This window comes from Heterocephalus glaber, unplaced genomic scaffold (assembly GCF_053883595.1).
Source record: "Heterocephalus glaber isolate CG9 unplaced genomic scaffold, H.glaber_assembly_v1.0 deba00001547, whole genome shotgun sequence".
Classification (NCBI taxonomy): domain Eukaryota; kingdom Metazoa; phylum Chordata; class Mammalia; order Rodentia; family Bathyergidae; genus Heterocephalus; species Heterocephalus glaber.
Window position 1 is genome coordinate 14,570,534 of NW_028258340.1, and position 72,089 is coordinate 14,642,622.

Sequence of the window (72,089 nt, forward strand, 5' to 3'; positions counted from 1 at the left end):
GAAAAAATGAAATCAGAAAAAATTTCTCAGATAACAGGAGAAATTGTGTCCTTAGTGCAAGACATGATTAAGAAATGTAGAGAGGAGCTCAGGAACATGATGGAATCCCAACATAAGAAACAGATGGAATCCATAAAACAGATGCAAATAGATTTCGAGTACATGAAAAACTCCACTGAAAGTCTACACAGCAGAATGAGCCAATGTGAGGACAGAATTTCAGATATAGAAGATAAGGTTGCAATTAGTGACCAGGAAAAGAAAAATTGCTTCAAAATTATAAGGGAATTTGAGAAATCAATCCAGCAGCTGCTAGATGATGCAAAGAAGAATAACATAAGACTGATTGGGCTCAATGAAGAAACAGGAGAGAGTGCAGATGACATAAAACATCTCTTCACAGAAATAATGGCAGAAAACTTCCCAAGCAGGGGAAAAGAGCTTGACATACAGACAAGTGAGGCATATAGGGCTCCAAATAGCCTTGATCAAAAGAAATCTACACATAGGCATATAACTGTTAAGATTCCAGAAACACAACAGAAGAACAAAGTTCTCCAAGCAGTCAGAGAAAAGCAACAAATTACATACAAAGGAAAGCCCATCAGAATCACAGCAGACTTCTCAACACAAACCATCAAGGCAAGAAGAGCTTGGAGTGACATATTCCAAGCCCTAAAAGAAAACAGCCTCCAACCCAGACTGATGTACCCTGCAAAACTATCTTTCAAAATTGATGGAAAAATAAGATACTTTTATGACAAAGAGCACCTTAGGAACTTCATGAATACCAAACCAGCACTCCAAAGAATTTTACACAATATCCTAGGAACAGATATTGAGGATCACAACCCCAGGAAGCAAAGCAGAATGAACATATCTGCCATGACAAGAAATTAAATGTAAAGGGGGAGAACACAACAAAAAGAAAAAGTCATGGCAATGACAAGTCAATACATTTCAGTTATAACTATCAATGTTAATGGTCTCAATTCACCAATCAAAAGAAACAGACTGGCAGAATGGGTCAAGAAGCAAAATCCAACAATATGCTGCATACAAGAAACATACTTAATTCCAAAGGAAACTCATAGACTGAAAGTTAAAGGGTGGAAAACAATACTCCATGCGACAGGAACCCGAAAAAAAGCAGGAGTAGCTATCCTCTTGGAAGATCAAGTAGATTTCAAACCAACACTGATTAAGAGAGATGAAGAAGGACACTACATCCTTGTAAAGGGAAGAATCCAAGAGGAAGAGATGACAATCATAAATATCTATGCACCAAACACTAGTGCACCCAACTATATAAAACAAATACTAACGGACATGAAAAGTCATATATGCACTAATACAATTATAGTGGGGGACCTCAACACCCCACTGTCACAAATAGATAGATCAACTAGACTAAAAATAAGTAATGAAATACTAGAACTCAATTGAACTCTTGAACAAATGAACTTTACAGATGTTTACAGAGTCTTCCACCCCACAAAATCAGAATACACATTCTTCTCAGCTGCACATAGGTCATTCTCCAAAGTAGACCACATACTCACACATAGAACATGTTTAAGTAAGGGCAAAGGAATTGAAGTTATCCCCTGTATATTACCAGACCATAGTGCGATGAAATTGGAGATCCATAGCAAAAGAAACTCAAAAAATTGCATAAACATGTGGAAATTGAACAACACACTTCTGAATAACCAATGGGTCACAGAGGAAATTAAAGAAGAAATTAGACAGTTCTTTCAATTAAATGACAATGACAATATAACATATCAGAATCTATGGGACACAATGAAAGCAGTCTTATGAGGGAAATTCACAGCAGTGAATACGCATATTAGGAAAACAGAATGAGCCCAATTAAACAACCTGATGCTGAACCTCAAGCTTCTAGAAAAAGAAGAGCAGGACAACCCCAATGCTCATACAAGGGAGGAAATTATAAAGATCAGAGGAGAAATCAATGCAATGGAGACTAAGAGAATGATACAAAACATCAATGAAGCCAAGAGTTGGTTCTTTGAAAGAATCAACAAAATTGACAAACCTTTAGCCAATCTTGTCAGAAAAAGGAAAGAAAAGGCCCAAATCCATGCAATTAGAAATGAAAAGGGTCAAATTGCAACAGACCCAGCAGAAATCCAGAGGATCATCAATACCTACTTCCAGAACCTATATGCCAATAAGATGGACAACACAGAAGAAATGGATAGATTCCTAGATACATATGAATTACCAAAGTTGAAAAAAGAAGACCTAAAAATTCTGACCAACCCAATATCAACCAATGAAATTCAAAAAGGTAATTAAAAACTTATCAACTAAGAAAAGCCCAGGCCCTGATGGCTTCACTGCTGAATTCTACAAGACATTTAGAGAGGAACTGCTGCCACTACTGTTTAAACTCTTCAATGAAATTGAAAGGGAAACAATACTCTCAAATTCATTCCTGGAAGCAAGCAACATCTTGATCTCCAAAGCAGAGAAAGACCCAACGTAAAAAGAGAACTATAGGCCAATCTCACTAATGAACATAGATGCAAAAATCCTTAATAAGATACTGCCAAACAGAATGCAGAAGATCATCAAGAAGATCATACACCCTGATCAAGTGGGATTCATCCCAGGGATGCAGGGATGGTTCAATATAGGCAAATCAATCAATATAATGCACTATATCAATAGAGCCAAGGACAAAAACTATATGATTATCTCCATAGATGCAGAAAAAGCACTTGACAAAATCCAACATGCATTTATGATAAAAAAAAAACTACAAAAAATTGGAATAGATGGGGTCTACCTCAGACTGATAGAAGCCATCTATGAAAAACCAACATCCAATATCATACTAAATGCTCAAAACCTGAAATCCTTCACACTGAAATCAGGAACAAGACAAGGATGTCCACTATCACCACTCTTGGACAATATAGTTCTGGAAACATTAGCCACGACAATTAGACAAGAGAAAGAAATAAAAGGAATAAAGATAGGTAATGAAGAAGTCAAATTGTCATTATTTGCAGATGACATGATACTCTATATAGAAGACCCCAAGAACTCCACCAAAGGTCTTCTAGATTTAATAACGAAATTCAGTCAAGTAGCTGGTTACAAGGTCAACACACAAAAATCAATAGCTTTCCTCTACACCAATGACAGACTCACTGAGAGAGAAATAGGGCAAATTATTCCTTTCACAATAGCATCCAAAAAATTGAAATACCTAAAAATCAACCTAATGAAAGAAATCAAAGACCTCTTCTCTGAAAACTATGGCACTCTGAAAAGAGAGATTGAAGATGATATCAGAACATGGACAGACATCCCCTGCTCCTGGGTAGGAAGGATTAATATAGTGAAAATGGCCATACTTCCAAAACTGCTATATAGATTTAATGCATTTCCAATTGAGATCCCAGAAGCATACTTCATAGACCTCAAGAAAATAATCCAAAAATTCATTTGGAACAAGAAGAGACCCAGAACAGCAAAAGCAATTCTAGGTAACAGAAACAAAGCTACTGTGATAAAAACAGCATGGCACTGGCAAAGAAAGAGACTTGAGGACCAGTGGAACAGATTAGAAGATGCAGAAACAATGCCAGACACAGTCAGCCATCTCATCTTCAAGAAAGGAGCCAAACACCCTCACTGGAGGAAAGATGGCCTCTTTAATAAATGGTGCTGGAAAAATTGGGATTCAACTTGCCAAAGTTAAAACTAGACCTGTATCTCTCACCATGCACTCAACTAAAATCAAAATGGATTAAAGATCTAAATATTAAAATAGAAACTCTGAACAAGTTGGAACAGAGGTTAGGTAGAACCCTTGAAGACATCGGTGTAGGAAAAGATTTTATGAACAAAACCTCAGTTGCCCGTGAACTAGCACAAACAATCAACAAGTGGGATCTCTTCTTATTAAAAGGCTTCTGCACAGCAAGAGAAACCACCAACAGTGTGAAGAGACAACCCAAAATGTGGGAGAAAATCTTCACCTGCTCTTCCTCAGACAAAGGTCTACTATCTCAAATCTATAAAGAACTTAAAAAGATCAGACCTCCCAAATTTAAAGACCCAGTCCAAAAATGGGCATCTGAAATGAACAGACATTTCTCAGACAAAGAAGTAGAAATAGCAAATAAATACATGAAAAAAAGTTCAACATCCCTGGTCATTCGAGAGATGCAAATGAAAACAATGCTGAGATTCCACTTCACTCCAGAAAGAATGGCTGCTATCATGAAATCAACCAATAACAAATGCTGGCAGGGCTTTGGGGAAATAGGAACCCTTCTCCACTGCTGGTGGGAGTGTAGACTGGTACAACCACTGTGAAAATCAGTATGGAGCTATCTCAAAGAACTAGGACTGGATGTCCCATTTGACCCTGATATTCCACTGCTGGGGATCTTCCTCAAAGAATTAAAAGAATCATACCACAGTGATATATGTGCACCCATGTTCATAGCAGTGCAGTTTGTAATAGCTAAAACTTGGAAACAGCCCAAATGCCGATCAACTGGAGACTGGATAAAGAAAATGTGGTTTTTTTATAAAATGGAGTACTACTCAGCCATAAAAAATGAGAAATTAGAGACATTTATAGCTAAATGGAGGCACATTGAGGTGATACTCTTAACTGCACTTAATAGGACACATGTGTAAATACTGAATAGTTTCTCTGGTGTGAGAAACTGAAAGTGTAAATAAGGACTAAAATGTATAATAGGTAATGTGAAATAGGAAGAAAAGGGGCAAAGGGGAAGGAAGTGGGAGGGCTAGGGGAAAGGATAGAAGGGAATGGGATTAATATGAGAAAATGGAAAAATAGGAACAAAATCTTTATAAATAGGGAGGACGGGAGGGGTTGAAGGGAGGCCTGGGCAAGGGTGAAAAATAAGAACCAAGAGAGACTATGTAAAGGTGCAAATTTCCAATGATGAATGTCATTATGTTGTATACCTAAAATGTACCAATGATTAGAATGAATGATCAATAATATAAAATAGGAAGAAAAGGTCCAAAGGGGTAGGGGTAGTGGGAGGGGCAGGGGAAAGGAAAGAAGGGAAAGGAAAAATGCTGAGAAATGGAAAAAATGGAAATAAAGTCTTTGTAAATAGGGAAGGGTGGAGGGTGTGAAGGGAGGGCTAGGAATGGGGAAAAAAATAAGAACCAAGATGCATTATGTAAAGGTACAATTCCGAATGAGGAATGTCATTGTGTTGTATACCTACAATGTACCAATAAAAGAATTTAATACAAAAAATAAATAAATAAATAAATAAATAAATAAAGTATTCTTTGACAAATTTGCAATCCTAATCAATACAGGGAGCATAAAAATTACATGTTCTGCTTGATTATAAATTTGGTATATAAAGAATTAAAAGCAAGTTCTTATTTATCATTATTTTCATAATAAAAACAGAATTTAAAAGATATTCTGAGAATGTCCTTTAAAAAAGTAATAGCGTTTTTCTTCAAAATTTCAATGTTAAAAACATACCAAAATGTTATATACTTTGCATTTAAGTCAATGAAAAAACACAGGTATAAAATAAAACAATACAAAGACACATTGCTTTCCAATATTTTGTTTGTTTGTTTGTTTTGTTTTTGGGGGGGGTGTTTTGGTACCGGGGATCGAACTTGGGTCCTTGAGCTTGGGCAGCAGGCAGCAAAACCACTGAGCTAAATCCCCGGCCCTCCAATATTTTTTTAATGAGCCTGCAAGCAAAAAAAATTAAACACTGATAGAGTGATTCTAGTACTCTACAGAAGTCTTTTGAAAGTTTTAATTTTCTATTAGTATGTATTTGGAGTACATAATGATTACATTTCTCGTTGAGTGTTAGTACATGTACATAATATATAATTTTTAAATTTTTCATCCCCTCCCTTAGTTCCTGTTATAGTTTATATTTATACGACCCCCAAAGCCTCATCTGCTTATAGATGGGGCTTTTGTGAGGTGATTGTATCATGGGGTGTGATACTTATAATCACATTAATCCACTGCTGAGTTTATAGCTAAACGTGATTTGGGGGGTGTAGCCTAGTTGCACGAGGTGGGTCACTGTGGCTTGGCCTGGAAGGGTCTATCTCCCTTCTCCCTTGGTTTCTCTCTCTCTGTCCGTCTCTCCCTCTCTCTCTCTCTCTCTCTCTCTCTCTCTCTCTCTGCTTCCTGACTACCATGCCATGAGCAAGCCTCCTCTGCCACGCCACCCTGCTTCGGAACCAGCCGACTCTGGACTGAAACCTCTGCAAACTGTAAGCCAAAATTAACCCTTCCTCCTTACAGCTGTGGGTATCAGGTATTGTGTCTTAGCAACAAGAAAGTAAGACTGTCTTCTTCCCTTTTGCAAAGGATCTATCTCCTCATTTCCTATTATCTATCCTTTATTTTGCTCCTTATTTATATTCTGGGTTTCTCTTTTAAGAGAAATCATGATATTTAAGCTTGTTTGTCGGATTCATTTCACTTAACATTATGGTCTTAAAGTGTATCCATTTTTCTACAAATGACCCAAGTTTCCCCCTTGTTATCACAGAGTACTACTCCATTGTACATACATACCATACTTTCTTTTTCCATTCATCTCTTGATGGACATATAGGTCACTTCCCATATTTACCTAGTATGAATTGTGCTGCTGCAAAATTGGGCATGCAAGTATCACTATAATATGATGTTATTTGAACTCTTGATATGTATTTGGACTTGTTTGGGAAACATGGAATTCACATAGGCCAGTAGCATACAGGATTTAGGTAGATTTATGATTCATACATATCCACATTATCTATAAATATGTAAATAATTATTTGCAGCAATGAATATAGTTAATGACAGTGGTTACCTATGTTTTTATTGAAAAGTAATGGTATGGTACTAATGTACAGTGGGTTTACAGCTATTTTGAAAATCTCTTATTCTTTTGAATATAAAATTAATGAATTGTAAAGTAAAACATGAATGTGAAAATATCTTGATTTTCTACTGTTCTTCACAACAGGAGAAATATTGCTAGTATAAATGACAAGCTGAATTTTAATTTGCCTTAAATTCTAATTAATTCAGATTTAAAGTTAAAAGCTGTTGAATTTTGACAAATACTTTTCTGTATCAATTGTGATGATGCAGTTTTTATCATTGATTTTTTATGTTGTATATCACATTGATTGATTTTGTACATTCAACTTTCCTTTCAGTGCAGGGATAAATCTCACTTGATCACCGGTCTGATTTCACTCTCAACATTTCTGTCACCCAATTATGGCATTTTTTTTCCTGTCGACCAATTCTCCAACTCTTCAGACATCAATATGTTATCCTATATTTCGATTCTGACACTTTCCACTAGGAGTTAGTGCAAAGTTAACAATATGTCCTACAAGACTGACCCCACTTTAAATGCCAGATGCAAGTTTTGACCAGTCTTTTTTTTTGGTATCAGGGATCAAACTCAAGACCTTGCACTAATGAGGCAGGCTCGGTGCCACTGAGCTAAATCCCCATCCCAAGACCAGTCATATTTCTCACTGGCTAAAAGTTTAGAGGGAGAGATTCCAATAATTCTCTTTTTAGGTTTAATACATTTATTTTAAGAGACTATGTAGATATATACACAAATATTCCCGTCACCGTTAAATAAGACAGCAAAAATAAGACAGTTGGAATTCTTAGGTAAGATTAGATTAGGGGCCCTTTAAGAGGGAGAAAGCAAGGGGACCCCTGCATCTTAGCAAGCAGCAGGCAGCAGAGCTGACTGCCTATGGTTTTGACACCCTCTTCTGTGTAGCTACACTGTCCAACCTAAGGCCCTCTTTAAGTAGGTTACTTCTCCCTAAAAAAGAAAAGTTTCCCCTCTAAGTTCCCCATTGGCCCACCTAATCTGTCCCCTAGCAACTAATCAAATAACCAATCAAGTAGAGAGTGTCCAAGGGGGAGTGGGGATGGGACCCTAACTCTATAAGAACAGGATTGCTGGCATGCACTCAGTGGTGTCTCAGCTCTGAGCTTCTCCACTCCTCCCTCAGAGTGGCTTTGAGCACTTCTTGCAATATCTGCAATAAAGTTTTTCTTTGCATTGGTCTTCTCTGACACTTCTTCCTCTTTCTACATCTGAGAGAGAGACAAACCTGGCAAGGGTGAATCTGGGGATCCCTAGAGCCCAAACCCACAGGATGTAACAAACAGTAGACAAACATGAAATGTTTAACAGTATTCTAATTTATTAGCAAGTATATTTATTAGCCATAGCTGGAATACTGGGTCTTTATTAAATGTCCTGTATTCAAATGGGGGATTTGAACATTTAAAGGTGCATTTAATTATTTTTTCATTATAGAAGCTTCTTTAAATGGATTGTTATCATTGTCTTTTTCGAAAAATATTGTATTTCTCTAGCTTATTTGACCTCATGCATTTGTGATTCTCTTTATACTTTCTTTGTAAAATCCCTGTCTTGGTTATCTTTGTTTTTTCCCTTCCCTCTGTCTACCTTGCTCCAAGGAGTTCCATCTATCTCCCCCCTCTTTACCACTGAACAGATTTTTACAGGAACTACTTTATACTTCTTTAATTTCAATTAACATTTTGCTCTAATTTCAGAGGCTTACTTGATACTTCTTAATAGGTAGATATTGCCATTGAAATAGTATTACTCTGACATCTCAAAACTCAGAGATCTGAGCTGAATTCTCTCTACCCTATATACGGTAACAAAATCATTATATTGTATTTCTTGTACCTGTGGAGCCTCCCACCATGCCCTCAGTAGCCTAAACTGTCAACTTGGTAATGTCTTGAAATGATCCCAAGCAGTCACCAAATTTGTTTGATTCTACTCCTTTAATATTTCTTGAATCTGTGTACATACCTGTATCAACTCCCACAACTATATTTCATGAATTTATACTTTGTCATTTCATAAATCCTATGGGTCCATATGCTGGACATATTTGACTTGTTACCATCTATTCTGTACATCCCTACTGACTGTTCTAAAAATCAAATAATTATACTCATTATTCCTATCTTTAAAATAACATTGTGAATTGGTTAGATCTAATTTGTCTGTCTCTCTGTCTGTCTCTCTGCCTGTCTCTCTCTCTCTCTCTCTCTCTCTCTCTCTCTCTCTCTCTCTCTCTCTCTCTCTCTCTATCTCTATCTCTATCTCTATCTCTATCTTTATCTCTCCCCCCACCCCTCTCTCCATGGATCAAACCTGGGACCTCAAACATGGTAAGCAAGTGCTCTGCCACTAAGGTACAGCCTCAGTTCTCTAGTCAAACTCTTCAGCATAATGCACAGGCCATTTATTATCTCTCTGGCCTTCCTAATGTATTCACACTTCTTTCTATTCTCTGGAAAATGATGATTCAGTTAAAATATACTTCTTCTCAATCCATGAATTTTCTATGCTCTTTCATGCATCACTACTATCACATGCACTGTTTATTTGGCTTGTGATAAAATTAATTACATTATTCCCTTGGTTAGTTGCTATTTCTGCAAGATAAAATTCAGAGATCATCTACCATTAGGGAGCATTGCCTTCTATTTCTATGGATTGCTTCTTCTAGATCATTCCATTATTATGCAGTGTCTAAATCTATACCAGAGCATCCATCACATATAGTGTCATCAGTTGTTCCTTCATCTCTCTTCTTTAGAACTCAATCCACTTCTTTCTTTGTAAAAACTGCATTTTTAAACTCTGTTCCTAGTAGCACGTACTACTCGGATCCATTCTCGGTCAATATATATGTGTTTAATACATAAAATAGTTTGGGAAAGTTTTGGCTGATATTATAACTTAATAGACAAGAAATACTATGCAAATACATTAAGTGAGGAAGGTCTAGGCTGGAATAGATCAAATCCAAGTATGCTAGGTGAGCATATTAATTAAGTTTTCTTTGGAAAATAAAAGTTGAAAAATAAGCATGTATGCTGACTTCAGCTAAACTTTTGGAACAGAACCAAAGACCTTCTACCATGCTTCCCATTCTCAACAACTCAGATATTTGGTTCGATCTAGAAGATTCATCCTTCATACTGATCTACCATATCTAGGTGTGGCTGCCTCCCCGACCTCAGAGTACCTGTATTAATCAGTGATTCTCTCCCATCTCCAACACACCTCCCACTCTGATTGGCCCGTTGGAAACTATGTTCACCTTCTTGAATCTGTTTCCTCTCAGACTTTGCTACATTTAGTTAGTTTTCAGCCACTTTTTTCTAATACTCTTCTAGCCCAACTGTCTTTCTTCAATTTTTCTGGTACTATCTACAAATTTTGTCTTGTATACTTTTATTAATGCACATGAGTTATGGAAAATAATTGGTACATGCATATAACATACATGGATCATTTCCACCTCTCATTTGCCCTTTCTCCCCAGTTCCCTTTATGACTGTCTGCTTCTCTAAAAAGTCTCCCTTCTACTTTCATGTCAATTCTCTCTTTCTTTAGATTTCACATATAAAACAGTTGTGTTTTCTTATTATTCCTCAGATCCATGAGTTTTTGTTTATTTTGCTCAGTTTATTGTCTTTTGTTTGTGTGAGGTAAATTCTATTGATCTGTCCTCAAGTTTATTGATTTTGTTCTGTGTCAACTCCAGTCTACTACTGGCCCCATTGTGTGAGGTTTTAAATGCTATATTTTATATTTGCCCTTTTTATAACCTCTATTTCTTTGGTGCAATTTTCCATTTTTCACTTGCATCAGGGAATGTTAAATGGTTTGAATTATTTTTTGTCATGGGGACATGAAATCCTTGTCAGATAATTATGATGAATTCATTTCTTCATATGATGTGTGATATTTGCTAGTACTTTGGACAATTTTATGCATGTTAGGAGACTGTGGAACCTATTTGAACTTTTAAAATGCTTTCTGTTGCAGTATCCCTATTGTTAGAGCTGCCAACTTGCCCAACATCTCTGAATGGGGAAGAAGAATTTGAGGCCCAGATGAGAAGGAAAGCACTTTTCAGATTGTATTTGTGTGTGTGTGTGTGTGTGTGTGTGTGTGTGTGGTGGAATCCCATTTGTTAGTATCCCTGACTACCTGATATGCATGATTTGGAGAAGACTGTGTCATGTCCATTGAGGAAGGAGAGTAATTTTCCTGGACACATATAATAAGCAGGACTTTCAGTCTTCGTTTCTGCATCTTCTACTGGTTCCAGTTTGTGTTTTCAGTGGGATTCCTATTTGATCTGGTGAAAGAGCTACCTACCTAAGCAACATTCTGTTCCTGAGTTGGAAATTAGGAAATGGAGGGCCAAAGTCACTTTTTTTGGTTGTGTAAGAAGGGAGTGTCTTATGCCCCGCTATTATGTTGGTCATCTATTTTGAGAGTCCCTAATTCATGCACTTTTCATCATTCAGAGTTATCCTAGTTGTACTTACAGACAATCAGAGATATAGAAGTATCTAAACTATCTTATCTGGCCTGGAAGTCCTCTCATGTCTTGTTGGGATAGCTAATTAGATCAAGTTCACTCTGAAAATTCTCCATTTTAAAAAATCAATTGTGCTGTGCATAAAAATCTGAAGATGGGGATGATTTTTATCATAGCCATAGCTCTATCAAATAATAAAGAAAAGGGGCTATTACAAAGATCATTTGTGGTCATCTTAAAACCCAACTACCCCAGAAGGCATAACTGAAGCTACTAGAGAATTAATGATGCAGTTATGATTTGTAAGGTAGGAACCTACTAGGATTGAAAGAAAGCTAACTACTTGTTATAATCATTCTACTCTCATTGAATGAAATAGATTTGTCACCAGAAATACTTAACATTCAAAAATATTAAAAAATTGTTCAGAAGATCACTGGAATTTTAGAGCTTTGATGTATTTAATTCAGTTTTGGTCATGGAAATAACTTTTATGTGGAAGAATATAACTCAAAGATATTAACAGACTACTCCACATTTATGTTTTATAATTTGGTGTAATTTACTGTTGTTGCTAGAAATTCAGATAGCAAATAAGGTTAGTGATGATTTTCACTCTACATCCTTGGAGCATTTTTATATTTAACCACATTTATGTAGATTGCACATAGCACTAAATTGTGACTGTTGCTTTAGTGTAAATTATAGTATATGCTTGTGTAAAGCAGTAATGCCCAATATTAACCCCTGACTCCCTCTGAAAGTCAACTTTATAGATTGATTTTGAATAGTCAAGGTTTCAGATCAATTTACAATCAGAAGAAATATCCTTCACTATGTTTAGAAAGGAACCATTCTTTAAAATTTTATTTCAAATGTCCATGGTCTTAGCGGACATTGTTTGGGTGTAATTAAATCAGCTAACCTTGTTTTAGAAATCAGGTTTGACTTTTAAAGTTTTCAGATAACAAATTAAGAGTCAACAAGGAGCAACTGGTTACTTTGGTAATGGATAGGTTTAAGAGTCATATATAGCCAGGTAGGTGGTGCACCCTTGTCCCAGCTGGTTGGGAGGATGAAAGAGGGAGGTCATATCATATGTTGAAGAAGACCCTGAACACCATAATGAGAAAGCATCTCAAAGAACAAATAGAAAAAGAAAAAAAGAAGAGAAAAGCAAAAGAAAAAAGAATCATATAAGTCATAAGACCCTTCATAAGAGATGACTCATTAAAAATATAAGCATGAATGAAATTTATTTATAAAATGTAGTTGAAACATGAAGTAAAAATTAAATATGTATCTATTCTGTCTTTTCTTTTTAGCTGTTTAAAATTACAGTAAATATAAATATGACAGTTTTAAAAGAAAAGGTAATTAAGTTCTAAGGGTTTGTCACCTTTTTATTACTTCTAAAGATTAAATGTGCTTGTTACATTTTCTATAAAAGATCAGAGTAGAGTAAAAGACAATTGAGAACGAGTGGTCAAAGAGCTAAGTCATAAAGTGGAATGGAAGGCAAAGGGAAGAGGCAAAAGAACACTAAGTAAGTCTGAAGAGACTTGACGTTACTGATTTTGCCAAATGGCCTTTTCAAGTCCACACTCCATCTTTCTCTACCCTGATGAACTGTATGAGTTTTATCCATCTTTCTTGCCTTCAAGTTTTTATCATATTGGGTTTGAGTAATGGAAACCACTATAGTTTCAATCTTGAATGTCACCTGTAATAGAGGTGGGGTGAGGGCAGAGAAATCACCCATGGCAGACCTTGTGCAAATAAGGAGGCTGGTTTACTCACTTGTGTGAGAGCACATAGGCAAACAGAATCTAGGAAAAGGGGGATCAGCAGCGAGTGAGGTGAGCGGAGAACAAAAGTTTTAAAGGGGAAGGGAGGAGTTTATTACCTTCAGGAATTTGGAGGAGGAGAGAGTGAGGTCAAGGTTCTTGGAACAAGTGGTGGTTGCAGGTATTGTGAGGCTTCCTGGAACTGTAGTGGCTGGAATATGATTTAGTGTCTGTTCTTTTCCATGGTTTCCCAATGTGCCTGCCAGTAACCACCTGTTTGGCATGACATCCCTGTCTTTTTGCTGTTATAAAAGGTGGGGGGCAGTTGTGGAAGTGGATGCTGTTTCTCATGGCTGCTTCACACATGACAAGTGGGGTGGCATGAACAGCCTAATTGGGAAACAGATTTTGAGGAACAGAGATATATTGTAGAGTGGTCTGGGTCAGCATCTGCAGATTAGGAATTTCCTGAATGTGGTCCTGTCAAAATTGTGAGAGAAGTCTGAGGAGCCATGTCCCAAACAGAAGGAGAATGATATAGACAAGAGGTCCAGTTAATGGAAGAAGTCATGAGGCCTAGCCCTAAATATTGGTCAAAGAGACAAGTGCTGTCTAATTTTTGAGGTCTTTTTGTTAGTCTCTTAGCTGTGTCTTGTACTGTGCCTGACTGGTTGGTATAAAAGTAACATTCTTCTCCCAGGAAGATGTATAAGTGACCTTTTTTGGCCCTTAGGAGGTTTAAATCTCTATGATATTGGAGTGTTAATAAGGCCAGGGTGGTTTCCTGGTTCTTTAAGGTGAGAATGGAGTCAAGTTTTGGTTTTGTTTTTCTTGAGGATGTCACAAAGGTCTCAGGAGTGGGAACAATAGAAGGCCAGGGAGGTAATAGGTCCCTATGTTGTTGGATCAGAGTTTTAATGGCAATAGGCAGGCTATGGGGGAGGAAGGAGGATAGAGGTAAGGAGATTTCCCATGGAGACCAGAGAGAGGTAATGAGAACAGCAACAAAGTCAACAGTGGACATCTCCAGCTAAAACTCTGGGTAGTAATGAAGCATGGGTTAGTGGCCAAGGCAGACATCTCCACGGTTGGCCAGACACAAGGGAAGACAGTTTTTCCTGGGGAGTGTTGTGTGACCAGTGCTGTGTTTAAATGGCACAGAAAGCAAAATGAGCCTTTCTCTTTCTCAGTGGGTGAGGGGATGGAGGACGAAGAGGGAAAGAAACATCCTAGAAACACAGGATATTTAAGGTTAGCCTGAGGGAAGTAGAGGAGATTACTTGCAATTTTTACAGGGAGGAGTTGGGCCATTTATCAGCAGGACACAGATTTACTCTGGAGCAATGTATTCACTGGGGAGGTCTAGTAGTTGGACAGTCAACAAGATTAGGCTATCTTTATAAGGCTGGGTGTCAGGAGAAAGTCAAAGAAGGTTAGCAGCTCATCATCTCTCTTTTTAGGCTTGTTGTAGACCTGGAAGAGAGTCTCTGATGGGACTGGCCTCTGGGCTGAGGTTTGGCCTGATCAGAAAAGTGAGCCATAGAAAACTTTTTAAACAGACTGTATCTCGTAGAATTTTGGGGGCAAGGGGTGGCCCAGATGTGAAGGAGAGCAATCAGGAGCAGGGGAATCCAGTCTGTAAGGAGATGGAGTGTGGTGGACCTTGAGGAGGCCATTAGCCCTTTTTACCTGTCCGGATGATTGAGGCTGGCAGGGCTTGTTGAGGTTTGATTGGAGTAATTGAAGCTGGGTCATTATCTTATTGAGTGGAGGTAGGAAGGCCAAATGAGGATTGATATTATTGGCTAGGAAGGAGTTGACAATGGCTGAGGCCTTCTCTTAACCTGTGGGAAAGGCTTCTACCCATCCGGTCAAGTTTTCAACCTTAGATTTGTATTTGTGGCATGTGGGTGAAATCAGTGTGTTAATCCAGCATTGGAGAAATACCTCATGCTCATTGTGTAGGAAAGGAAGGACTCTCAGAGAACCCTGAGGTGTGGTTGTATAGCAGACAGAGCAGCAAGTGGTGATTTTTTTGAGAAGGGTCTTCCAAGAGGGAAAGCAGATGAGGGGCTTGAGCAGTCAGGTTTGAGGTCTCTAAACTGTGTGAAATTGTTGTGAAAGGATGAAAGAATAGTGTGGGCCTTAGAGAGGGAGTCACGATATTCCTTGGAGTCTAGGTATTGTAATAATAAGGGTATCTTTATAAAATGACTCATAGGAGGGGCTGCAGAGGAAGAGGTCATCTACATACTGTATGAGACAAGAGGAAGAGGGGTGAAAAGAGTAAATCATGCACAAGGAGCTGACCAAAATAATAGGGGCTGTCTCAGAAACCCTGTGCCAAGATAGTATAGGTCAGCTGTTGGGACTGACAGGTGCCAGGGTCTGTCCAGGTAAAGCCAAAGAGAGGCTGTGTGGAGGAGTGTAGGGGAATAGTGAAAAAAGCATCTTTTAGGTCTAAAACAGAGTAACAAGTGATGCATGAAGAGATAGAAGTTAAGAGTGTGTAAGGGTTTGGCACCACAGCGTGTATAGGGAGGACAATTTGATGATTGACGTGGAGATCTTATACCAGCTTATAAAGGCCATTTGCCTTCTGTACTGGGAGAATGGAGGTATTGTAAGGGGAATTGACAGGAATTAATAGACTGTGCCGCAATAGGCAAGAGATAATAGGTTGTAAGCCCCTTAAAGCCTGATCAGGGATGGGATATCTTCATTGGGCAGGATCAGGGTGGTCTGGCTTGAGAGGGTTGGTAAGGAGTTGTTAGAATGAGGCCAGGCAGGGGATGAGAGCATCCAAGACTCTGGGGTTGAGGTGAGCAGAGATGAAGGAGAGACTAGAGCAGCTATATGCATTGGTTGTAACCCGGGGATAGTCAGAGTGGACAGCTTAGCTAAGACGTCTCTCCCTAAAAGGTAAATAGGACAGGTGGGGATAATTAAAAATGAGTGTGGGAAAAGGTGTTGGCCCAACTGACACCAAATTGGGAACGTCTTAAAAGGTCCGGAGACTTTGCCTTCAATCCCCACAACAGTAATTGGGTCCGAGGCGATTGGTCCTTGAAAGGAAGGCAAGGTAGAGTGTGTAGCATCTATGTTGAGGAGGAATGGAATGGACTTACCCTCCACTGTAGAGTTCAGCATCTGAAATGGTTCAGGAGGTGCTGTAGCCTCCAGATGGCATCAGTGTTCAGTGGTGGCCAGGCCAAGAAGGTCGGGAAGGAGCCTGTTGGGGGCACTGGGGTCGTGGCCAGGAAGTGGCAGAGGCTGGACAATGGGACTTCCAGTGTGGACCCCCACACAAAGGACATAGCTTGGAAGGAACCCCAGGCTGTGGGCATTCCTTAGCCAGTGACCATTCTGGTAGCATTTGAATCATGGCCCTGGATGGGCAACCCGAGTCTGGGGAGCTTTGGATCCTTGATTAGCTACCTTGGCAGTTAACTATGTAGGGTTTCTTACAGAAGAGGCTAGCATTTGAGAGACGTCTTAACACCCTCTGGAGGATCCAGCTGAAGGAGCCTAAGGTCCTTCCCATAGTACCAGGCCAGGGAATATATTTATTTCTGGTCATGTAGGGAGAGAGTGTAACTAAGGAAGACAGTCAGGCCCAGATGAAGCTTTATCACTGGGTCAGGTATCTGAGGCATAGCTGGATGACTCTGTTGGACCAGGGGGTCCCTCTGGAGTGGGGCTCTGTTTGTTCCAAGAGGGTGAGCCTCTGGAGCGAGGCTTCACTCTAGAACATGCAACCTGGTTGGCCAAGCACTGGGGCTGTGAGAGTTCACAGATGTCCAGGGCATGCAGGGTCCCAGAGGTGCACTGGAGTCTAGGGACACATGGGGTTGTTGGCGCTGCACCAGACCTCAGGGTATGTGGGGTCTTGGGTTATGTTGGCCAACTAGGGCACACACAGGTCCCAGGGGTGTGTAGTGCTCCAGGGAGCACACAGTGGGGCAAGTGTGATGGAGGTCACGGCAGCAAGGTAGCCAGGTCTGGGCCTGCTCCCGCCCAGGTGTTTCAGAGGGGTGGCAGGCTGTCAAGTGCTTGCTGCCCAGGCTCTCTCCTGCTGCTCTGTGGCTGGGAGGGAGAGAGAGAAAAGGGCAGGGGAGAGGGTCAGAGCTGAGCTGGACAGGAGCTGGGGCCACTGGGAGTCAGGGTGAGTCCTGTGCCCAGATGTAGCGGGGCAGGGTAGTGGAGACCTCTTGACCCACAGTGCATGGACGCGCTGGCATAGCACAGATGCAGCCTGACTTGGTGCCTCCTCTGTGCCCAGCCAGGCTCTCAGAAGCCGCAGAGCAGGGAAGGGCTGAAGGGGAGATGGGGAGCCCCGGTGGAGCAGGCAGCATGAGGACACAATGGGCGGGGGGGTCTAGGCTCCTGGGGCACGCACAGGGCATCACAAGGAAGGACCCCCACACCCAGAGCAGGGGAGGTGGTGCCACTCTTGGGAAGGGGCGCGTGCAGGTGCAGTGGGTGGCCTCCTAGCTTGGGCTGTGATTATGCTGCTGGCATCTGAGCTCGGGCTCAGCAGGAACCTGTGCTCTAAGGCAGCATGAGCTGAGGCGACCTTAATATCCTCCCCTGTTGCACCATGCTAGCAGGCCTTGAGCGTGCCCAGGCAAGCTTGGGGCTGGACGGGGCTTGCTGGGCACAGACGCTCAGCTCCAGGCTGTGCAGCCCGGGCCCCGGGGCCCCTGGGAGTATACCTCAAGGCCAAGGCAGCAACAAGTAGGGAGCTGAGAAGGACGTGGGCAGGGAGGGGTTCTTAGGGAAGCTGAGACTTCGACTGAGGAGCTGATGGTCTCCTTGGGTTGAAAGCCCTCCAGGCAGAATTGCCTTATCCTGGGTATGGCACCACAAATGTAATGGAGGTGGGAGTGGCGTGGGGGTGAGAGACCACCAATGGCAGATCTTGTGCAAGTAAGGAGGCAAAGGAGTATATGTTGAAGGCTTGGTCCCCAAACTCGGACCTCCCTCTGAAGGGAACATTGGGACCCTGTATTCTTCCTCCCTCTCTGTGCCTGTCTCTGTCTGTCTCTCTCTCTGAAAATTGTTATTAGAGATATGTCCTTGAAGAGTACTGGGACTCCAGCCCTCCTCTCTCTCTTTCCCAGCCACTATGAGGTGAGCAGCTTCCTCCAACCCATGCTGCTCCCATGCTGTTCTGTGCCTAAACCAATAGGGCCCACTGACAATGGACCGAAAATGATAAATGTTTGATGAAATCAGGAGCATCTCCACCCAATATATCTGTTAAATTTCTACTGAAATTCGGTGACCTGCTATTATGTGGAATTGCTATTTAAAGTCAAGGAAGACACATTTTTCCATCCTAGGTGGCCATGGTAGTGCAAGCCTGTAATCCTTGCATTGGAAAGCTGAGGCAGGAAGACTGCTATGAGTGTGAGGCCAGCATGGGCACCATAGTGAATGCAAGGTCAGCCTGGGCTACACAACAAGACCCTGTCTCAGAAAACAAAAACCAAAATAAAACAACAACAAAAACCACAAATAACAAAAAGGACACATTTTCTTTAAATCTGCTTTTATTCTGAAACAGCAACTGGAGTAAGTAATTTGTTCTTTAACAAATTATTCAGTTTAGCTTGTTATTTTGTATATAACCATTGCTTCAAAAGTAAACATAAGGCAAGTATTGTTTGTTTATCACTATAAATTGATATTGCTGAGGGTTCAGAACTCAAGTAGATTTATCTGTCCCCATAACCTATTACTGCTCTGTGACAAATAGGATAGGTAGAATTGTCAGAGAGCCAAGGATCAATGCAGTGAACGTGGTATTCGTGGGAACATGGTAGGATGTGAATCCTACTGCCTTCTGTGGGTTCTGTAAGACAAACACTACAGGAGCTCAAGGGATCTTTGGTACTAAATGTTCTTACTGCCAAGTTGTAAATCTGTTGCTTTGTAAGTCCTGTAGGTGGGTATAAAGTACTTTCATCTATAAGGAAGAGCAAGGCTTCACTTTGCTTAGATATTTCTGACTGTCCCTGTTGACTTTCTTATGTGGCCTGTGACTGGGAACCTAATGATGTACTTCTTTCATTAATGTCTCCAAACATCATTGAGGGAATTTCTGCATTTTCATTACAAGAACTGGCCCTGAACATAGAGGTAAACCTAGAACCAGTAATGTAGCTGAAGCTTGGATTATACATTGCTGTCACACCACCCTGAGAGTCAAGGCTAGGATTTAAATTAGAACTATCTCTCCTATTCTGTGACTCTGCCATTTGCATGTTTTGAGTTGGGGCTAAGCCACTAAGCTGTAAATCACTATCACTGTCTATAAGGTTACTGGATCCTCTAAATCCTGTCGTTCTCTGCCCTAATATTCTCTGACTTGCACTAGATCTTGTATCATTTAAACCAATATTTGAACTTCTGAAAGCAGGTATTCTGAGAGTACCAACATTACTTCTTATACCTGCCTCTTCAGCACATGAAAATATATTTCGGAGCTCTACTTGAGCACTTTCTACACTAGCACAAGTGTACAGTGGCTGGGGTATTAATGGAATTGTACCTGTGTCATCTGTCGGAGAATGTTCTCCAGTCAAAATCGTGATTTGGAAGTCTGGAACTGAGAATTTACATCATGTTCTCAATTCCCTAGATTCCCTATTGCTGATTGTGCATGGAGAAAATTCTCCCACAAAATCATCAGTTAGTTCAGAAGCTGCAAAATTATCTCTATGTTGTAACACAGGACTGGTTATTGGTTGTCTCAATATTTCATGTGGTTCCTTTCTAGAAACTGTCTCAGTCTCATTTACTGATGCCACCTCAAAACGCTCAGGTGGTGTACTATGATGAATTCTCTCTGTCAGTTCATTTATTATATCTGAATGGGAACCACTTTCATCTTGGACTCTAGATCTCCGAGATCTCCGATTTCTTTCTTTCTTTTTCTTTTTTTTTTTTTTTTTTGGTACCAGGGATCAAACTCGGGTCCTTGCGCTTGCAGAGCAAGCGGCGAAAACACTGAGCTAAATCCCTGGCCCTAGATCTCCGATTTCTTCGTCTCCTTCTTCTTGATCTTCAAGTTCTGGTAGATGGGTCTTCCATTAGTGCTTCAGTTGTACTTTCATGTGATGTAGATGAAGTTGAAAGTGTTGACATAGACTGTGGATTTTCCACACGTTCTCGGAATAGTCTTGAAAACAATGAATCTTTAGGCTCTAAATTTGGTCTTCTTGAGTCACTACTGCTTGGATCACTCAGATTTCCTAATGTCCAGGATGGACTGTCTCTCTGTTCACTTTCTATCATATATTCAGCTTCGTCAAAACACGTAATCCCCACTGTTTCACAATAGTAATTTGAAAAGTCTTGCGCACCTGTCACCATAAAAGAGGAGGAGGTCAGAAGAGAAATAAAAAATTAAAAACATTATAAAATACTACTCTGAAACTTTGTTTCAAAAAATTAGAATATACTGAGTGCTTAAAGATTTGAAGTTTTGAGCATATTTTACACTTACACAGTTAACACTTTGTAAACAACATAGTTCAGATTTATAAGTAAAGGTAGGCTAGTTTCAATTCTATTTGAAAAGACTAAGCTGATCCTTCATAAATTCATAGATTTAAACAAGAGAATCTGATAAAGTTTTTTTCAATATTTTGTCGTGTAGAGTCTCACATACCACTGTGTAGGGCATGTCTAAAGACATTTCTTTCCGCCCACTGTCCAAATACTAATACAATTAAACAAGATAACCAAAAGGTATGGTTGCTAGAATTTTAGTTCAAATTACTGTATATTATTGTCTAGTCTTCATTAGTCTACAACAATACTTCTTCTAGGTTCTTGACTGATTGCTTTGATGATACACAAGACTGCTTTACAATATAAAACTCTCATAGATAATAGCAAAATGAAACAAGAATTCTGTGTCTCAAATCAATTAAATAGGATTTCCACAGCACTGATTTGAGGAGGTACATTGGAGATACTCAGAGAAGAGTCACAGAAAAAAATACAGGTATTCGGAAATAAGCGACCCAGTCATACCCAGAAATGGAAAAGCAATCTGAAAGAGAAATCCTCTAGATCAAACCAAATATCTGGGTTGTTGAAAAAGGGAAGCAGCACTGCCACTAGTCCATGCCTTCCTTGGAACTCTTTCTTGAGATGAAGGGTTACCCTCAACTCAAAACATGCAAAGGGCAGAGTCACAGAATAGAAAAGATAGTTCTAATTTAAATCCTAGTTTTGAATCTCAGGCTGGTGCAACAGCAATGTACAATCCAAGTTTCAGCTACATTACTGGTTCTAGTTTTGGCCCTATGTTCAGTGCCAGTTCTCGTAATGAAAATCCAGAAATTGCCTCACCGTTTGAACTGGAAGTAGATCAAACAGTGTGAGGGAAGGAGACAGCACTGCAAAGGCCAGACTCCCAAGATAAACTCCCTACATACTCTCCCTCCCACCTGGAAGAGGAAACGTAGCATTGGAGTAAACTGTGGTTGGGGGCCCAAGGAAGCCAGAAATTGTAAATGGAGAAAAGGAGAGAGAGATTTTTTTAGATGGGAAGGGGATCGAGAGTTGGAGTGAACAGGGAGAGATAATAGAGGAAGGGGAGCAAAAGAGAATTAACATGTGATATGTACATGTACAAATTCTCCACACTAAATATAATCATTATGTACTGCAAACATGTATTAATAAAAATACAAAATTAATGAAAAAAGAAAAAAGAATAGAACAGTGCTTTAATTTAAATAGCACCATTCATGGTCATGTTGAGATAACCCTTAACATGATTCAAAGGATTCAGACAAAACTAACCACAAATATATTAACAGGTTCCAACAGTCTCTCAAATGTCCTCAATCTCTACTTACATTTCCCTCCCCTCAACCTCCACAAATATTTTCTTAAACCCACTCAACAATAAACCTTTCCTCCAGCTAAAACATACTTCCTACCTGTTCTGAACTTCTATCTATATTTCACCTATCAGTATTTCGCTCATCTCAATCTTCTCCTGACTAACTCCCTTTCATTCCTCTTCCCCTTTCTTTCTCTTTCCTCCCACACCACAGAAGATTCACCGATAATTGTACAGGATAGTCTGTATCAGACACTGATAAAAAGGGCAAGAAAGTAAAAATTAATTAAGAATGTAAAAACATTAAACGTTAATGTTTATGATTGATGTATTGCTGCATCTGTGTTGTTACAAAGAGCAGCAGTTCTCACCCTACAACACAGTGACTGGGTTTATTCCACCTAAATTGAGTAGGGGGGAAAGTAAAAATACCTCTTGATAAAGGAAGCTAAATCACATCACTGGAAAATAGGACTTAATTGAAGAGATCTTCATGCAAACAACAAATTCTCTTCACTGTATCAGACCACAACTCCTCAACTCTTAGCACATACACACAATACAAATAAGAACATGAAAAACTAAGGCAACAAAATGCCTCCAAAGACTTCCAAATCTCCCAAACCCAATCCAAGGGGGCACAAATGGAGATGAAATCAAACATCAAATGGCTGAGCCACATGAAATGATTAAATAAAAAAGGAAGAAAGAGCGAGCTCAAAGATGACATTAACCTAAAATATAGTGGAACTAACAAATCCATCCATGTGCTTATAGAACAAGCCAATGAAAGCTTAGAAGAGCTGACCAAAAGTAATCCAAAAATGTGTTTTAGTTACTGTTCTATCAGTGCTGCACTAAAATACCTGACACTTTAAGTTAAAGGGGAAAAGTTTATTTAGTTCACAGTTTGTAGACGTTTCAGTCCATAATTGGGTGGGTGGTTTGGCAGAGGGCATCACAGAGGAGAACCAGGTCATGGTAAAAAGAAACAGCAAAAGCAAGCAAGCAAGGGATGACCATAGCTCTTTTTGTCTCCCTTATATCTTATGCAGGTTGCCCTTTCTTAGGGTGGGTAGCCCTCACACCCTTCATCCTAGTGCCCTTGATCCTAGCATTGTACCACGAATCAATCCCAGCATCACACATTCTAGATCCAGCCACCTCTGAAAAAGCCCCACCTATGACTGCATGAAGCCTTTTGCAGGGGATCTAGACACAACCCATAACAACATGAGTGGCAAATTGACCAGAGATATACATTCTATAAAAAGATACCAAACAGAAAACTCGGATATAAACAATTTTACTGAATATCTATACAGCAGAAGTGACCAGTGTGAGCAGACAGTATCAGACCTCAAATACATAATGAAAACACAAGATGATTTTCTCAGAAATACCTTAAAAATGACAAGAGAGGAAGGAAAATTAAACTAAGAGATATTAGATGACACTAAGAGGTTGAACCTAAGGACATTTAGAGTTAGAAATTAGAGAACAACACAAATGGAACGAAACATTATGACATATCCTCTGCAATTGGGGAATTTTTTTTTTTTGTATTTTTTTTTCGGAAGGTTTGCAAGTAGCCAATCTGAGAATATTAGTCAATTCTCCTTGCTGCTGATTGGCTGCTGCCCTGTAACCCATCTCTCCAGCATTCCCTCATCATAAAAGGTTGCTGAACCGCATAGCTATCTCCAGTGTTCTTGGTTTTGTTCTTTCTGAAGCTTTAATATCCCTGGCCAGATATGTAGCTCAGCAGCACAGCACCTGCCTAGCAAACACAAGATCCTGAGTCCAATCCCTGTTACGAAAAAAAAAAAAAAAAAGACTTAAAATTCCTGAGATTCCCCCCAAACGCCCTGCACCTTCTAAGGCTCCTGACAGTGAGCTTAAGCACCAGAAGAAGTTTAAGACAGTCCAGGAGAAGGTTAAACACAGTACAGCATTTTAGTATATTAAGTTATTACAGTACTGTATACAGTATTCTATTAAATTACATAACTGCGGAACACACCATATTTAGGGTTTAAAGTATAAAAATCAGCATTTATAGGCATTTTTTAAACATATCTGAAATTTGTATATTTTCACAATTTATGGGTGCTCTAGGAATGTAACTCCCATGAATTTCAGGGGGCTACTGTAATTACAAATAGCACTTTTAATATTTCTGTATATTCAATAGCATCAAGAAAAATAAAATACTTAGGAATCAATCTAATGAAGGAAGTGAATGACCTTTACATTGAAAACCACAGTACTCTGAAAAAGGAGATCAAAGAGGATAATAGAAAGTGGAAAGATACTGCCTGTTCTTGGATAATCAGAACAAATACAGTAGAAATGGCCATACTTCTAGAACTGTTATACAGACCTAATGCAATCACAATCAAAATACTAAGAGCATTCCTCAGAGAACTAGAGAAAACAATCCTAAAATTCATATGGAATCGGAAGAGACCTAGAACAGCAAAAGCAATTCCGAGCAACAAAGGCAAGGCAGGGAGTATCACAATCCCTGATTTGAAGTTTTACTACAAAGCTACCATGGTAAAAGCAGCATGGTACTGGCAAACAAACAAACAAAAGAACAAAACAAAGAATAAAACACAAAAACCAGACCCAAGGACCAATCAAACAGAGCAGGAGATGCAGAAACAACTTCAACCATACTCAGCTACCTTATCTTTGACAAAGGGGCCAAATAACTTCATTGGAAGAAAGATAGCCTGTTTAATAAACTGTGCTGAGAAAAATGGCTTTTTACATGCCAAAGATTAAATCTAGATCTATATCTCTCACCATACACTAAACTAAAGTCAAAATGGTTCAAAGATCTAAATACTAAAACTGCAGTGATTAATCTGCTGGAAGAGAGAATAGGTAAAACTCTTGAAGACATAGATGTAGGCAAAGACTCTATGAACAAAGCCCAGATTGCATAGAAAATATTACAAATAATCAACACCCGAGAGCACATCCAATTAAAAGCTTTTGCACAGCAAAACAAACTACCAACAGAGTGAAGAGACATCTCACAGGATGGGAAAAGAATTTTACCAGCTACTCCTTAGACAAAGCACTAATATCTAGAATATATGAAGACCTCAAAAAAATCCTATCCCACAAATTTAAAGACACAATCCAAAAATGGGCATCTTCAATTAATAGACACTTCTCAGATGAAGAAATACAAACAGCAAGTCAATATAATAAAAAAAAATTTCAACATCACTGGTCATTCAAGAAATGCAAATTAAAACAACCTTGAAATTCCATCTCACTCCAGAGAGAATGGCTGCCATCAAAAATATCAACCCAAAACAAATACTGATGAGGCTGTGGGGAAAAAAAGAACCCTTCTCCATTGTTGGTGGTAATGTCAATTGCTACAATCACTATGGAAATCAGGATAGAGATTCCTCAAAAAACTAAAACTAGAAAGCCAGGCATGGTGGCACAGGCCTGTAATCCCAGCACTGTGGAGGCTGAGGCAGGAGGATTGCGAATAGGAAGAACTGGTTCAAATTGGAAGGGAAACAAGCAAGGAGGGAACTAGGAGGGAAGGAAAGGAAAGGGGTTTTAAAAAACAGAATAGAAGGAAAAAATGGAAACAAAGCTTTTGTAAATCGAGAGGGAAAGAGGGATTGAAAGGGGGGGAGGGATATGGGAAAAATAATTGATATATTATGTACAGGTATAAATTACCCATGATGAATGTGCTCATTAGGTATGGCAAACAGGTATTAATAAAAAAAAATGAGAGAAAAGCAAAAAAAAAAAAATTCCTGTGCATTAAACTGACTATATGAGGCAGTAACTTCTTTCAGAAACATGAAATTTACTTAAGAAATATTACTCAGGCTTGCAGAGTACCAATGTTATTTTTGCATTTCAAAGTCATATTACCAGCTTTAAGCTTATTCTACCACTACCTTATTGACTATAACTCCCTTTACCCCTGCTGCAACAAGTACATAAATAGGAATCTTTGTCTATTTGACACTATATACTCTGTATACCCTATCTACTGTAAGCACTTATAATAGTGTCCAGCATAAAAGAAGTAAAATAAATATTTCAAAGGAAAAAAGGAAAGAAAGGAAGCAGAAAGCAAGATGAAAGGGAGAGGGGGGAAGGAGATGAGGTGAAACAGAGAGGAGGAGGGAGGGGAGAGGGAGAGTGAGGGAGTACAGGGAGAGAGAAAAAGACAGTGAGACAGAGAGAGACTGACAGAGACAGAGAGAGACAGCGAGACAGACAGAGAGAGACAGAGAGAAAGAAAGAGAGAGGGACTGACAGAGAAAGACAGAGAGAGAGAGAGACAGAGAGAAACTCCCGTGCTAGGTTTCTTCTCCAAAGATTTAAAGATATAATACCACCACAATGATACACGCGTGCCATGTTGATTACAGCACAATTCATAATAGTAAAGGCTTCAGCTTATATATCTATCAAAAGCTGAATAGTTAGAGAAAATTTGTTATTGATACGTAACTGCACACTGCTAAACATTACGTACTGTAAATAGGTACTGATAAAACATTTAAAAAAGTGTCTTGCACTTAAAAAAAAGGCGAGAAAACATTAACTGGAGTAAAAGTGAAGAAACCAACAAGAAACAGCAAAATTAAGCTTCTAAGCACAAACAACAAAAAATTTAGCACACAGGAAAAAGAAAATACTATTTTTCTAATAAGTTTTCTAAATCAAATGTCACAGTTAAAACAAAAACTTAACACAAATAGTTACTCAAAACAGTATTTATTAATCTATCAGTAAGGCAATCTAAATAGAATTAAAGTTTTTATCCTTCACTCAAAGTGGCAAAGCACAAATCCCAGTAAAGTATGTTAAATTACATGTCTATTATAATATCTAGAGAAACTAGTAAGAAGTAAATATCAAGTGATACATTCAAAAAGAAATACAAATCCTTCAAAACACGAAAACAAGAAATTCCATTTTTGCCTGCTACTCGCCTTCATGGTAACTTCCTCAAAGTGTTAAAGACATTATATTACAATGATACATCCTTATGCATATTTATAGTAGCACAAGTCATAATAGCTAAAGCTTCGAAGTGGCCAATATATCCATGAACAGATGAATAGATGAAGAAAATGTGGTATATATACATAAGAGAGTACTACTCAGCTATAAAGAAGGATGCATTTGAATCTATTGTAGCAAAAGCAAGGCACCTTGATATCATCGTATTAAGTGAAATCAGTCAGACACACAGGCTTAAATACTACACAACTTCTGTTCTATGAGAAACACAAAGCATAAATACTTTAAAAAAGATAGCCTGAGACAGGGAGATTAATCTTTTGGAAATGGGAGGGAGGAGAGGAGAAGAGTGGGAAGGGGGAAAGGAATGAAAAATAATATATGTGAAGTACATATACCTATCCCATAAGATGAATCCAAACATTAGGTACTGCAAAGATATACTAATAGGAAATTGAAAAAAATAAAAGTCAAGGTTAAAACGAAAAAACAAGAAGCTATCTATCTAGCTATATATATATATATATATATATATACACACACACACACACACACACTATACAAGAAGACAAAATATAAAGGTAATATAAAAATATAGAAAGTAAAATAGAAAACAAATAAATCAAAGGCAACTCTAAAATGTCAACATTTACCTTAATTTTCTAATAAAAAATAGAGATACATAGAAAGTATAAAAACATAGGCCTAGTATATTCCATTTACATGAAACTCACTTCAAACTCAATAATATACATACATTAAAAATAAAGGATTTAGCTCAGTGGTTCCGGGGCCTGCCTCGCAAGCTCAAGGTCCCGAGTTCGATCCCTTGTACCAAAAATAAAATAAAATAAAAAAATAAAAAAATAAAATAAAATGATAAAAATGATATACAGTGGAAATTTGAATAACCAAATCAAGGGAGCTTATGTTAATATCAACTAAACATCAGAACAAAAATATATTACCAGAATCAAAGAGAAATATCCACAGCGATAAAAGGATCATACCACCAGGAAGACATAAAGTCTTAAATTTATACTCCAAATAACCGAATCTCAAATTATTTTCAGCAAAATTGGGAGAGTGAATGAAGAAATATAAAGTTACATTTGAAAAAGTGAATATTGCCTTTCAAACTGATGGACTTACTAGACAAGAAATCATGAGACAAGACAAACAACATTATCTAAATGATGTCTCTAAAACACTTCAGCAACAGAAGAATACACATTTTTTCAGGTGTCTATGAAGCAATCATCAAGATTAAATACATCTTTGACTAATAAACCAAGCCTCAATAAATGTAAAATACTTGAGACCATACAACACATCTTACCTGATCCTAATGGCCTCAAACTGTAAATCAACGAAAGACAACAGGAAATTTTCTGAATGTGGAAACTACACAGCACACCCCTCAGTGACATCTCAGACAAACAAGAACATTTCAAAGTAAGGAAAGTAGTCAGAAAAACATTAGCAAAATAAACCAAAACTAAGCAGAAGAAAATACATAATGAAGTCAAGAATTCAGTGATATCTAAAACAAAAACGGTGGAGATAGGAAACGAAAAGCTGCACCTGAGAAAAATTTAATAAAGTTGACAAACCTCTAACAAAACTGAGGAAAGAAAAAGCGACGCACACCATCAATATCAGGACTGAAAAAGAATAGCAATGAATATCCTGCAGCAATCTAAAATGTTATAAGGAAATGCCTCAAAGATTTGTACATTCATCAATTCAGTAACTTAAAGTACATGGACCAATTTCTCAAACGGTACAACAATGGAAATACTCTGTGACACTTTTCGCAAGATTTTACCATTTGAGGACGCTATCCAAGAGATGAACAAGATTCGCTGCATTGCTTCTTGTAACTACATTTGAATCTATATTTATCTCCTCCTACAACTTTTAATTAGAAAGGAAGCAAGTCTCCTCCCCATAAAAACAATTGATTAAAAGGCAAGAGAGATTCAACAGGCAAGTCTCTGTTGCTGTCTTTGAAGGTGGTGACTATGCACTTAATATTCTAAAACCATAAACCTCTCTCTTTCAAACTGTTGGTGTTGGGAATTGTGACCAAGTATGGGAAAACTAAGACAAGACCATTACTCACATTTCCCAATTAAAACTACGCAAATATGAATCAGGAAAAATTCCTTGCTATTTTCCCCAGAGACCAACACATAGTTCTCTTTTCACGAGGATCACATTAGTTTGTGCCACTTTTATACAGTCTTTGGCTGTACTACTATGAAGTTCTCAGTGCATCCCGTCCGTCCAAACCCCGCGTAAAGGGAAATAAAAGTTTATCTTTACCTGGTCCGAGCAGTGAGTTATCTTTAACTTGTCGTAGTCTTTCCTCCAACTCTTCTTCTGTAGTTTCGCCTCTGTCGCCAAGTAAATCATTATCCCTCATAATCTTGTAGTCCTCTTCAGTTAGGTTGTTCACGAATCGCTAGTAAGCCTCTTCCCGAAGGAGTCGGTTGGCCTGACTTCTATGTGAGGAGTCAGATTCATCTTCTTCAAAGTTAGACTCTGAGCTTTCCATCTTTTTGAATGGATGAGAGCATGCCTCACCCTTAAAACAGTGTTAAAATACACTAGGATTCAGTTTTATTTCCTCTCTGCTTAGCGGGCATAGGCTAGACTCCTCCTACAGCGGGCCACTTTCAACTGTGACCCTGGCAGTTAAATCCGTTGGGTTAGCCCCGCCCCTCCCGCAGAGCATGCTGGGAGTGGTTGCCTAGGTGTCATTATAGTTCATTGTTGGGGATTTTTGAATGAAAAACTTTATTACACTGAAAGACACATTGCCATGAGACTCCCTCAGAGTAGTCCCTCTTGCATTGTTACCAAGCAGAAGGCATTTTTAAATTACATTTCGCTCAAAACCAAGAGATAAACCCAGTGTGGTGGTGGACACCTGTAATCCTAGGAGACAGAAGGATCACAAATGTAAGCTCAAGCTCAATTTGGGTAACTTAGCAATTTAGAGAGAACTTGTTTCACGTTTTTTTTTTTTTTTTTTTTTGTACTGGGGATTGAACTCGGGAGGCAGGCATTGGCACCACTGAGTTAATTCCCCAGCCCAATTAAATTTTTTTTTAAAAGGCTGGGATGTAGCTTCATGTCAAGGCCCTGAGTTGAATCCCCAGCATTTAGAGAAAAGATGAACACCAAATATCGTCAAACACTTAAGATACACCAATTATTTTTCCTTAGCTACTTCTACCCATATTATCTGATTCTCTCCCCTCCCTCCTTATTGGGAATTGAATCCATACATCCCCTTTATTTTATTCATTTTTTTTTTTTATTTTGAGACAGGGTTTCACTATGTAGTTCAGACTGGCTTTGAAGTCCCTATATAGCCCAGGCTGGCCTCAAATTCACAGGGATCCTCCTGCCTCAGCCTCCCAACTGCCCAGGTTATGCCGGCTCCTCATCCTTTTTTGAGACAGGTCTCTCAGGAGTTAGCTAATTTATCCAGGCTGGGCTCCAGGTTATTCTTAGTGTCCTCCTGAAGGAGGCCTTTGCAAGTTTTTATAGGCTTCTGTTATTTGTAATGTAAATCACAAATCCAGGCCCAACTAGTTCATTACACAAACTGCCTTCTTCAAAATTTCATGTCAAACTCATCATAGCTAAATGTATTACTTAGGACGATTACTGATTTAGTTTATGTTTGATGGATTAATTTATTAAGTAAGTCAAATTATGTAATGTCTCAAATTCAGTACCCAAATGTTGTCCTTATAGGAATAATTTAAGTGAAGTATTCTACAACTAGCGTTAAATGGTAATATTAAAAAGTACAGGGCCAGGGATTTAGCCTGCAATCCCAGCACTTGGGAGGCTGAGGCAGGAGGGTCGCTGTGAGTTCAAAACCAGCCTAGGCTACATAGTGAGTTCAAAGCCAGTCTGAACTACATAGTGAGACCCCGTCTCAAAAAAAACCAAACAAACACATACTACAGGAGCTCTTAGAGGTTTACTTTAGATCGTTGCAAATGAGTGTTATTTTAATCAAAACATTCTGACTGCACTAACACAGGTGGAACAAGATTAAGAGTCATCATTTTATGCGAAATAATGATTATGAATCTGTTTTAAATGTACCTATGCAACCAGGTATTTAGCTGAGTGGTTCCGCTGCCTCCCCGCAAGCCCAAGGACCCGAGTTCGATCTCCGGTACCAAAAAAGTGCCTATGATATTCTGGTTAGTTTTGTTTCACAAGGATATTTTTGAGAAAAGAAAATACAAATAAAATTGGATGCTATTTTTTGTTGGTATCGAGGATTGAACTCTGGAACGTTGTGCTTGTGAGGCAGGCAGCGGCACCACTGAGCTAAATCCCAAGCCCTAAAATTGAATGCATTTGTGGAAGAAATTTTCTGATTTAGCACCAAACTTGTCAGATTTGGGGTTTGTTTGTTTGTTTGTTTCTCATTTTAGCATTGCTGGGATTGAGCCCAGGGCCTTGCACATAGGCGTACATTCTACCACTGAGGTACATGTCCCAGCCAGAGATTAAGGAATTGTATAATACAAGATGAAGCCATTAAGACATAAAAGTAAGAGGACCCAACTAAAGAAATTCAGTAAGGATTTATGACATAAAGAATTCATGAAGAGAAAGGACAGAAGTTCCTGGGTGTCTCAAAACAGATATAATTTTCTGCAGGTAGAAAGTGATATTTGGGTATGTTGTTAGTAGCAAGAAACTGTCTCAGACAGAAGGAACAAACATGAAAGGCCTTGTCTTGTTTGTACAATTGGTGACAACTGTGGGGTTGAAACAGAAATTTTGTGAAATTAAGTCCAAGAGGAAATAATTACCACAGACTGTAAATTGGGTTTTGATTGTGCCTGCTAAAAACAAGACAGCAATTATCATATTTTGTTATTTTGTGAGAAATCCAATGAATATTTTTTGCCTGCTTCCCATCCATTTCACATATTCATAATAGTACCCTGAATTTCCAGGGAGTAAAACTCCATTCTGCAATCTTAGTACAGTTGGGTTAGGTGCAGCTGGGTTCACCATCATGGGTGATGGAATGGAAGTATGACCCAATCATGTCCTGTCAGCTGTCTCAAATGGCTGGTAATGCCAGCAAGCATTTGGCTTAAGCATGACCACCTCACCAGAAGCAGTCCAGCTAAGGGTTAAATCTGAGAGGTTAGCTGCAATTATTAAATGAAAAACTGGAAAATTATTTTACACTGCTGTGGTCACCAAGCTGGTAAGGTATAAACTAAAGATACTCGTGTCTGTTTTGTTTACAAGGTAATGTGGAAAGCCAACATAGAGAAAGAAAAACAAATACAAAGAGGCAGAAAACAGAAACATTTTGAGGCATACTGGAAGTTAGATGTGCCTTAAACTGTTAAAATCTGTAAACCGATACATACTATTTTTTAAAAATAGAAGCTTATGAATGGTTTCAGTCATATAACAATGAAAGACCCTGTGAGTTGCAATATGAAAGTGATACCGGTATGATCGCTAACATAGTCAAATATCAAACAGCGATTTTTAATGAGTTAGTTATGCATAAAGTGCATAAAGTGAACATGTTTATATAATTTAGATTTAATTGGGCTAAGTTTTTATGAAAAATAAGAAAACAGTTTTTTCTATCGATGATTTGTTTTAACTATTAGGCACTCAAATTCAGTATGATTAGGTTGAAAGAAATGAGCATTTTTATTTGATTATGAATTAAACATGATCACGGCATATAATTTTAATTTTGCTCAACTTTGTACTTCTCTATACCATGAGGTACTTTCAAATTACCCCTATTTTTGTATTTGTTTCACATATTAGGCAGTGAATTTTGATACTCTGACCCAATAATATTCATTTAATTCTAAATGAAGGGAAAATATCCTGTAGTAAAGTACATAGAACATTTGGTTTATATTAAGAAAGAAACTGGTCCTGGTGGGAGCTCAAATGTCTTTCACTGATACCTTAATAAAGAGTGAGATAATGTTATGTGACCAATTAGCTCCCTGGTGAGACTTTTAAAATGCCTAAGTTTAGCAAAGTCTTAATTAGTGCAAGGAGGTTGTGCGTGTGTGTGTGTGTGTGTGCGCATATATGTATGGTGTGTGTGTTTAAGAAAGTTCGAACAGATGCTTGGCTAGGTTAATAACCACTGACTTTAGTGTAGTTTCTGGCTAGTAATAATAAAAGATTTATTTTCACTGAAGCTTTGAGATTTCAAAACTTGAGGCCCTACAGCATTACATATATTGTCTATTTTAAAGTTTTGTTTTCAATATTTGTTCTCAAACACCATTACAATTCAAAGTATTGAAAGGCAACAGACTGAGGTAAGGTGGTATATAGGAAAAATACTTGGGTTGAGAATTAAGAGTCTCCAGATGCAGTGTACCAGTAACTGTCCAGTCAATTAATCCCTCTAGACTTCAAATCTGCAATAAGAGAGGGTGGAATATACTTGTCAAAGTCTGATTTCACCAGTTGCTCAAAGGGAATTGGACAGTGGGAATTGAAAATAATGCCTGAACGAAGGTGCCAAATTGGCAACCATGAAGTAAAGAGGAAAAGCTGAGTTGAACTAGAGTTAATGCCAGGCAAAAAGAAGCAAGGGGATAGGACAGCAGTTTCAAACCCCAAATCAAGCCAGGCACAACTATCTTCAAGATTATTAATTCAAACCTAGTAAATTGAAAAGGTGTATTGAGCCATGGAAGACAATTCAGGAAGACTCAGGGTGGAGCCAGGGGAAAATCATGACAACTGTGGGGAACAAAGTCACAAGGTAGTAGCAGATGTGAGACACTGTAGCTTGCTAAGTTAAATTATTTACACCTTGGATCTCAGAAGGTTGATACTCTGTTGTCTTGATACTTTATTGTTTATAAAACCACATGTGTGTTAACCTCAAGGTTTTTTTGTTTCACAATTTAATAAATAAGAATGTAATTACAGAGAGCTTTCAATTTTTATTTTTTTAAAACACCAAGAGAAATGTTCTAATGAAACCTCACAAAGTTGTTACAGTATAGAGTACCCATAAGCGATAAAACTAGCATGTTGCCAGTACTTACAAAATTACAAATCATTTGCTTTCCTAACATTTTGCATATTTAAGTTCATAAATGATGGCAAACAGATTTACCAGTTTGGAGGTCACAGAAAAAAATAAAGGTGCATTTACCAACCATTAGATTTCCTAACTATATGTAATGTTTATATTTATGTAAGGCCTGGTGACTAGAAGTCCAGTTGTCAAAGTTTTTAATAAACTGGGCAGTCATTTATTTCTGTACAACATGTCAATGTTACATAGGAATAACCAGGAGAAAATACGAAATAGCTACACATTCTACACTGCAAAATACCATCTTAACAGGGGCCTAAGATTATTCAACTTCTACACAACTGTGCCTGGTATACAGAAATGCACGAGATTAAAATTGTATTTCATAAATAATCCTTTAAAATCATTTCTTATCACCTGACAGACATATCTTCACATAAATGCATGTTTGGATTAACATTTAGATCAAAAGATAAACAGCACATGTAAACAAGTTTACACTAATTTTCATAGGTTTTTAATTTTAAATAATGAAGGCAGTAAAGAATCAGTAATCACAAAATGGTGTTGAGTAATGTCTTTGCATATGAAGAGACCAAAAACTCATAATCTGCTGACATGTAAACCAAAATGGTTTACATTCCAAAGAAGATGAAATTTTTCTTCAAATATTTAAACCAATAATGAAAATTGAAGTCTTTCACCATATTAATGTCTAAGGTATTCTAATATTGTTATTCAAATCAAAGCAACCAATGCTCTGTAAAATGAAATTTACTACCAGAGGCAAGGTGCAAAACAAGTGCTAAAGTGTGAGAAAACATTTCACAAAATGAGCAACACCAGGCTTCCAGATCTGCTCTGGAAAGAGATTGGCATCGCCTTCTGGAATCACTGCTTTGCCTTGGATGTCAGCTGTGGCCTCAGAGCTTAGTTGTCTCTCTCATACCTGGGACCGGTATTGCCCCCAGTGGCAGCGATAGTGGGAATGTGAGGGAAGATCTTAGAGTCCCGCAACTGCAGCACTCTTTTTTATTTTGTACCAGGGATCTAACGCAGGATCTTGCGCTTGCCAGGCAGGCGAGGCTCCACAGAGCTAAATCCCCAGCGCCACTGTACTCATTAGTGAAGCGATCTTGTGGGCTGTTACACATTGCCAGTGTGCCCACACTTTTTGAAAATACGCTGCAGGGTGTTGGAAGAGTTATGGTAGGTCAAGTATAATACCTTGAAGGTCATCGTGCCTTCCACATTGGGAGAAGGGCGACAGTAACTCGTTTCCCTTGAGATCTTGGCCTAATGTCCTCAGAATTGAAAGGGATCATCCGGTAAGTATCTGGAAGAGTGAGCATTGTGTAGGCAGCTTAGGTTTCTTGATTCTGCCTCTTTGCAAGTTGGCTTCTGCTTGAGGGGGCTTAGAGACAACAGGTTGTTCCACACAGTCCTGCCGACCACCAGACGCGAGACCACTTGAAAACAGAGAAACAGTTAAATGCCACTCTAGAAACAGTGAATGTTCTCCTGGCTTGGTGGTGCACGCCTGTAATCTCAGTACTCTGGAGGCTGAGGCAGGAGGATCGCTCTGAGTTCGAGCCTAGCCTGGGCTACATAGTGACTTCAAGGCCATCCTGAACTACATACTGAGACCCTGTCTCAAAAAGAAAAAGAAAAAAAACAGTTCATGATTACAACACATTTTGTGACATTTCCAGTATAAATCCAAATGTCCAGTTTTACATACATACCAAAATAATCCCATGATCTGAAACCCTTTAGCAGTGGTGATTTATATATGTCAGAAACATTTATCTTATTTAAGGACAAAACCAAAAATCAAACTGTTAGCTGCTAAGGGCGATTCAATAATATTAAGAAGCAGAGGGAGATTGAGAGCTATCTATATAGGGTGTGAAATGTAATTATTAATGCAACATGGATCCCCTTCTTTTTATAGGCTGCTTGAAAAACCTGAGTGAAAGGTATTATAATCCATGATTCCAAATTATATACTAGAATATAACACAGACTATTAGAAATTGCAGCTTCCTCATTAGTTTATCCAATATATGGTTTGATGGAGTAAGTCCATTTGGTGTGATTTGCATTTCAAAATGATTTTACTACTACAAAAAATATAGTAACAATGTGAGGTGATGGCAATGTTAGTTTGATTAATTTTGGTGATATTTCACAATGTATACATGTATCAAAACATCAAGGTATACATCTTAAATATTTGTGTAATTTTTATATGTCAATTAAGCCTCAAGAAAGCTGTACAACAATTTTAGAGTTAATAATTATATCTCATCAAATTCTTGATATGTTTTTCTCATAAATTATGTTCTATTATATTCACTGCACTCCATATGAGTCTGACAATAATTGGGAGAAGTACAAGATTATATTTCATTAAATATCTCTCCTTCGATGAACATTAAGCATTCTTTTCAAGTGACAAACTCTTTTGCATGTTACGAACTTCTCCCTATGGATTTTTTCCTTTTTGCTCAATGTTTCTGTTTCTTTATCCTCAAGAAATATCTGTAGACTGAATATTATGTGTACAGGAATATTTTAGAAGCCATGTATTTCTCTGTTTACTATATGAAAGAATTCAATTAATTTGGTTACATATTCTCTGTGACTGATTTAGAATCTCTTCCTTTAGTATAAAGCACTGGATCTCTAAGTCACCTGAAGAATATTTACTGTACATTATGGTTGGGGCAATTAGAGATCAATAATGTGAAGATAGGGAAATAATATATGATTTAAACTGCAGAATTGGTATATGGGGTTAGAGAAAAAACATATGATTTTTCATATTTAGGATACAGATATTATCTCAAAATCTTGTCCATTAAACAGATTGTATGAACTATTATGTGAAAAAGCTAGTGCTTACCGGCCATTAAGCGTCTACTACAAGCCACAACCTTTGTCAGAAAATCCAATAAGATTATAAACCTGGCAGATTTTTTTTCTCTTTGACTGGACATTAACTACAATTGCTTGACAGCAGAAAAAGATGAAGGATATTTGTCCCCCAAAAGTATTTCAATACAAACCAGAATTATTTATTACAGAGGCATAAAAAGACATTATAGACAAATATCAGAAAATGTCATTCTTCCTCTGATTTTTTTTTTTTTTGTACCAGGGATCAAACTTGGGTCCTTGAACTTGCGCAGCAGGCAGTGAAACCACTGAGCTAAATCCCTGGCCCCTTTCTTCCTATCTGTGAGCAAGAAAAGTGACTGTAGGGGTGCATGTGTCTGTGTTTTGGAGATGCATACTCTAGCCACCAAGCTGTTTCATGTAAGTCCCCTTGTTACAAGTTCATACCATCAAGTAACTTACACTTGTGCTTTCGCTTCCAAAGTAAACATTTCTCCTGGCGTAAATTAAACTGGCCAATATATACAAGTAATTGAAGTCCATTTGAAAAAAATATTTATAAATAATTTCAATAAATTTATTTTTTTTTTCATTCCCAGATTGCTTGTGACTTTCAGGTTGTGAACCAGAACTTCAAAGCCAATAACCTTTGAGTTTAGAAACTAGTAACTAAGATAGGCCAGAAATCCAAATCACTGTATAATCCTACAGTGTGGTTGTTTCTATCAGATCTTTTCACTTTTTTCCAAGGTAGGAGGCCGATTAACCTCTCCTAGACAAAGCTCCTTTATCTCATTGTTTTGTTGACATCTTCAAACTGCAACACTTAGCATATATTAATTATTTTGGGGTCTATCTTGTCATTTGTTTGAGACTCGGATCTTTACTCCTGAAAACAACAAAAACCCTTTATACCTCTGCCTGAGGAGGCTCACAGTGAATTCTTGAAGGAAATCTAAGAGAGCACTCTTGGAAAATGTTCAATTCACAAAACTACTCAAGCTATGAATAAAAGATAGTTGGAAACTATCCCCAGGAAACTCATCTAGAGCTTTCCCTAATACTGTTAGGCAATCACTGGTCTCAGAATGTCCTCCGGGAATAATAGGATTTGTGTTGAAATGTGCTTGGTAAGTGCTAGATATACAAATCCTTCTTAATAACTGACAGAGAATATTAACGTCATAAAAACTCAGTTATAGAAAACAAAAATATGTAACATTTCTAACATTTCATAGAATTATACAAAGAATAGGTTTCCCCTTCTAGCACAACATACACACACACACACACACACACACACACACACAAATTATCATTTACCAATGTATTGAAATTTGCTTTCCTTTGAACGTGCTTGGAGAAAAATCTAATTACATTCTTTTTTTTCAGTCCCATAAAAATATCTTTTTTGTTATTGGGTTTTGTTCTATGTCTGTTCCTTGTTTATCAGTCAGGTACAGGAAATGGGATTAACTCCAAATAGTTTAGTCAAACAAATTTTACTTAAAGAGATATTAAAGAGATTGCAGGTTAAGGAAAAAGGAACAGAGACTGGTAATCATAGAGGAGCAATGTCCCGGCCCGCGGGTAAGTCAACGGAGACCCTAGAGGGGGAGCGAGGATGAGAGGGGACAGGGGACACGAGAGATGGAGACAAGACAGGTTTCTGATCAAGTCTCGTTTATTGCAGAAGCTGTTACAACATATATACCGTAGGGCTAGAGGGGAGGAGCAAGAGGAGGGTACTGGGGCTACTTCCTTGTTGCCGGGTAGATTTGTAGCAGGCCCGGATATGTCCGTAAAAGGCACTCAAGATTTCCAGCGGGGGGGGGGGTAGGGCCCCCTACAGGTCCTCCCTTTTAAAATTATTTTTTAGAAAAGCGTCAGGAGAATCAAGCCTGCGGGGGCTGAGCCTGTCTTGGGTCAGAGCAACATACGTGTCTGCACCGTGCACCTTACCCGTCATCGGTTAACCAGAGAATCAAGGCTCTGGCACCTGTCTTAGGCGGCACACGAGGGCTCTCTCATTGCATGGCACGCTTGCTCAGTTGCCCGTCATTGGCTTGCCAGCCCGCTCACCAGGTGGGGCGAGAATTTTACGCCGTGGCAGAGATGGAATCGGCCCATGTAGCGCATGTCCAGCCAACATCCTGACAGTAATTTACCGCTGATTTTGACGTACATCTTTGTCTCCACTATAGCTCCAGGGGAAATCACAACCTTACAAAATCAGAACTATCCGAGGACATTTTAGTTACTAAGATTAACATAGGTTAAAATACAAAGGGGAATACAAGGCTTTTAAATCATATCAGCCTGAACCTTTTATCTAAAAATCAAAGCGATTTCTACGTATAAGCATTGGTATCCATTGTATGCAGCAGCATGACAATAACAGACAAACACATACAATTGCAATGGCAAGAAACAATTGTTTTACCCATTGTAGGTTGGGTAGCCATGAGGTCAACCATTTAAATAGGTCTCCGCCATCCTCATTGTGCACCTTATTAGCCAGGTCTTTCAATTGTTTTATTGTGTCATCGATTTTTTCTCCATTGTCAGTCAAATTAAAACAACACATATTTTTTATTTTTTCACAGCCCTGGTGATGAAAAAGCAACAAATAATCTATTGCTGCTCGATTATCCAAAATAGCTTGTCTTTGTTCCTGTAATTCTTGATTAATCAACGCCAGGGCGGTGGAGGTGGCATTCAATCCTTTTACCACTTTACAGGCTAATCTTCGTACTGCCGCTTCCGCGTGCACCCCGATGGACGGCAGAGCAACAAAAGACCCTATCATGACTAACACTTCTGCATCAGTCAATAGACCCACATCATCATTACATCCCGGGGCGGTATACGGCGACCACCGTCTAATTCGATTAGGTACAATCAAATCAGTTCTGTCTGGTAATATCACAGCCAACCGACTCAAGCAACAACGAGTGTCACTCAAGTTGGCCGGAATGTAATTAAAAGTTTCCCTTTCACAAGTGTAAAACCAACCCATTGGCAAAGAGACATGGCAATTACTATACATAATTTCTTGTTCAACACGGCAGGACATGTTTTCCAAACGTTTAACTTGCAGACATTTAGTTGTACAATTTCTGTATACAGCACATTCGGTCTTATTAGACATAATTACCTTAGGTGAATATAATTTGACAGCATTCTTGGGCCTGCGACAAGTAGCAGATCCCCAATTGTAACTATCTGCATATGTGAGATTTTTTCCTGGGATATCTTTAAACAGAGTATAAGGCCGCAATGATTCCAATGGGGTACATACAGGAACGAGGCAACTTCCCAACATATAATGAAAGTTTACATCAGCACTTAGACAAAACTCAGACAAGTTGAGCGAGCCTGCCAACTGAATCCATATATTTTTCATGTGGTCTAACCCTTCTGAAGGCGACACCACCCATACCCTGGTCAGCAACATCAGGGGAACTAGGCATTTCCAGCTCATCCTATTCTTGTTTTCGGATCGTTCATTCAGCCAGATGTCCTTCATGAGTTCCCTCTTCATTGTGCGCCGGAGGTCCAAACTTTAAATGATGACGATGTTCCCTAAGATCACATGATATAAATTTCACTAAGGAGTCCCTTTGAGGAATTAAGACCAGAACAATATTTTCTGGGTGGCCACTTCTATATTCATCAAAGGGAGTTCCCATCTAAAAATCACTTTAATCTAATAAATTCCAGTGATACCTTGATCCAAGAGAAAAGCATATCTTTAACAAAATAACATCATCAATGTAACAATGGGTGAATATCCCTTAAAGAGAAAAGAACATTTTGAGCTCAATTACATGACCACAAACAACAAACACTAGACAAACATGTAAGACGGTGTAGAACATCAGGGTGCACCCAAACATTACTAGATAAGCTGAATTATATCCTTGCTCATTTTAAATTGAAATTGTGGGCGCCATTGTTAACTGATCAGGATTGGACAACGTCAGGTCATTGGCATCATCAGCACGCCCATCAACTTGTTTTACTAGGCGTTCTGGGAGCCATCTGGCTGACTTCATTTCCTTGGAGTAAATACACACCGATCCTCGGCCCCAGATAAGTACAGGATCGGGCCCGTGCCATGAGTGGTCCAGGGGGTCTTTCCACATCACCGAGGCAAATTGTCGTTGCGTCTCTGGTTGCCAGAAACGATTGGCTGCAGATGAACCTTTGGCATCCAAATTTAAGAAGTTAAGAATAAATAGTGCATGTGATATCAGGTTTCTAGGAGACCCCTTGGTAGGGTACCATTCCCCCTTTTTTATTTTGTCTAAAGTAATTTTGAGTGTGAGATTAGCCCTTTCTATAATGCCTTGTCCTTGAGGATTATATGGGATTCCCGTTATATGTGTTATTTCAAATTGTTTGCAAAAGTTGGAGAAGCCAGAGCTGGTATAGCCGGGACCATTGTCTGTTTTAATTTGTTGTGGACATCCAAGTACTGAGAAGGCAATGAGGAGATGAGCGATGACATGTTTAGTAGCTTCCCCGGACTGCAGGGTGGCAAATATGAATCCACTATAGGTATCAATGTTGACATGTATATATTTAAGATTTCCAAATTCAGGGTAATGCGTGATGTCCATTTGCCAGAGGGCATTTGGAATCAAGCCACGAGGATTAACTCCCAGATGAGGTGTAGGAAGGTGTAGAGTGCACGTAGGGCAAGCCTTAACAATTTGTCTAGCTTGTTCTCTAGTAAGCTTATACATAAGGCGAAGCGTGTGAGCATTAAGATGATGCAGTTGGTGTGCCTTTTGTGCCTGGTCAATTGGAATGGGGGCATCAGTATTTATTGAACAGGCCAAAACTTGAGGTCTTGTAGCTAGGTCTGCTAAGCGGTTGCCCTGTGTGAGTGGGCCAGGTAAGTTAGAGTGGGCACGAAGGTGTCCAATGAAAAAGGATTCGGATCTCTTTCTGATTAAATCTTGTAATTGGAGGAAGAGACCACCAGTCTGAGAAGCAAGTTTGATCAATCCACATGTTTCCAATAAGGGGACAGATTGAGCAATATAAGCACTGTCAGTAAAAAGATTAAAAGCTCGGGCAGGGAATGTAGAAAAGACCGCTATAACTGCCTGCAGCTCGGTTAATTGGGCCGAAGAGTGGGCGGTTTGGAACTGGGCAATGTTATCGTCCCACACATAGGCAGCCATCCCAGTGGAAGAACCATCTGTAAAAACGGATAGGGCTTCTGGCAGAGGAGAACAGGAAGTGACCTTTGGGAAAATGAAGTCATGTCTGTTAGCAAAGTCAATGAGTTTGTTGGGAGGATAGTGATTGTCCAATAATCCTGAATAAGAAGCGAGAGCAATTGGCCAGGAATCGGTAGTCTGCATAAGCCAATCGATTTGATCTTTAAGGTAGGGTTGGATAATGACATCAGGTTCCTTTCCAAAGTACATCTTTCCATGGTCTCTACCTAGAACAATCAGGTCTGCAACTGCAACATAATAAGGGTAAAAGGCCCGCTTAGGGGAAACTGGGAGATGAACCCATAAAAGGGGAGCGGTTTGCCAAAAGACAGCGGTGGGGGAGAGAGAGGTTCTGCAAACGATATATTGTAAAGGAGAGTTATAATCTACAAAGGTAATTGTCTGATTTTGAATGGCTTGTTCTACCGTGCTAATGGCTTTGCGCCCCTCAGCAGTGAGCTCCCGAGGCGAAGTGGGGTGGCTATCACCTTGCAGGGTATCATAGAGAGGCTTCAGGTCATGTTTAGTGAGCTTTAAATAGGGCATAAGCCAATTAATATCCCCGAGCAGTTTTTGGAAGTCATTCAGAGTTTTAAGACCGTCCAGCCGCAAGGTGAGCTTCTGGGAGGAAATATGACGTCCCTTCATCTGAAATCCGAGGTAACTGTAAGGGTCTTTTAGTTGAACCTTATCAGGGGCAATCTGGAGGCCACAAGATTCAAGGGCCCGCCGAAGGTCAGCATAACAAGCCAAAACCTCACTTCCCAATTGTCCCGCCACGAGAATATCATCCATGTAATGGATAATATACATTTGAGGCCAATTGTCTCGGGTGGATTGAAGTGCTGTGGCTACAAATGACTGGCACAGGGTGGGACTATTGGCCATGCCTTGGGGTAGCACTAGCCATTGAAAGCGCTGCATTGGGGCGCAGAAATTGGTCACCGGGAGGCTAAAAGCGAAGCGTTTTTGATCTGCAGGATGTAAGGGAATGGTGAAAAAACAATCCTTTAAATCAATAATAACCTTATAATATCCAAGGGGGATGGCTACCGGTGAGGGAAGACCGGGTTGTAAAGCTCCCATGAGTACCATAGTTTTATTAACTGCTCTGAGATCTTGCAAGAGCCTCCATTTTCCCGACCGTTTTTTAATGACAAAAATGGGAGTATTCCAAGGGGAGTGGCTAGGAATGATATGGCCAGCATGAAGCTGCTCCTGCACCAGCTGTTGAGCTGCTAACAACTTCTCCTTGGAGAGGGGCCACTGATCGACCCACACTGGATCATCCGAGAGCCAGGTGATCTTTTCAGCATGGACCGCAGGAGTGTCAGCGACCCCTATGGAAAATGGCCCAACCCTGCTCGAGGGGGCCGAGGGACAGGCTCAATGGGGTGAGTAAGGCTAGTAGGGTGTTTTCCCAGCCCTGTTCCTGGAATGTACCCATTTTTAAACATCTGCATAGTGACAATTTCATTGGGGCTGGAAATAATTATCCCCATTTGTGATAATAGGTCTCTCCCCCATAAATTAATGGGTAACCCTGAGATGATATAAGGTTGAATGGTGCCCTGATTACCATCTTGGTCCCTCCAGGTCAGATCTTTGGCACTTTGTTTAGGATTTTGACTCTGCCCTATACCCTTGAGATGGGTGAGGGTGTCCTTCAATGGCCACGCCTGAGGCCAATCCTCTCCCTTTATGATAGTTACATCGGCACCAGTGTCGACCAACCCAGAAAACTGTCTCCCATCTAACCACAAGGTCATGAGAGGCTTTTGTGCTGAAAGTACCTCCGACCAGTAGACATCAGATGAGCCGAAACCCTGGCTGCCTCGGGCGTTTTTAAGAGCCTTATTAGAGGTGGAGAGAAGGGGAAGGAGTAACAATTGGGCAAACCTTTGGTCTGATTGAATGGTATTAATAACTTTGGGGGAAGAAACCATAACTTTAATTTCCCCAGAGTAATCACTATCAATCACTCCTGGGTAAACCAGCAGTCCATTCATGGTACTGCTGCTTCGGCCTATTACGAGGCCAAAGGTCTCCTTAGGTAAGGGTCCAAAGACTCCCGTAGCAAGGGCCTGAACTCCCATTTCTGGGGTTAATACTGTGTGGGTGGTGGCACTGAGGTCCAATCCGGCACTTCCTTTTGTGGCTCTGACGAGGTCTGAAATGGATTGCTGTTTATTGGAGCAAAATTGAGCGCCCCGTAAATTTGTTTGGAATTGGGGGCCCGGGGCTGGCCCCCTTTCCCGTTTCCCGAATTCAAACCCTGGAGAGGGGGGAGGGGTCGACCCTGGGCATCAGTCTTGGATCGGCACTCACTCGCCCAATGCCTCCCCCGATTGCATCGGGGGCAGGGCCCTGGGGGCGGAGCGTTGGGGCCCTGCATTTTAGTGGTCGGGCATTCTCTAGCAAAATGGCCGATGGCCCCACACCGGAAGCATTTATTGCCGACTTGGCGTTGTAAGAATTGTTTGACTGTGAAGCCTTGCATGGCGGCCGCCATGGCAAGGCCCTGTTGGTAGGCGGCCCCAATCTCAGAACAAAGGCGAATGTAGCCAGAAAGGTCAGTTTTCTTTTTATAGGGGCGGATAGCGGCCTGACAGGCGGCATTGGCGTTCTCAAAAGCAAGCTGTTTAACAAAATCTGTCCCTGTCTCCGCGCTCCCAAAAATCCGGCCTGCCGCCGTGAGAAGGCGGTGGACAAAGTCCGCAAACGGCTCGTCCGGCCCCTGCCGGATATTAGTGAGGGAGGCACTCACGTCTCCTTTGGAAGGGAGTTTCCTCCAGGCCCTAGTGGCTGCGGTCTGAATCTGGGCATACAACCCCACGTCAAATTGCATTTGCTGGTCGTTAGCGGCGTAGGCCCCCTCCCCAAGAAGCATGTCAAGCACCCAACCATTCCCCGCCTGAGCATTGCGTCTAGCGGTCTCTCGACAATTCTCAACATACTCAGATTTCCATAATAAGTAGTCACCTCCTGCAAGGGTGGCACGGGCCAGAGTCTGCCAATCAATTGGGGTGAGCCAATTTTCTGCCACCGATTCTAGAATAGCCATGGTGTAAGGTGCAGTGGCCCCGTACTGAGCCGCAGCCGTTTTAAGCTCTTTAATAACCTTAAAATCAAAGCCGCCATGGTGTCTCCATGCCTGACCCTGTGCGTCAACAGTCTCAGTGACAGGGAAGGCTTCCACGGGCTCAAGTTCTAGGGGTACCCTTGACCCGGACGGCACCCTGGGGGCCGCCCCTCTAATGGGGGGTCGTGGCTTATGGGTGTCCTCTCTAGGGACATTTCCATGAGCCTTGCCTGTTCTTAAGCCCTCAAGCTGGGTAATAAGTTCTTGATGTTCCTTTTCTAACCTTATCTGTTCTTTTAGAAAGTCTATTTTGTCCCGGAGTTCCTTTTGGGGATCAACAACAGGATAGGCCAAAGCGGGAGTGCTGGGGCCTGGACGGATATAAGGAGGGGGGCACCCAGAGCCGCCCCGCAATGCTTCCCCCGCAGACTCGTCAGTTCCGGAGTCCTTTTGGGGTGGATCTGGGGGCGGAGGCAAGCAGCGATAGGCTTGAAGGGAGGGATATAGGGGCGGAACCTCCCGCGAGGGTGGGGTTGCCTTAGAGGCAGTGATGGAGGAAGAGGAAGCGGGGGTCCGGCAAGGCTTTGCCTTATAGGGCTTGGCAGGGATCGCGGCCGTTTGGGATTGGTCCGAGGGAACGTTATGTCCGTCGGGGGCGGGATCATCATCACTGTCAAAGGACATCAAGTCCTCTTCCTCGTCTGGCGAGGAAGGCGTGGCCTTAACTGGCCTGGGTCCCGGCGCCATATTGGCGTCCCGGGGAACTGCGTCAGTGTCACCAGCGGGTGTCAGCTCCTCACCACTACGGAGGGCTACCTCCCCAACCTGTATAGCCTGAGCTACCAGTGGATCCCTTGCTTTTTGGGAAATAATATCATTAATCAAATTCCAATATGAGAACGCCGCAATCGGGACCTTCCCGGGTCCGCAAGTGGCATAATAATCCTGGAGAGCCTCCCCCACCTTTTTCCATCTCTCTTCATCAATGGTTCCCTCAGCAGGGAACCAGGGACAGAGGTGTTTAATAAAATCAAAAAATTTCAGCAATTGTTTGACTGTAACCTTTACCCCTCGTGCCTGTAATGTCTTCTTGAGACCTTGCACAAACAGTTCGTGCTGACTAATGCCCTGTCCCATAATCGCTGCTCAACTTACCGAGGTGCAAAAAGACGGCAGGTCCACGTCAATCGCAAGCCTCTTCTATGTCGAGTATGCTCTTTGTTCCTCAATCTTAATCTTAGGGCCCCTGAGCAGCGTCCTTCACTGGATCCCCCGTTCTCTGGCCCCACATTGGGCGCCACTTGTCCCGGCCCGCGGGTAAGTCAACGGAGACCCTAGAGGGGGAGCGAGGATGAGAGGGGACAGGGGACACGAGAGATGGAGACAAGACAGGTTTCTGATCAAGTCTCGTTTATTGCAGAAGCTGTTACAACATATATACCGTAGGGCTAGAGGGGAGGAGCAAGAGGAGGGTACTGGGGCTACTTCCTTGTTGCCGGGTAGATTTGTAGCAGGCCCGGATATGTCCGTAAAAGGCACTCAAGATTTCCAGCGGGGGGGGGGGGTAGGGCCCCCTACAGAGCAACAACTTGAAGATTTGAGCACTTGTACGGCTGAAGGGCAAATGCCTTGGAAGTGGCCTGCCCACTGGGAGAGCTAGTCCTGAAAGGTTTTGGTAATTGCCTAAGATGTGGCAAGTTTCATTCCCCTCGATTATATGCAGTTAATGTTCCATTTTGGCTGAACTCAAATAGAAACTAACAAAGAATCCTGAGAGATGCAGTTTGAATAGGAAGAACTTCCAATGAAACAGTGTAGAGATGAACCGAAAATGAAGGAGAAAGTGTGAGCAAACAGAGAATTAGCAGCACATCTTTTCTGGTAGTCCTACCTCCCGAGGGCTATGACAACCATTCATTAGGCATAATAACTTTTACTAACATATTCACAATAAGAGGCCACAAGAAACCCCTTTGTCTTTCCCTGCTTGATAATGTAAAATAAGAGTTGCATATTGCAAGAGGGGTCTTTCAGAATGTTTCCCACATTCTGTTGTTTGGCTTTGATTTGTTTGTGCTGCCTTTGAAGTCCCATGTTCTTATTCAATTAATTGTCTACTGTCTAAGTCAACTGTGTTTATAGTTTTATTTTGAGGAGTTATTGAGTGGAGAAAATTTTTAAATCAAATCTGAGGAATGGTATTATGAAAAGGTAATCCTGGGGATCCTTCTCAGGATCTCCTGATTCTATTTAGGTTTGTACTCTCTAAATTAATCTTTATACTCCAATGAAGAGTTGAGTCTTGCCTCAAGAACTCTCTCTGGTCAATTAGATGCCTTTGCTCATCAGGGTTTGCTCTGCGGACAGAGCTGATTTTGGTCTTATGTCTTAATTTTGTCTGACAAGTATGATTTTTTCTGTTTGTTATCATCTCTCACAATTTTTCCTGGAAAGAAATACAAATCTTATCCACTCAAGTAGAAACGTGGGTTGGATTTGATATTATTTTTGTTGCCTTGATTCTCATGAGAAATGAGAAATAAAGCAATATTTTGAGTCATGATTTAGTTTGCAGTGTGATCGGAATACCACACAGCTAACATTGGCATTCTTAGGCCTGATTCAGCAATCATTGATGTGATTATGAGAGAAAATATTCTCTTTACATATCAGATACTATATCAGTAAAATATTAGAATTAAAATGCTTTATATTTAATACTATATTCAGCTCTTATTATTGTTAATTAGGAAGTAACTGAAGATTTTTCTTCTAGTCAGTGTCCTATAATATTAACAATATGAAAACAGAAGAGGTAACTGGGCATTCTAAAATGATTTTTATTTTCTGAGAAAAAGCTATTGATTCACTCTACTAAAGCACTATTCTTTTTCAGATAAGATTTTCAGATTTTTAAATCAAGAAAGAAAGAAACTCTGCAGAGAAGTAGAGCTCACAGAACTTGTTATGTTCCCTGGACTCAAAAGTAATCTCACCTCACCTCACCTCACCTCACTGTGCCCTGCCCCTTTCCCTTCTCTCTTTCTCCTCCTTCTTCCTCTCTCTCTCTCTCTCTCTCTCTCTCTCTTTCTCTCCCTCTCTCTTTCTCTGTCTCTCTCCATAGTAGGAATTGACCCCTGCACTTTCACACTCACCTATATCCCAGCTGTTTTTATTTATTTTTGAGACAAGCACTTCTGAGTCACTAAATTTCCCAGGCTGGTCTTGAACTTGTGATCCTTCTGCTTCAGCCTCCCAGAGTTCTGGGATTCCAGGTGTGCACCACAAAAGTAATTGTCTTCTAAAGTAATTTTTTTTAAATTGTACATTATCCCATGTCAACTGAACCACATCAATACATTGCCTCTTTGAGTTCAACACCAACATTTCCTTGTAGTAACTGTGATATTTACAATGTCTTAAGTTTGGTTGATGTCCTCATTATAAGTGATGGTGTAAATATCCACTGAAAGTTCAGAAACGGTGAAAGGAAAGTAGAAGGTGGAATCGATAGCCTGTTTGTGCTACTTGGATCAAAAGATCTTTAAAAGACAAAAGTGGTGCTGCCCGAAAAAGTGGTTAACAAGAAAGGGAAGAAAGGGCCAGGGATTTAGCTCAGTGGTGCCGCCGCCTGCCTCGCAAGCACAAGGTCTTGTGTTCGATCCCCGGTACACACACACACACAAAACAAAAAAAAGGGGGGAATAGAATGGAGATTGGTGAGTGATGAGAGATTCTAAAGAAAGCAATTGAGTTCTTGTTTTCCAGACCCTAGATCATTCTGTTTTTTAAAAATGACTTCATAGAGAAAATTCACTATGTGAATTTATTTATTTATTCACATAGTGAAAAATTCCAGTGTATTACATTCAGACCTTTTCCCCATTTTCCCGATCACCTGGAATTATTAAAGAAGATTCTGTTAAAAAATTTATTTGCTTTTAATTTTATTTTTCTCCGTAACAGGGATTGAACTCAGGACCTTGCCCTTGGCAGGCAAGTGCGGCGCCACTGAGCTACATCCCAGGCCCGAGTTAAAAGGTTTAAAAGACTATTCTTCTCAGTAAATATCTTTCACTTAAAAGATCTTTGTTGGTAATTATTTCATGCATTCCAAAACCAACCAGAAATCACAGCCAGGCACAGATAGTTGAAACTGATCATAATAAACCAAAAGAGACTTTAGGATAAACGTTGATTTTAAGTTCAATTTTGTTTTCTTCAGCTATTCATTTCCATTAAGAATCTTTATGAGGTCTTTGGGCCATGCCTCCCTAGAATCTACTCATTCTTCCAAAAATTTCAAGTTTTTTCTTTAGTCTTAGAGGACTTTCTACTAAAACCAACTTCTCCTTTGGGCATGGGAAATAGCACATTAGTAATAATAAGCATACTTAGACAGTTAGCCTTTTCTTATTTTACGAGTTTGATAATTCTTAAACTCCATTGTTTTTCCTGTTCTCAATCACTCCCGAATGATGGATATGACATTCAGGAACCACAGAGAATTCCAGGTCTATTTAAGGAAATAACAGAAAGATTTCAATGTTTGAGGGAAGTAAGATGTAGAAGAGAAACAGTTTTGTAAACAATGTACAGGGAGGGAAAAGAGGAATGAGACAATTTAATTCATCCATTATTATTTGTTATGATGTAGATGTGGGATATCCTCCAATGCCTGATATATTTGGAAGGTGACTGAATCTCAGAGGCACTGTACTAGATCAGTTAGTCCACTGATGATCTCACATCTGGCTTGGTGTTGGAAGATGTGGTCTAGTTAGAGGCGGGTCACTGGGAATGAGCAAGAAGGGTATATCTCCCTTCCTACTTCCCCCCCATTTCTCTCTGCTTCCTGGCCATTATCCTATGAATAGTTTTCCTCTGCCAGAGCATTCTACCATTCTCTTCTAGCTTTGGAACCAGCCAACTGTGGATTGAAGCCAAGAGCTAGAATAAACCGCTCCTTTAAATTGTGGGTGTTGGATGTTGTGTTTCAGGCATGGGAAAGTGACTAAGACATTCTTTCTTTTCTTTCTTTTTTCATTTTGTATGATGCTGGGCATGGAACCCAGGGTCTAGTGCACACTAAGCAATTGCTCTACTACTCATCTGAATTCCTGGCCCACATTGTTTTTTCTTTTACTAAGAGTTTATCATGAATCCCTTGAAAATCAAGAGCTCGTCTTTAACATGTTTTCTTTTCTTTCTTTTTTTTTTTTTTTTTTTGGTACCAGGGATCAAACTCAGGACCTTGTGCTTGCAAGGCAGACAGCAGCGCCACTGAACTAAATCCCTGGCCCTTTATCACGTTTTTTGTAGGTAGTAACTTAGGGTGTTATGTCAGAAATAAGAATGTCCTTAATATTTTATCATGATTAATAAGAGAAGCACGCTAGTCACATGTTCCCAGAAGTTCCTAGTCAAACTAAATTTTAAAACAAATATGAGTGATAGAAAGGCATTACTCTGGTTTGAGAAATCATATCTTAGGCCAAATATTACGCTTCAGGTATTAGTTAGTTTACAGCTCTTGGAACTTGTTAAAGAAAAAAGTTATTCATCCCATTTGTTGAAATTAGTAAAACTGATTTTGTTCAGAGGACAAAGAGATTGAACTCAACTCACAATACAAGCAAAAGGGGAAATTTACAGCCAAGGAGCATAGCTGATGTCAAAGAATGAAAAAGTACTAACAATTCTTATTAAGGGGTCTTTTGGCTACCTGGCAAATCACATTGACAATAGTGTTCACAGGAGGCCAGGTTACTAAGGTTCAGAAAGAAGAAAATAAGGGATTTGATAAAATATCAGAGGTGATCAGATAACTGGGGTGGAAAGATAAAATATTTGATCAGGTATCAAGGGTAGGGGATTTTTGCTAAATTGATTAAGCAAGATTATTGTTAAAATTGCAGTAAATGAGGCAAAGACAGAAGCTAAGGACAAGGACTCAGATTATACCTACTCCAGTTTGGCCACAGAAAGTCTGTTAGTTGCTAAACTGAATAACATATGCAGTGGTTCCTCGCCTTTTTTTTTTTTTTTTTTTTAACGGCGATCGTACTCAGGACCTTGCGCTTGCAAGGCAGGCAGCAGCAACACAGTTCTTTGCCTTTTATGCAGGGTTTTGCTTTCCATTATTTCAGTTTTTCATAGTCAATTATAGTCTGAAAATATCACATATAAAACTCTAGCCATAAACAATCATGCATTTTATATTACACGTTGTTTTGAATAGTGTGGTGCATTCTCATGCTCCTCTATGCTGTTTAGGGCACGAATGATCCTTTTGTCCAGTGTATTCATGGTCTACCTGTTAGTCACTTATTGTCTCTTCTGGCCATTTATAGGATCACTGTGATTGTGTTCAAGGAAACTTTATGTGTCATTCTAATGCTACAGCACAATATCAAAATGTCTCTCCCTTCACTTCATGTCATCATATAGGCTTTGTCTCATCTCTCATAGTTACAAGAAGGTTGAGTATAATACATACAATATGAAACTTTGAAAGATACCACATTTATATAACTTTTATTACAGTCCATGATCATGATGTTTTATTTTATGTTTCTTTTACCACTCACTGTGTCTGTTTTATAAACTGAACTTTATCATAGGTATATATGTATAAGAAAAAGCATGATACAGTTAGCCTTCCATATTTGTGAGTTCCATATCTGTGGATTCAACCAACTCAGGGTTGAAAATATTCAGAAAAAATGCGTCTGTGCTGAACATATTCAGACTTTTTTTCTTGGCACTATTACTTAATATACAATACAGAATAGCAACTGTTTTCCTTATATTAAATATTATAAGAAATTGGGAGATGATTGTATGTACATGGGAGGATATGGGTGGGTTATTTGAAGATACTACACCAATTTGTATAAGAGACAAGTACTCATGGATTTTGGTATCTGCAGGAGTGCTGCAATTAATCTCTCATAGATATTGAGGGACAGTTGTACATACGTATGGGGTTCAGTACCATATGAGGTTTCAAGTATCCACTGGAAGCCCTGGAATACATACCCTGTAGATAACCAGGGCCAACTATGCATCACTGAGCTCTACTAGGAACACGCACTCTAGACCTTTACAACAGTGTTTTTCAAACTTTATTGCATTAAAAATCAGTCAGAGCACTTGTTACCGTACAGATTCGGATTCAGTAGGTTTTGGATGGGGTCTGATAGCTTGTATTTCTAACGTGCACTCAGGTGAGAGGTTCACAAGGCTGCATGTAGATGCACTTTGAGTAGCAACAGTTTATTGCATAAGATTGAGACAGACCAGAACTGGAATCAAGGCTCATTCATTTACATAGTGCCATTTTATATAAATATTGTGGTACTAGGGATTGAAATCACAGCCTCTTCGCTGAACTATAAAACAGCCCTTTTTATTGTTCTTTTTGAGACAGTGTCTTGCTAAGTCACTGAATTGCTCAGGCTGGACTTGAACTTGCAATCTTCCTGCCTCAGCTTCCTAGAGTGCTGGGATTACAGGGGTGCACTGCCATGCCTGGCTTTGCCATTGTATTTTGTTGAATTTAAATTCCTTGAGTTTTACTTTCCCATTCTGTAAAATTGAAACAAAAGTACCTCTCTGATAACATTTTTGTTGCCATTAAATAAAACACTTAAAAATTATGTGTGCTAAATGAAATGCTTGGAATATTAAAGTGACTATTATATGAAAAATTCTTTTAAAAATGTAATTAAATTTTTTTACGCAAAATGTTCTATATTTAAGGTAGCTTTCTGTTTATATTTTAGGATGTTACAAAATATGAAGAGTTAATCTTTATTTCTGTCAGGATTTCAGATCTTCTAATGCATTCATTTTTATTCTCTTATCTGAAAGAAAGATGATAGAAACACTAGTAAGGAATGGAAATTCCTCACAAAATGAGTGCATGCCCTTGATCCACTCAACTCACAGAAAGTGGTCTGCTTTCATCTTACCAAATGACATTATGCTTGTCAGATCAAAACAAATTCAGGGGCACGGCATAGGAAGAAATAAATTCTAATGTCAAGAATATATAATTGGGATTAAAAAACAATATTACAAAAACCTAGACATTTAATTATGAATAAAATAATCCTATATCACAGGATGAAAACTTAGGAGAGTGCTCATTATTTTCTAAAGCAATATGGTCTGACATTCATATTGCTTTTTAAATATAATTTTTAAAAATCTTTTCCAACCTCATAGCTCCCTCCTGTGTTCCTTGTGGATCTAGACTTTCCCCATCTGCCTATGCTATATCTCCACATGAGAAGCACAGCCTCTACAACTGAGAAAACTTCACTGTCTGTTTCTTTAGTCAAGTTGTAATTAAAATATTTTATGGTTCTTATTTCAGGAGACTAGTAAGAAGGAATTTTCTGGTGAAAGTATTCAATGTTTATTTAATCATTCAGGTTAAAATATATACTTGTTAATTTTCTTTTGTCTCTTTTAAAATAATGATGCTTTCATTCATAGAAACTACTTGTATTAAGGAATATTTTCTTAACCTATTTGACAGCACTGACGTAGAATCTACTGCAGTCCATCTTCCTAAAATTAATTTGACATAAAAATTACCAAGTAGTTATGTGCAATTTAATACGCAAAATACCTGAAGAAAGAAAGGAGACCCAATTCCTCTCTGTAAGGATTATAATCATGCATGGGAAAGTTATCCCATAGCAAGAGCATATTATCTTGAATGTGTCTTTAGTTATCCATATGATCTTTGGCGATGGTGGTTATCTTCAGATAAGAGATTACAGTGACCTCACCTATGCAAGAGGAGAGACTCAATTGGGCTTAATTTGTGTGGACTGGAAGTCACCTGGGACTTGGTTACAGGTGTTGCTGTTAAAGCTCCTGCTCTGATGAAGTAGACTTTGGGCAACATCCAGAAATCCTTCTGCAGACTCCCAGCTTATTCTTTTGTTTTCTTTTATTTTTAAGTAAAAAAAGATGATGTATTTGGAAATGAACCAAAAAAAGAGAAGATAGACAGCTACTCTGGAAGAGTAGAGAGCATCCGAAAGTGAATACTTTTCCCAGGTGATCATTTTCATCAAACATGTTAGGGGTGTGTGCAGACAAATACCTTCTAAGTTTGTTCTATGTGGAATGTAAAATGAATTTTATTGATTAAAAACTAACCACAATTCAATCAAATATGTAATGCCATGAATGATATGCAAATGTGATTGGAGTTTATTAAATAAGAGACTAATTCTATCTTAGATGATCAGAGAAACATAAACATGTGCCTTTTAAAACACAGATATACTATTAATCTCTAGAAGAAGCTGATGGTATAGTAGGGGAATATAGAGTGAGTGAAATATAGAGTAATAAATGTAACATGAATTTGCTGATATACCTTTTATTTCTTAAAAGCATATGGATTATTTAATAGACTACAGCAAAGTAAAGTTGAAAATGTATATTAGTGTCGTGAAGAATTTTGAATTGAAGCTAAGAAGTTTGGACTTAACACATTGAATTTTTTGACTAGCAAATATTTAAGATAAACATTTACTTTTGATAAGGAACATATTGAAGGAGAAGAAATTAAGATAGACTATGCATATCACTTTCAATGTTTAGGGTGCTGTTTGTTCCCCAAAGTTTGATGATTTGGAGGCCTGTTTCCCATGCTTGCAGTATGTAGAAACTTTAAGAGGAGGGGCCTAATGAGAGGTCCTTAGATTAGTTGAGGGTGTTGTCCTCAGAAGTAATTAAGGAAGTTCTTGTTGTGTCCCTGAGTTCTTGTGAAAATGAGTTGTTACAAAAGCCTGCCCCTGATCCCTGAGACACTCTTTGCCTTCCTGTTTCAAATGTAATGAAGGAGCAGATTCTATTTTATACAATTTGAATTATATATTTCTTTCAAATATTAAAATATATTTGTAGGAACAACAGAATCATATTTTATTTTGGTACTGGGGATAGAACTTGGGTCCTGGGGCTTGCGCAGCAGGTGGCGAAACCACCGAGCTAAATCCCTGGCCCCAGAATCATATTTTAAAAGCCTCTTATTTATATCATAGTTTTGATAATTTTTTACAACCTTATCAGCATCTTTTTGTCTAGTTTTGCATATACTGACTGTTTAGGAAAAAAGCCTGCTTTCAAATGACTGGTTAATAAAGCCATGATGTGCTATTTTCTTCTTCATTTCCCATGTTAGTCAGCTTTGCGCTACTGTGACAACGTACTTAATATAAACAACTTATCAGGAAGAAAGGTATATTTTAACTCACAGTTTCAGAGTTCCAGTCCATGATCTGTTGGTCTGTTGCTTTTGAGCCTCTGGCAAGGCAGTATACCATGGTGGAAGCACCTGACAGAGGAAAGTGTTTACTCCAGCCAGGACACAAGGAGACTGGAAGAGCACAAGATCCTAGTGTGTCCTTCAAAGACACACCTCCAGTGATTTAAATTTCTTTTATTAGATCCCGCTCCTTAAAGGTTCCACCACCTTCCCTTAGTATCATCATGGGCTGGGAAATAAGTTTTTGACACATGAATCTTTCTTTGAAGAGTACTTATCTAAAACATACCACTTCCTGGTGTAGCCAATACCTTTGACTTAAAAGCAAAAGATCTTTCACAGGTAGTTTTTATTCCTGCTCTCAACCTAGCACTGACTAGGAATTCTCCCTCCTTTGTTTGCTTCTTGACACATATCTTGGCCTATTACATCTTTTAGGAAGTATTTGGCGGTGTAAGCGACAATCACTGTCAGCCTTTCTCATAAGTCTTGGTTCTTGTTTCAGTCCAGAAAGGTCTCTGGTAGGCATGAATAAGGCCATTCATGACCTGTCATTAAACAACACGAATCATGATTTACTTTCAGTTTGGTAACCCCAAAGCACTGACTCAACAGAAGAGGAAATACAGGGTGAAAGGTGAAAGGAATGTGTGTTATAACCTGAAATACTCTTTATTCAGGGTGATATGCATTTATTTTGCATATTGCAGGTTTTAGGACTTTGCAAAATATGCGGGAATCACTAATTTTGCTAGTAAGTTTCTAAGGTGAATTTGAGGTAAAATCATTCTTAATAGCTGCCATAATTTCTCAGGGCTGCCATGACAAATTATCACAAACTTGGTGAATGAAATGCCAGCAATTTAATTATCATGGATCAAGATACTAGAAGTACAAAATGAAGGGGTCATCAAGGTTGGTTACTTCTGGGAGGTCTAAGAAACTATTCTGTGCCTCTCCCTTAGTCTGGTGGTTTTCAGAAATCCTTGGCATGTTTTTTTTTTTTTTTTTTTTTTAAATTTATGGCAGACTAACTTGAATCTCTGCTTCTGTCTTCATGTGGTCTTAATCTCATGTCTCTCTTGCCTGGGTCTGTGTGTCTCTCTGTCTTTTTATTATGACACCAGTCATTGGATTTAGTGCCCATCCTGAATCCAGGATGATTTTACTTTGAGATTGTTAACTAGTTATATCTACAAATGACTTATTTCTAAATAAGTTCTCTGGTTAGACAGGAATTTTGGGGAGATTTTCCTCAAAGTACTAATATATATAGTTTTCCAAACTTTTAAATGAAAACTTACACAGAACTCCAACGTAGAAATTCTGCAAATGGACAGTTAGTTCTCGAAACCCGAATGTTGGTCTTATTTTCTTCTGTTCTTTTTTTTTTTTGGGTACCGGAGACCGAACTCAGGACCTTGCGCTTTTCAGGCAGGTGGCGGAACCACTGAGCTAAATCTCTGGCCCCTTATTTTCTTCTGAGATATGATTATGTAATTAAGAGCCACATTTGGAAATCAGTGAATTTTGATTATACCTAGAATTATAACTTACCTCACAAATTACCAAACCTATGTTTAGAAATTAACTTTACAATGAAGAACTATCTAGGGGTTTAATGCAGATAAAATATTAGTAGAGTATAAGTTTGTACTACTAGATATTTCATTGCTGAGTGACAGAATATGAATTCAGTATCTTTACAAATATAGTGGAGGCTCTTTGATACAATTTATTGGAGGCCCTCTGTGTGTCTATAGCTACAAAAATGTTTTGTGGGTAAGAAGGGTAATATTCTTGCAGGTTTCTTGATTCATGCCTCCAATACCACATTTAGTGCTTGATTTATATGAAGAGATTGATAAAAATTCCTATAAAATACTTAAGGAAAGGAGAGATTTTAAAATGAGTTTTGGACAGTAAATGACATGTTCTCATGCTAGAAATTAGTAGGCTATCTTAGCCAAATTTGTCCAGATATAATTATGACATTATTTCTTTTACAGTTCAGTATATATCCTCCTGCTTCTGATTTTCATTCTCCATTACTCTGATCTTGCTTCATCATCATCCACACGGGGATTGTAGCTTCTTTAAGAAAGTTAATAACAGAAAATCTTCACTTTATTGCTTTTTAAATTATGTAAAATTCACACACTAAACTCAGAAATGCTGTCCAGGCTGTATTCCTCTAGTGAGCTCTCTGTTCACTTCTCCTTTCTAGGCCTATTCTGATGGACAGCCCTCAGCTCAGTTCCTTGCTTTATTGTCAAACGTGATCATTAAGCCAGTTCTATTTGTTTTTGTGGATAGTAGAACCTTTCTCTTCATTATGCTGATTTGTACTGAACCTAAAGCCTCATACCTAACATTGCACTCAGAGATAACTTTACTTAAATTAAAAGCCTGCCAACTACATCAGCCACACTGGAAAATTTGTTAAATGCTGTATGGTTTCCAGGTAAACTTTGGCTGTTAGGAGGATGTAGTCACTGAAATATAGCACATCTAATGTGTGCTCTTAGCACCATCCAGTGGCAAAAGTATAGACTGGAAACAATGTTTGAATGCTTCTGAAATTGGGTATCCTGAAGGCTACAAGAAAATTGAACTGCTGCAATCCAGTATTTCATTGGGCCTAAAATATTGTAAAATACCAGAAAATATGTTCTCAAGGTTTGTATTTTTAAGTTCCATCAGTGATATTGCACTTAAACAAAGAGAGATGGGGAAAAATAGAAGGTAAAATGAGAAAATTTAAAAAAGTAATATGCACATATGTGGCCTAAATGAGGCAAAGTAGTAACAAGAGGAAAAGAAAACCGAACAAAACAAATAACTGACAAATTTATACATCTATTGTCATGAGTGTCAAATGTGTGGGTAGGTGAAATAATTAAATTTCTTAATATCTGTTGTAGTTCAAATACTGTGATCTTAATTTAAGCCTCACAGATACCTAAAAACAAAGAAGAAGGCTGGGGATTTAGCTCAGTGGCTCATTTTTTTTGCAAGGGACTTAAGCATCTCTAGATTTTGGTGTCCATAGAAAGCTCTAGAACTAATCTCACACTCATACTGAGCAACAGGTTCATATGTGTACACACAAAGAGGTATAGGATATGAACACAGTCTAGGCAACAAAATAAATTTCATTTCCTTAACTAGAGAGTAATCTTTAGGCCTGGAATCACTTTTTGGTACTTATCAATGGCAACAACTTATGCAACTACTTTATTTCTTCATCCATTACACATTTATTGTTCTCTTTCAACACTTTTATACTATCTTTCTTAAACAAGAGATTAGACACAAATGTACTTTATTAAATAAATTGAGACACGTACATATTTTTAAAGAATAATTTGGGAAAACATTTTAAAAGACTAAATGGAAAGGATAAGAAAATAATAGTGCACTTAAAAGGAAATCTTAAGCTGAAGATGATAAAATAAATACCTTTTAGTTAATAAAATCAAAAATGTAATAATAAAAGAATAAAGACTGCCTATGTCTACATTTCAATTGTGTGCTTGTTCACATAATACTCTGTTATGAGTTTCCAAATTGGGGATTAGGTCTAAATCTTCTATCTTAAAGCACTGTGACATTGGCAAAGTCATTAAACCTCTCTTAACCTTCTTCCCCCATTCGGTATATTGTGTATTAAATATAATACACAACTAGATAAGTGGTATTCAAACTATCTTCCATCAAATTTCTGTACTATCTTGTAATGGCTAAGAACACATGCATTAGAGTCAGAGGACTTAGATTTCAATTTCATGCCAGACATTTGCTAGTTGTATGAATTTCTAGATGTTTAAAATGAAAATTGTATTATTACTTTCCTCAGGAAATTCTTGAAAAGAATCAACTTGCTAAGATTTGTTAGGTCCTTGGGGTAGTGACTAGTATTTGGTAATGGGAGTATTACCTAAGAGTATGTTAACATTTCAAACTGTACTCAACTGGACCCAATTTCTTTTTAGCAGTCCCTTGGGTCTTCATTGGGTGAGAAATTGAGACAAAATTGAGAATGTGACTATGAGATTGGGAAAAATGACAGTGTGGTGAGTGGCAGTGAATCAGCCATTCCAAGATTCAAAATCCAGACACTAAAAAATGATAACAACTTGGGGAAGGGGAGAGAGAGAGAGAGAGGAGGAGGAAGAGGAGGAGGAGCAGGAGGAGGAGGAGGAGGAGGAAATCATCCCTGGGAAACAGGAAGGAACTGACAAGAAAAGTAAAACCTACAGAGAATCTGAAGAGGTGGACTACAATGTAGAGAACGGGAATGAAACAATCTGGAGTTTCTACCCACCTGACTTTGCTCAAACAAGGTGAGCTCTAGAGGCTCCAGGGAGCTCCAGGGAGAAATGGCAGCAGTGGACTGGGCCAGTGGTGGACTGTTCCATGATTGTTGTGATCGCTAGGATCATTACTGATTTCACTCCAATAGTATTCCTTCCACAGGAAGCAGCCTGAAAGGGACTCTAGTACAGGTTCCAGCCATAGACTTGAACAGAGTTGTGGAACTGGGCACCATTCCAGGAAAAGGTTGCATGTTTAATCTTAGGACTCAGAAAAACTGCAGGATAGATTCCCTTCAGGGTTGCCAGTGTTTCCTCCCAAAGTGACTGGGAGACAGCTGCAGACTGGGAGTGGGCTAGAAACAGATCCCCCTTAAGGGTTTGAACTAAGGTCACAGAGGACAAATGCCCCACCTTACCAAGGCTGGAAGCCTGACCTGGCTTCATATGCTGTGGATTGGAAAGTCTTGACAATGTGTATTCAAACCCTCATCTTATTTCCAGAACAAATCTAGGATCTGAATGCCTTCCCTACCAACATGCCTGAGCAGGGACACATTTTGATTTAGACATTGCCAGAAACTTTAATGCTATGTTAAGAAAATTGAGAATTACTAGACTCAAAAGTTGCAGATCTTGGAAGGAAACCACTCATTAAAAAACAGAGAAAAATGTTTTAAACTCTTGTACTTCCTTTGCCCTTTCTTCTTCATTAGCTTATTGGGGTGTGAGGAATTTTCCCTTATCTTTGTTCCTTGTTTTGTTTTTATACTTTTAAAAAATATTTTGGTCTTATTTTTCTTTTCTTTTCTCCTTTTAATTTTTTGTCCTTAAATTTTTTTTACTTTAATTCACTATAGGATTTGCATTTCTTGATTTTCTCTTTGATCTTGTATTTCTCACTTGTTTTTCTGCCACTTTTACCTAATTCTACAAATATCCTTTTACTCCTTAATAAGATCCTTTGTCTCACTTCTCTCTCCTCCTTCTCATCTCCTGCAACCTTTTTTTTTTTTTTTTTTTTTTTGGTGAGAGGGATTGAACTCTGGACCTTGTACTTTTGAAGCAGCTGGTGGTGGCACCACTGAGCTAAATCCCAAGCCTTCATCTCCCGTAATTTAAATTTTTACATTTTTCCTGTTACATTCTCCTGTAACCAGCCCCCTATATCTTTAATAGTATAATCATTAATCTTTATTATTTTTTTTTATTTTTTTGAGACAGGGTCATGCTATATAGTTCAGGCTGGCCTTGAACTCACTATGTTGTCCAGACTGGCATTTAATTTCAGTGATCCTCCTGCCTCAGCCTCTTGAGACCTGGAAGCACAAGTGGCCAGAATTCAGGTCATAACTCAAGACTTTGTAAGTTAAATCTAAAATTCCAGGCATAACGAAGTTATTCATATGTCAGGATGGTTGCAACTTGATGTTCCATTGTACCCTTGTGACATTAACAATACTGCAGTCCATTCTCAGAGAACTGTGTGTTTGGCTAATTGCATAGCATTCTTCCAGCCCAAATTTTCGAAGGTGGTTGGACCTTGGGGCAGAGGCAAAGGACTATAGTTAGCCATACTCAAAACACATAATTGGAAGGCAAAAAAACTAAAGAAATCACCATATTGGCCACATAGTCTTTCTAGTATAAGTCCCCACAAATCTCACCACAAAACAAAACAAATAAACAAACATATAAACTTGAGGAGACAAATCAATGAATGCCTCCAGAAAATCCCAACTCTCCCAAAGCCAATCCAGGGAGCATTGGGGGAGTATCCGAAGCCATACACCTGAATTATTAGAAAGGATCACAGAAGAGGTTAAAAAAACAGATAGTAGAGGTGCTAAGCAGGATCATAGAAGATACATCTAAAAAGATAATGGAAGTTATAAGCAAAATGACCAGGGAGCTGTCAGACAACACTAAGAAAAAGCTAACTGAGCTAAACAAAATGATACAAAACATGATTGACCAGCTTAGCAAAGTTTTAGAGTCCATGAAAAGCTTTCAATCAGAAATCCAGGTGATTAAAAATCATATTAAAAGTATGGACAGCAGAAGTGACTAACGTGAGGACAGAATTTTAGAAACAAGATAGGGATGCTTTCAATGACCAACTATTTAATGACACTTTAAAAATAACATGAGAACACAAAAAATGGATCAACATTCTGCTAGACAATAAAAAGAAGACCAACTTTATATTAATTGGAATAAGTGAAAGATCAGGAGACAACACAAATGCATAAAAAGGTTTCTTTACAGAAGAAACTCAAATCTTCTCAAATATAGAGGAAAAGGTAAACATAAGAAAAGTGATACAGATAGAATAACACATAGCCATGACCAAAACAGAACCTTGTCACATTACATTATAGTTAAAATACTGTAAGTCCAGCAAAGAGTAAAATTCTTAAAAGTTGTTAGAAAAAAAGCAGTGAATCATTTATAAAGGTAAACCCATCAGAATTACAGCAGACTACTCAATACAAACCAAGAGGAAGTGGAGTGAACTATTTCAAGCCCTAAAGGATAACAACTTCTGTCAGGATATTTAGCTCAGTGGTGCCACTGCCTGCCTCACAAGCACAAGGTCCTGAGTTTGATTCCCAGTACCAAAAAAAAAAAGGATAACAACTTCCAAGTCTGAATTATATATACTGTAAAACTTTCCTGCATGATTGATGGAGAAATAAAGTATTTCCATGACAAAGAGCATTTCATGAATTTCATGACTACCAAACCTCTATGAAAAAAACTCAAAAAATCATTGAAAGAGACAATAAAATTAACAATACCACTAAGTCTAATAAAATGAACACATGGGCAGGGTGAGCAGTTGATCAGAAGCAAACAGCAACAAAAAAAAGACAGATGAAAAACAACCAAAATCAGAAATAGAAAAATGGTGAAATGACAAGAACAAGTCAATACTTTTCAGTAATAACTCTCAATGTGAATGGCCTCAATTCCCCAGTCAAAAGACAAAGATTGGCAGAATGGATTGAGAAACAAAATCCAACAATATGCAGTTTTTTATATGGAAACACATTTACTTCCAAAAGAAATTCACAGATTAAAAAATCAAAGAATAGAAAACAATAGTACATGGAATGAGAACCCAGCAAAAAGCAGAAGTAGCTATATAAATCTCAGAAAATGTGGATTTCAAGCAAAAACTGATCAGAAGAGACAAAGCAGGTCACTACATATTGATGAAGGGAATAATTCAACAGGAAGAGACAACAAGTATGAGCAAATATGCACCAAAGACTGGAATACTCAACTTCATAAAACAAAAATGTTAGTAGACATAAAAATTCAGATATGCACCAGCACAATTACAGTGGGGGGTCTCAATATCATGCTGTCACAAAGAGACAGGTAAACGAGACAAAAAAGGCAACAAAGAAATATAGTTGAAGCAAACTTTGAACAAAGAGATTTAATAGGCACCCACAGAGTGTTCCGTCCAACAGCAATAGAATGCATATACTTCTCAGAAACATGTGGGACTTTCTCCAACATAGACCACATGCTAGCTGAAAAATATGCTTAACAAATGAAAAAGCATCAAGTTATTTAGTGAATATTGTTAGATCATGGTACAAAGAATCTCAAAATCAATGACAAAAGCAATGACACAAAATGTGCTAACACATGGAAATTAAGAAAAACTTTTGAATGATCAATGGATCACAGGAAATGTCAAGGAAGAAATTAGAAAGCTTCTAGAATTAAACAATAATGCCAATAAAACATACTGGAAGCAATGGGGCACAATGAAAACAGCCCTAAGAGTGATGTTTACAACTGTGAATGCCCACAACAGAGAACTAGAGCAAGCTGAAATAAATGACTTAATGATAAACTTCATGGTCCTAGAAAAACAAAAACAGTCCAAATCCAAAGCAACTACAAGAAAGGAGATTATATAGAACAGAGCAGAAATTAATGGAATTGAGACTTAAAAAACCAATACAAAGAATCAGTGAATCAAAGAGTTGGCAGAAGGCATAACAATCCTGGACTTCAAGTTATGCTACAAAGCTACAGTGGTTAAAAAAAAAAAACAACTGACAAACTCTTAGCCAATTGCACTAAAGAAAGGAAAGAAATGACCTAAATGAACACAATTAGAAATGAAAAAAGGTAGAATCACAATGAACTCTGCCAAAATATAGATCATTGATAACTACAATGAGAACCCGTACTCTAATAGAATGGAGAATTCTGAAGAAATAGATTCCTAGATACATATGAAAAACCAAAGCTGAACTAAGAAGATATAAAATTCTGAATAATCCAATATCAGTCAATGAAATTTAAGAAATAATAACAAAAAAACTTCCAACTAAGTAAAGCCCTGGTCCTCATGAATACACTGCCAAAGTCTATAGGAACTTTACAGATGATCTAACACCAGTACACCTCAAACTCTAATAAAATTAAAAGGAAAGGAGTATTCACAGTGTGGTTCCTGAAAGCTAACATTATCCTGACTGAAAAAGTGGAAAAGAACACAAGCAATAAGGAGAACTACAGGCCAACCTCTTTAGTGAACATAGACATAAAAATCCTCAATAAGATACTGGTAAAGAAGAATGCAACAGACCATCAAAAAGATGTATCATGGGGCTGGGGATATAGCTTAGTGGTTCCACTGCATGCCTCACAAGGACAAGGTCCCGAGTTCGATCCTCAGTACACAAAAAAATATATATATCATGGGCAGCTAAGGTTAATTCCAGGGATACAGGGATTGTTCAACATAAATCAGTAAATGTAATATACCACATACACAAAAGCAAGGGCAAATAATCATAATATTAGATGCAGAAAAAGACTTGGGCAATATTCAACATCCATTCATGATAAAGATCCAGAAGAAAATAGGTATAGAAGGATTTTAACTTAATGTGGCAAAGCTATTTATGACAAACCAATGGCCAACATTATGTTAAATGGGGAGAAACTGAAAGCTTTCCCTCTAAAATCAGGAACAAGAAAAGGATGAACAATATAGCCACTCCTGTTCAAGATAGTTCTCAGAATATTAGCCAGAGTGATCAGACAAGAGAAAGAAATAAAAGGGATATGTATAGGAAAGGAAGAAGGTAAATTGCATTATTTGCAGATGACAAGATTCTCCATATAGAAGTCCAAAAATTTCCACTAAAACACTCCTAGATTTAATAACCAAATTTAGTAGCATAGCAGCACATAAAGTCAAAACACAAAAATCAATAGCATCCCTATACACCAAAAATGAACTCACCAATAAAGAATTTAGGGAAATAATACCTTTCACAATAGCATACAAAAACATGAAATACTTAGGAATTAATTTAAACAAGGAATGAAACACCTCTACAATGAAGAATACAGTGCCCTGAAAAAGGAGATTGAAGGAATCATCAAAAGTGGAAAGAGGGCCAGGGATTTAGTTCAGTGGTTCTGCCACCTGCCTTGCAAGCACAAGGTCCCGAATTTGATCCCTGGTACCAAAAAAACAAAACAAAACAAAACAAAAAACTAAAGATATTCTCTATTCCTAAATGGGCAGAAACAATATACTGATAATGACCATGCTTCCAAAGCTGATATACAAGTCGAATGCAATCCCAATCAAAATACTAATGGTATTCTTCATAAAACTAGAAAAAAAGTCTTAAAATTCTTGTGGAACCAGAAGGGAACTAAAATACAAAAAGTGGTACTGGGCAATAAGATCAAGGCAGGAGACATCACAGGCCTGGAGTTAAAGCTATACTACAAAGCTACAGTGATAAAAACTGTAAGGTATTGGCAAGAAACAGACTTTCAGGCAAATGGAACAGAATAGAGGATGCAGTAATAACTCCAGAAACACTCAGCTACTATTATTGATAAGGTGGCCAAAATCTTTCACAAGAGGAAAGATAGCCTCTTTAACAAATAATGCTGGGAAAACTAGCTATCACATTGAACTTAAACCACAATCTCTTTGCATACTAAATTAAACTCAAAATGGATTAAAATCTAAATATTAGAACAGAAACAATCTGCTTGAAGAAAAAATAGGTAAAACTCTTGCAGACCTGGACTTAGGCAAAGACTTTCTGAACAGAAACCCAGTTGCACAAGAAAAAAATACCAAGAATTGAACTGGGGATGTAGCTCAGTGGTGCTGTGCCTGCCTGGCAAGCATAAGGTCCTCAGTTCACTTCCCCGTATCGGAAAAAAAAAGAAGAAGAAGAAGAAGAGGAAATAATACCAAGAATCAGCAGATGGAATTATATCAAGTTAAAAATCCTCTGCACAGAAAAGGAAACAACCAAAAAAGTGAAGAGGCAACCTACAGAATGAGAAAATAATTTGCTAGCTATTCCTTAGGCAAAGGACTAATATATAGAATATATAAAGAACTCGAAGCCAGGTGTGGTGGTGCACACTGCAATCCCAGCACTTGGGAGGCTGACCCAGGAGGATATCCATGAGTTCAAGGCCAGCCTGGGGTACATAGTGAGATCAGAGCCAGGCTGAACTACAATAAATATACAGAGAAAAGTTCAACATTGCTGACCACTAGAGAAATTAAAATTAGTACCACACTGAGCTCATCTGTCACTCCATGAAGAATGGCTATCTTAAAAAAAAATAACAAATGCTGGCAAAGCTGTGGAAAAAAGGGAACCTTTCTCTACTGCTGGTAGAAGTGTAAACTAGCACAGTCACTAAGGGAATCAATATGGAGATTCCTTAAAAACTAAAACTAGAAATTCCTTTTGACTCAACTATTCCTCTCCTAGGTATCTTCCTGGGAAAAGCACATAATAACTGCAGTGATACATTCATACTCATGTTTTTAGCAGCATAACTCATAAGAGCTAAATCTTGGAAATGAATGGATAGAGAAAATATGTTATTTATACACAATAGAGTACTGTTCTGCCATAAAGAATTATAAAATTGAATCATTTGTAGGAAAATTTGAGAGCATAATGAGAGCATAAGGCTAAATAAAATAAGTTTGAGAGCATTTATTTAATGCTAAATTTATTTAATGCTAAATAAAATAAATTTGAGAGCATTTTGAGAGCATAATGCTAAATAAAATAAGTCAGGCACACAAGGTTCAATATCATGTGGTTTCTCTTATATGAGAAGCCCAAAATATAAATAAAGAGCAAAATAGAAGATAGGCAATAGGATATACCATGATAGAACTTTAGCATATGCAAAGGGAACTGAGAGACAGATGGAGAGGGAAGGGAGCAGAGGGAAGTGACAAAAAAGAGGAAGTTACCATGTGTTGTGTATATATACCAAGTCCCTATGAAGAACATGATCATTTTGTACCACAACACTACATATATACATATATATATGTACATGTATATATTAGAGAGAGAGAGAGACAAAGATACAGAGAGACAGACAGAGAGACACAACTCAGAGAGACAGAGAGAGAGAGAGACAGAGAGAGAGGCTCCAAAGGGTTCCAAAGGATGAAGGGCAGTGAATGGAGGGGGGATAGGGGATAGAAAGCAAATTAGGATATGTTGTGTACATGTACTGACTCCTCACAAAGAATATAATCATTATGTATTATAAACATGTACCAATAAAAAAGAATGCTTTAAAAAATAAGAATCTGTTTATTGTGAATAGTGCTTCAGTGAACATGGGAATGAGGATATTGTTTTCACTATTCTAATTTCATTTCCTTTGGCTCTATACTCAAAAGTAGAATTGCTGGTTTATAGATTAGTTTTATCTTTAATTTTTTGAGAAAACTTTATATTTTCTATAATTATTGAACTAATTTGCATGCTCCCCTAAACTGCAAGAATTTATTTTTCTCAAAATATGAAAAAAGGAAAACATGGAAACACAGTATTTGTAAATAGGGAAGGGTGGAGGGTGTGAAGGGAGGGCAGGGGAATGGGGAAAAATAAGAACCAAGATACATCCTGTAAAGGTACAAGATTCCAGTGATGAATGTACCTGTGTTGTATACCTAACATATACCAATAAACTTAAAGAAAAAAATAATTTATTTTTCTCCACATCCTTAATAAAACTTTATTTTTTTATCTTTTGGATTACAGCCATTCTAACAGACATCAAGTGATACCTTATTGTTTCAATTTGCACTTCCCTGATGATTACCAATGTTGAGCGTTTTTTTCATATGGGAGGTGTGATCTAAATACGTATGTGGTGAATATTTCCATTAAAAAATTTTACATTGAAGGACACATTGCCTTAATTCTCCTGAAAACACTCCGCTTCACCATCAACACACTTGTCCCATGGCTCTCACCACTTTCTGAAGCAGTTCTGGAAATCTGCTTACATGTTTTTACGAGGTGTGATAAAAAATAGGATGATGCTGAGTGCCATACAATAAAAAGTCAGGATGATAAAACCATCGTGGTGTGTCCTCATTCACATTTTTCACTGGATCTGGCACCGTACAACGTCTGGATTTTCTCCAAAGTCAAAATGACCATGAAAAGTGAATGTTTTGAATTGATTCAGAGCATGGAGGCAGCCATGACAGGACAACTAAAGACATTTACACACACACACACACACACACACACACACACACACACAAGCACCCCATCCACAAAACCTTCTAGAACTGCTTTGGAAAGTGGCAAACATGATGAGAAAGTGGGTTTGGAGTAAGGGTGAATAAATTGAGGGGCATTAATGCCAATATGTCCTACTGCAATAATTTTTTCTAACTGAAACATTTACTGTATTTTTTCAATTTTTTGAAAAATGTCTACCCGGGTCTTTGGCCATTTTCATATCAGGTTTTCTTTGTGCTATTTAGTTGCTTGAGTTCCTCCTGTATTTTGGTTATTAACCACCTAGCAAATGTATGCCTTGAAAATCTTGTCTCCCAATCTGTAGGTTTTATCTTCATTTTCTTGATTGTTCACTTTTCTCTGCCAAAACATTTTACTTGTTTTGCAGTACTGAGGAACAACCCCAGGGCCTTTGCACTGATTTATATCCCTACCCCATATTTTTATTTTGAAGCAGTTTCTTATTAAGCTGCCCAGGCTGAGCCCAAACTTGCAATCCTCCTGTCTCAGCCTCCCACACTGTGTGCCATTGTTCCCTGCATAGAAGTTTTTATCTTTTCTTTCTTTCTGGTACTTGGGATTGAACTAGGGTCCTTGTGCTTCTGAGGCACGTGCCAGAACCACTGAACTAAATTCCTGGCCCTGCATAGAACTTTTTAATTTTGATATAGCCCCTCTTTTTTTCTGGGTGATTACTTTTGTTTTATCCTGATCTTTGTGAGTCATATACAAAAAAATACTTGTGCTGACCAAAATCATAGTAGTTTCATATTTTCAGATCTAACGTTGAAGTCTTTCATCTATTTTGAATTGACTTTTGTATATAGTATGAGGTAAGGTTCTAAAATTATTCTTCTGCATGTGGATATACAATTTTCACAGCATCATTTATTTTTCTGCTTAAATTATTTTATTGGTACATTTTAGGTATACAATACATTTATATTTATTATTGGGTACTTGTACCTGTACATGATGTATCTTGGTTCTTCTTTTTTCCCCATTCCCTGCCCTCCCTTTACCCCTTCCACACTTCCCTATCTACAAAGACTTTGTTTCCATTTTTTCCTTTTCTCATAATTTTTCCTTTCCCTTCTTTCCTTTCCCCTTCCCCTCCCACTTACCCTTCCCCTTTGGAACTTTTCTTCCTATTTCAAATTATCAATTATTAATTTTCATCATTTTAATCCTTATTTACACTTTCAGTTTCTCACATCAGAGAAACTATTTGGTATTTACACGTGTGTCCGATTTATTTCACTTAAGAGTATGGCCACAATATGCATCCATTTAGCTATAAATGACTCTAGTTTCTCGTTCTTTATGGCTGAGTAGTACTACAGTTTATAAAAAAAAACACATCTTCTTTATCCACTTTCCAGTTGATGGGCCCTTGTGCTGTTTCCAAGCTTTAGCTATTGCAAACTGTGCCACTATAAACATGGGTGCACATATATTGCTGTGGTATGATTCTTTTAATTCTTTGGGGAAGATACCCAGCAGGGGACTAGCTGGGTCAAACAGGACTTCTAGATCTAGTTCCATGAGGTTTCTCCATACTGATTTCCACAGTGGTTGCACCAGTCTGCATTACCACCAGCAATGGAGAAGGGTTCCTTTCTCCCCACACCCCCCGCCATTATTTGTTATTGGTTGATTTCTTGATAGCAGCCATTCTTTCTGGGGTGAAGTGGAATCTCAGTGGTGATTTCATCTGTATCTCTCAAATGACCAGTGATACTGAACATTTTTCATATATTTATTTGCTGCTTTTACTTCTTCGTCTGAGAAATGTCTGTTCATTTCAGATGCCTGTTTTTTAAAAATTTTATTTTATTGGTACAATTTAAGAATACAATATAAGGACATTCATCATTGGAAATTTGCACCTTCAGATAATCTCTCGGTTCTTGTTTTTCCCCTTCTGCCCTCCCTTCAACCCCTCCATTTCTCCTTATTTACAAAGACTTTGTTTCCATTTTTTCATTTTCTCATATTAATTCCTTTCTTTTCTTTCCTTTCCCCTACCCCTCCCACTTCCCCTTCCCCTTTGCTCATTTTCTCCCTATTTCACATTATCTATTGTACCATTTAGTATTTACACATTTGTTTCCTGTTTATTTCACTTAAGAGTATCACCTCAATGATCAGATGTCCATTTTTGAATTGGGTCTTTAAATTTGGGGGGTCTGATTTTTTTAAAGTTCTTTATATATTCTAGATAGTAGTCCTTTGTCTGAGGTACAGCTGCTAAAATTCCATTATAGGTTGTCTCTTAGCTCTTTTGGTGGTTTCTCTTGCAGTGCAGAAGCTTTTTAATAAGATCAGATCTGAGTTGTTGATTCTTTGTGCTAGTTCCCATGCTACTGAGGTTTTGTTCATAAAGTCTTTTCCTATGCCAATGTCTTCCAGAACTCGACCTAACTTATCTTCCAGCAAGTTTAGTGTTTCTGTTCTAATATTTAGACCTTTAATCCACTTCAACCTTAGTTTAGTGCACAGTGATAGATATGGGTCTAGTTTTAATCTTTGGCAGGCTGAAATCCAGTTTTTCCAACATCATTTATTAAATAGGCTATCTTGCCTCCACTGAGTGTGGTTGTCTCCTTTGTCAAAGATGAGGTGGGTGAGTATGTTTGGAGTTGTTTCTGCACCTTGTAATCTATTATACTGATCTTCAGGTCAGTTTCTTTGCTGGTACCATGCTGTTTTTGTCATAGTAGCTTTGTAGTATAGTTTCAAGTTGGAGATTGTGATACCCCTTGCCATGTCTCTGTTGCCTTGAATTGCTTTTGCTATTCTAGGTCTCTTCTGGTTCCAAATAAATTTTTGGATTGTTTTCTCCAGTTCTGTGAAATATATTGTTGGAATTTCAATCAGCATTGCATTAAATATATATGGTAGTTTTGGAAGTATGACCATTTTCACTATATTGGTTCTTCCTACCCAGGAACAAGGGATGTCTTTCCATTTTCTGATATCGTCTTCAATCTCTCTTTTCAGAGTGCTATGGTTTTCAGAGAAAAGGTCTTTCATTTCTTTTGTTACGTTGATTCCTAGGTATTTCAGTTTTAGAGATACTCTTGTAAAAGTAATTGTTTGGCCTATTTCTCTCTCAGTGAATCTGTTGTTCATGTAGAAGAAAGCCATTGATTTTTTGTGTTGACCTTGTATCCAGCTCCTTTACTGAATTTGGTTAAGTCTAGAAGACATTTGGTGGAGTTCTTGGGGCCTTCTATATAGAGTATCCCACTATCTATAAATAATGACAATTTGACTTCTTCATTTTGTATCTTTATTCCTTTTATTTCTTTCTGTTTTCTAATGGTTGTGGCTAATGTTTACAGAGCTATATTGCACAGGAATGGTGATAGTAGGCATCCTTGTCTTGTTCCTGATTTTAGCATGAAAGTTTTCAGTTTTTGACCATTTAGTATGATGATGGCTGTTGGTTTTCCATA

General features: G+C 38.6%; 1 protein-coding gene and 1 long non-coding RNA gene across 2 annotated transcripts; both read right to left on the reverse strand.

Annotated features, from left to right (window-relative positions):
* Positions 1-20,139: 20,139 nt before the first annotated feature.
* Positions 20,140-29,784, reverse strand: LOC110350258 (uncharacterized). Its single transcript, XR_015442464.1, has 2 exons — positions 29,446-29,784; positions 20,140-20,599 (listed from the first exon to the last, which is right to left on the reverse strand). It is a non-coding gene; the product is annotated as an uncharacterized LOC110350258 (long non-coding RNA).
* Positions 29,785-38,777: 8,993 nt separating this feature from the next.
* Positions 38,778-46,911, reverse strand: LOC147824353 (uncharacterized). The gene is made up of 2 exons (XM_087189886.1): positions 46,583-46,911; positions 38,778-40,696 (listed from the first exon to the last, which is right to left on the reverse strand). The coding sequence occupies exon 2, from the start codon at positions 40,653-40,655 to the stop codon at positions 39,444-39,446; it is 1,212 nt and encodes a 403-aa protein (XP_087046012.1). The 5' UTR covers positions 40,656-40,696; positions 46,583-46,911; the 3' UTR covers positions 38,778-39,443.
* Positions 46,912-72,089: the final 25,178 nt, after the last annotated feature.

Coding starts and splice junctions, on each gene's coding strand:
- LOC147824353 (XM_087189886.1), bottom strand. CDS start 40,655: ATGAAGAGGGAACTCATGAAGGACATCTGGCTGAATGAACGATCCGAA.